This window comes from Hemitrygon akajei, unplaced genomic scaffold (genome assembly GCF_048418815.1).
Source record: "Hemitrygon akajei unplaced genomic scaffold, sHemAka1.3 Scf000047, whole genome shotgun sequence".
In the NCBI taxonomy this organism is placed as follows: Eukaryota; Metazoa; Chordata; class Chondrichthyes; order Myliobatiformes; family Dasyatidae; genus Hemitrygon; species Hemitrygon akajei.
In genome coordinates, this window is record NW_027331933.1 from 7,845,042 (window position 1) to 7,917,130 (window position 72,089).

A 72,089-nucleotide genomic window follows, 5' to 3' on the forward strand; every position below is an offset into this window, starting at 1 on the left:
GGGGCCCTGACAGAAACACAGGCCCAAGTAACAGAAATATCCACTGAAATGATTGCAATCCGGCAAACAGTCATACAGAATCGTACGTCTTTAGACTTTATCCCAGCTGAGAAAGGGGGAACCTGTGCTATTATTGACACAGAATGCTGCACCTATATCCCTGATGAGGCTACTAACGTTACATCCCTCTCCAAGCACACTGCCAAGGAGACTGACAGCATCAAGAGAGTAGGGCAGGATTTACACGGGATCACCGAAGGGTCGAAATGGTGATCTTCGAAGACCTGTCGGTAATATGTGGGGCATGATATTGCATTATGTCCAAATGGTTGTACATATCATTGTTATAATTACTGATCTATGCCGTTTTTACCCATTGAGAAATTAATGCTCTACTTGGTTTCTTTCTCCGTAAAAAGTTACTACTTTGTTAATCATGAATGATCTAAAGGAGGGAATGATATAGTATGCAAAATGGTTAACACTACATTAAAAAATAGCAGCCTGTTTCTCTGAAAGAAACTTCTGATGATCAACCAATGTGCTAAGCCGTGCTGAGCCATATTTCTTCTTGAGGGTAGCTAGCTAGGGTTTCAGGATGCTCATCTCCTTGTGCACTCATGTGTAGAGATAGGACAGCTTCAGTCTGTTCTCTGTGTGTAAGCCATTATGACTATTTTGTAATTTGTCTTTAGGGTCTGTCATGTAGTAAATATTTTTGGCTCCAGCCTGTCTTGTGTGGGGAGTATCTGGACAGATATATCTGTGGTGTGAGGGGAATCGGTGAACTGGGTGGGAGCATTCACAGACTGTTCCTGTCTGAGTGACTAACTAAGTAAGTCCTGCTCGGATCGGATAGTTCAAAGGTTAATTTATTATCAAAGCAGGTATCCATAAACAACGCTGAGTTTTTTTTTCTTCTCCAGAGAACCACGAAAAAAAAAAAACAGGAAAGTCGTTCAGAGAGAAAAAAAATGAAACTCCCTCCCCACCCCCCGCATCAAAAATGACGGCCTCCCAATCATCAACCCCCAAAACCCACCCCTCCCGCACAAAAGGGAAGAAAAATATCGACTCCCGTTAAAAAACATTCCTACCCGGCAAAACTGAGGAGGAGCCGGTGTCACCAGCGTCGAGGCGGCCGCATCGGGAGCAGCGGACACAATGGGCGACTGCAGAAGCTTGACAGGTGAAGTGTCGCCTCACCGGGAAGGACGATTGGACAACGGGGAGAGTTCGGCCGTCCGGCCCTTTCACTGTGACACCCCGAACTCCACATCAAATCCGTCCAAACGAATCTGGGTGAACTTTAATGACCAATAAATATAATATCCTCTCGTCGATCAGCTGACAGAATGATTCCCTGACTCTGAGAGGAAGGGGTATCTATGGTCCACACTGTCAGGGTGTTGAGTTTACCAGGAGACAAAGCCTGCAGGGACGAGAGGTTTTCTGTTGATTAATACACTGTGTGTGGACCCCGCTGGCAATTTTGTTGTTGTGACCCGAATCGAGACAAACACCACGCTGCCCACTCCACCAACAACACGGCACAGCCGGACACATAACAGGGGACTTTACATCTCACAACACTGGATTCAGTGAGGAAACGCGTGATTAATGTTGTTGTCTCACCGAAAAGTCCATTAACACAAACCCTATCCCTGCAATATGGTGTAAATTCCCGATCCCCATACTAACACGGGTTATACAGACCAAAGAAAAAATTTCCGGAGGAACTCAGTGGGTCGGGCAGCATCTGTGGAGGGAAATAGACGGTCAACATTTCGGGGCGAGACCCTCCCTCTGGACTGAGAGTGGACGGGAAATAGTCAGAGAAAAAGGGTGAGGGGTGGGGATGGGGCAAGAGCTGGGGATTCAGGTGAGGGGGTAGGTTGAAGGCGAAAATAGTGACAGGGGTGGGAGGTGAGTGGTTGGGGCAACACGGGGCTGCAGAAGATGGAAATTAATTCCATAGAGGATGAACAAAGAGGTTAGAGAGTATTTGTTATAGAGAGTGCAATGAAGATTCACCTGACTGATCCCTGGAGTGGTGGGGTCATAACTTGAAGAAAGATCAAATGTGATAACTCTAAATGTCATTTAGAGAATCGAGGACTGAGAGGAGAACACATTGAAATGCACATCATTACCGTTTGATCCAGGGATCCCAGTCTCTGAAAAAGTGGGTGGATGGTCCGGGACTGAGATGATTGGATGTCTCCATTCCGAGGGTGGTGAATATCTGTAAATCCCCTCCACAGAGAGCGGTGAAGACTCAGTGATCGTTCTCAGGTAGAAAAGAGTCCGGCAGATGTGTGGAGACCGAAAGGATCGAGGAAATGAGGATCGGACAGAAACGTGGCTGAGATGGGAGAGCAACCGCCATCTTGTTGATTGTTAGATGGGCAGAATGGCCACCTCCTGCTGTTTCTCACTTAATGTTTCAGTGTTCCTGTCCACTGAAGCCGGAGGAATTTGAATACAAATTAGTGTTTATAAACACAGAACCGATTTAAATGAAACGTGAACACTTCCTGTTTGGGCTTGAATTATGTTTCGGACCGTGATGGGAATCGAGCCCGTGACTCTGTGACCTGGGGGTGGAGGAAAAGGGATCGGTGCAGATATGGTGTGGAAAAGTAGACATGTATCTGGTATAAATATGGAATAATGTGGGGAATGCGGCGGATGGGTCGGGCAGTGTGTGTGGGGAGAGGAGCAGAGTCACCAGTTCAGGTGGGAGTCCCTCCACCCGTCACCTGATCCCGTTTCCTGTTCACGTTTTTCTGCAGATCTGCAGCATTTGCGGGTCACTGCTCTACGTGTACGTGTAGCTTCACCTTTTGCCCCTTCAGACAAGGCAGTGAGATCCAGATCAGTCACGTCCTCTCGTTGTGGGTGGACAATGTTTTTTTTTCGTGCAATATTTTCTGCATGTTTCATTCACTGTTTCGACGTGCTGAAGTGCAGCCGATGTTTCTGGGTGTCTGACCCATTTATGTGAGAATTTAGCCATTTGTATTTCTCTGAGCTTCTCATAAATGTGTAAAGTTTAATTCAGCTTCACTTCAGAATTTCCAAAGCAACAACCCAGTCAGTCAAATAGATCCACACAATTAAAATACTTTATTACATTTACACAATTAAAATAGTTTATTACATTTTTATTTTTTCTATTTTTGTACTATATATATACACTTATTTTAAATCACAATTGTTAAAATCTTTTGTTAAGAATTAGGTTCTACTGCTACCGCAGAGACGACGTATTTCATGGCATATGCCTGTGCTATTAAACCTGATTCTGATACTGATATGGGAGACACAACACCGGTCACCTGATCCCAGTTACCGCAGATCGTAATGAGAGATTGAAGCATTTTCCATATATTTGCTTTCCACAGAAATGACAACAGTTCAGTTTCCTTCTGTGGTTCCAGAGCAGAAGCTCAGTCTGTCTAATATTTCCACACAATTAAAATGGGGAATTTGTTTATTCTTATCACGTACTGAGCTACAGTGAGAATCTTGCCTGATGTACCATCCACAGAGATCGATACATTACAACAGTACATTGAGCTGATATACAAGAAAACAATAACTGTAACAAAGCATTAGGCTGCAGGGAAAGTGCAGTGCAGATAGACATATAGTGCAGGGTCATGTCGATATACATTGTGAGTTTGAGTCCATTTTATCATTCATTTGGCTTATAACTGCAGACAGAAACCCGTCCTTCAGCCTGGTGTTACGCACTTTAAGGCTTTTGTATCTCTCCGCCAATGTGGGAGCGGGTTTGCAGCAAGAATATCCAGGTTATGAGGTTCTTTGTGTACATGGCCTGCTTTTCCGAGGGAGGGGAAGTGTAGGAAGAGTCCATGGAGTGGCGGCTTGTTTCTCTGATGTTCTCTGCTCTCCAAAGTTCTCTGCATGTTCCTTGCAGTCATGGGCAGAGCAGTAGCCATACAAAGGCGTGAAGTATCCACAAGGAGCTCAGAGACCTCGGCCTTCATTCTGTCTTGTGTAGCTGGATCCTGGACTTCCTGTCAGATCGCCGGCAGGTGGTAAGAGTGGGCTCCATCTCCTCTGTCTCTCTGACCCTCAGGACACATAACCCACAGAGTTGTCTCTTTGGCCCTCTCCTTTACTTTCTGTGCACCCATGATTTGTGTTGCCACCCACAGCTCCAATCTGCTAATTAAATTTGCTGACAGCACTCCATTGATTGGCCTAATCTCACATAATAACTTAAAATCTTTCAAATGCCTCCTGACAAGGCTCGGTCCAAACAAACTTTTCACCCTTCTTCAGGAGATTAGTCAGAGGAAGAGCGATAGCAGCAAAGTTCTTACAGTACTTACGGTAATATCCATCCATTCCCAGAAACCTTCTAAGAGCCTTCTTAACAGTCAGAATAGGAATTCAAGAAATTGCCTGGAATTTTTCCCGAAAAGGAGCCAACTTGCATTGACCTACAACATAGCCAAGACAGGTCACAGTGGCATGGCCAAATTCACTCTTAGCTAAGTTAACTGTAAGGCTGGCCTGGGAAAACCTGTCAAACAGTTTTTCTACTGCAGAGATATGCTCTTCCCAAGTGTCACTCCCTGTGACTAAGTCATCAATATAGGCATCTGTGTGTTCCAACCCTCGAATTACAGAATCATTCATTTTCCAGAATGTTCCTGGACCAGTTTTCATTCCAAACAGCAAAACATTATATTCATACAACCCAGATGGTATCATAAATGCAGAATTTATACTACCTCTGTCCGTCAATGGAACACACCAATACCCTGTAAACAGATCAAACTTTGTAAGAAATTCAGCTTTTCCAACGTTATTGATGCAATCATCCATCCTAGAGATAGAATAGGCATGTGTTTTTGTTACTGCATTTGCCTTCCTATAACCAGTGCAAAATCTAATACTACCATCAGGTCTGGGCACAATAACGGGGTGTGACTCCAATCTGATGCTGAAGGACTAATAATACCATTTTCCAGCATATTTTCAAATTCTTGCTCAGCCAATTTACACTTTTCTACGTTCATGCGATATGGGTGTTGTTTAATCGGTTTAACCAATATCTACATCATGTATTGCGACCGTGGTTTGCTTGGGAACATCGGGAAATAAATCTTTAAACTGCAGAATTAATTCCTTCGGCTGTTGTTGCTGTTTTGGCTGCAGGTGAGCCAACCTGTTATCAAAGTTTTCTGGAACAACCGAGTTCATTAGCCTAACTGGGACAATGTTTGGCTTGTGAAAAGTCTCAGACAAGTCAATTGTTTCATTCTCAGCGTTGCCAGATTCATATGTTTTGACAACAACACACACAGATGGTGCCTGCTTGTCAAAATAAGGCTTTATTATATTTATCTGTACCACCTGTGTTAGTTTACGTCGGTCGGGTGTTTTGATAACATAATTCGCATTATTAATTTGGAGACTATTTCTTCCGGTCGATTGAGTTTTGCCTGAAGTGGATTTGTCAACATTGGAGATAAGGTAAGCACCTTATGCACCACCTGGGATTTTCTTTCGCAATCCCACTTATCAAACCAACACTTCAGTTTGTTTTGAGAAATCTTTAAGTTTTGTCTCGCTAGACTACAGGCCTGGAGTAGTTCATTGTTGAACTTCAAAACTTAGTCTAACAAGTTATCATGCACATCCCCATCAATTCACTGTTCCTTTAACAAGGTCAAAGCTCCCCTCACTCTATGACCAAATACAAATTCAAATGGACTAAAGCCCAATGATTCCTGTACCAACTCTCTTACTGCGAAGAAAAGCAAATATATTCCTTCATCTCAGTCTTTTCCATTTTCAACACAGTATGTCTTTTTTTTTGGCATGTGCATGCGTGCGTCCGATAATGTATTTTTCAAGCCTTTACAAGTCATAGAGAGAGAGAGAGAGAGAGAGAGAGAGAGAGAGAGAGAGAGAGAGAGAGAGAGAGAGAGAGAGAAAGAAACACATTATGTTTTAATCATTGTTTATCATTGTTTTGAGGGTAGAATAAAATCTTCCTAGAACCCATCGTAATTCTGGATGGTATGCAGACGATGTAATTTGTTTAGCTCACAGTACATAAAATACCTGCTGGAATAATCCAGATGTTAAATTGCTTCCTTGATCAGACTGGATTTCTTTAGGCAAATCAAATAAAGTAAAAAAAATCTTGGTAAGAGCCTTCGCCACAGTTTTAGCTTTAATATTTCTGAGAGCTATTGCCTCTGAGAATCTGGATGCAGTTCACATGATAGTTAGCAGATACTGATGGCTAGCTTTAGTCTTTGGCAATGGGCCAACACAATTCACTATAAATTTTGAAAAGGGTTCACCAAATGCAGTTATATATAGACTGCAGTGGGGCACTGTGGAGATCTGATTAGGTTTACCAACAACTTGACTAATGTCACAGTTTTTGCAAAAGGTCACAACATCTTTCCTCAGATTAGGCCAGTAGAATTATTTCATAATCCTGTTTACAGTTTTATTTACTCCAAAATGGCCAACTGAGGGCAGACTTTGGGCCAAAGTTAAAATTTCAGTCCTATAAACTTCAGGAACTAGAACGGTGAACAATTGCCCATTTCGCACTCGCTGGTATAGCAGTTGGCCTCCATTTCTTCATTATCACTCCATCCTTGAGATAATACCCTACTGGCACCTTCTTAATTTCATCATCTGAGAAAGCTGTTTCTTTTAAAGCTTCAAACTCAGGGTCTTGGTTCTGTTCTGTGATAAACTCGTCTGCGTCAGCAGACATTTTATCCATACTTCGAGTTCCTGCGCAGGAAGGATAAATGTTAAAATCCCTCCGTGGGTCGTCAGTGTTTGGGTTAGTTGTTAGCTGCACTGCAGGAACAACTTTACCATCTGCCAGGTCATTCACTAACAGCAAAGTAACATCTTCCTCTGGTAAACTGGAGCATACTCCGATCTGAACAGGTCCTGAAACCAACCCTGACAGTAAAGTTACCTTGTGCAATGGCACGGAAACCATGTCGCCCCCAATGACTTTAATAAGATTTACCTCACCAGTGTTAGTCTCATCACCAAACTTTAGAACGCTGTCTGATATAAGTGACTGAGAAGCCCCAGTAACTCAAAGAATTTTCACTGGTACCCGGGTTGACCCTTTCTTTACTAATACAAACCCATCTGACATAAAATGATCGAATCCCTTCTTAACTCGGTCAGACCTCTCAGACCCTAACTGAGCCGCAAACAGAATGTTCAGAACCCTGTGGGTTGATAGGTGCTTCAACATACTGACACAGGCATTTGGGACTGACTCCTTTTCCTTTTTCTTCTTCAGGATGGAACAATTAGCCATAATATAACCAGTTTTCTTACAATAGTAACAAGTGAGACCAGAATATTTCTCCTTCAACTGCTTCCCTTCATCCTTACTCTTGTCAGTATTCCAGCTTTAATTTCTGGTTTACCCTGGTGATCCCTGCTCCTCTTTTGGAAGCTCCTATTCGGGACAATCTTAACCTTATGAATAAAAACAAACTCATCTGTTATTCTATCAGACTCCTGCAAAGTGGCAGCATCCTTTTCATCTAAATAGGTCTTTATGTCATCAGGAATGCGCCTTTTGAATTCTTCAATTAAAAGCAACACTTTCAAGCTGTTACAATCATCATTTATATTTTTATATTTGTATCGGCAGTCAAAACACACAAACTTCTCATAAGCAAGTTCCATATAAGTCTGTTTCACAGATTCCCTCAAATTTCCAATCTTTAGCCTGTATGATTCTGGGACCAACTCGTAAGCTTTGAGCACAAACTGTTTCACTATGTTAGAATCAGCTGCTTTATCAACTGTCAAAGCAGAATAGACTTGCTGAGCCTTCCCCTTAATTACACTTTGTAAGAGAATAGGCCAACCCTCTTTTGGCCACTTTAAACTTTGAGCAACCTTCTCAAAATGCTGAAAGTATATATCAACCTCTGCCTCCTCAAATGGAGGTACCAATTTAACTTCCTGACTGGCCTTAAACTTATCACTAGAGTCTAACGCGAGACCCATTTGCTGCAATCACTCTATCTTTTCCAGCTTAAACAGCCTCTGTCTTTCTGCTTCCTCCCTGTTTTTCTGCCTCCCTAGCCTCAAACTGCCTCTGCCTTCTGCAGCCTCCATCTTTAATTTTTCTCACTTGTACTGCAGCACACGCTCATGAGGTTTACTTTCAGGAAACACCTCCATCTCCTCCACTTTAAACACTCCCTCAGATACATAATGTTCAGTCATTATCCTCTGCATCTGTACCCTCCTTATTGTCGATTTCACCTTAGCAAGTTTTAACCTTCTAGCAAGACTCAACAACTCAACCCTTCTGGTGTCCTCTAATACCTCAGAGGTTGGCGCTTCCTGACATCTATCAACATCCATTGCTGCTGATTTTCCACACACAAATAAATCAAAGGGACTTCCTCAATGAAATCGATAATTAATGACAATGCCCCCAAAACTGTTGATATCTCGGACGCAGGCCCAATTTTGTTAGGAATCATAACGCTTTAGAAATGAACCAGCAGCAATAGACTACACCTGGAGTCTGTTTTTGAAGTTAAACAATCTTTATTAGAATCTACTTATAATATAGTAACAATCAAGATAAACAAAAGTTAACATTGTTATGTGTATATATATGTGCAAATATAACTCCAAAACTATTGAGCTCGGGAGAAACAAGACTTGGAGTCTTGAGAAGGCGAAGTATGAAAGTTGCAGTTCAACCATGGAATAGCTGATGGGAGAGATATTTGTAATCCAGCGTAAATGTTGAGATAAGCCAATTATGTTGAATACCACAGGTTTCATGGTGGTAAAACGAGAAAACAGTTGCTGTAGATTTTATCTGTCTTCGTTCCAAATCCACATATGAATTATCACCGAAAGTGACTTGTCACAAAGGGTATCGTCTTCAAGTGAATTACCACACCACACTCAGGCAAGGGTTAACACATCAGTGGTCTTCACAGGATACCCCAAATCAGATCCACTCCTACGGATCAAACGAGGTGACATCCACACATTCGATGTATGCTGAATCGATAATTAACCCACCCTTGTGGGCATAGGAAAGTTGCAATCAGTGACCCTTGGCCACTAGTTCCCTGGTTTCGATCCTATTTTCCCTCCTTCATCTCAGTCTGACTCTGAGTTTCTTTGTCCTCGGTTAAAACTAAACAAGCTGCGAGCAATGTAAACAAGCTGCAGGGCAGACTGATTCACCTTCTTAATCTCTCTCTCTCTTAAAATGACAGTCCACGGCAAACAAAACCTAGGGAATCATAACAACGGCCACATCCCTATGTGAACAGACTGGTGTGCCAGTAATTGGGCTGACTGAGTGAATCCTTTCCCACATTCTGAGCAGGTGAATGGGCTCTCTCCAGTGTGAACTTGCTGATGTCTCTGTAGATGGGATGATTTAGTGAATCCCTTCCCACAGTCTGAGCAGGTGAATGGCTTCTCCCCAGTGTGAACTTGCTGGTGACTCATAGGGTGGATGAATGAGTGAATCTCGTTCCATATTCTGAGTAGGTGAATGGCCTCTCTCCAGTGTGAACTCACTGGTGTATCTGTACGGTGGATGACTCAATGAATCCTTTCCCACATTCTGAGCAGGTGAACTGCTTTTCCCCAGTGTGAACTAACTGGTGTGCCTGTAATTGGGATGATCGAGTGAATCCCTTCCCACACTCTGAGCAGGTGAAGGCCTCTCTCCAGTGTGAACTCATTGATGACTCTGTATTGTGGATGACTGTGTGAATCCCTTCCCACAGACTGAGCGTGTGAACGGCTTCTACCCAGTGTGAACTCGCTGGTGACTCTGTAGGTGAGATGAATGAGTGAATAACTTCCTGCAGACTGAGCATCTGAACGGCTTTTCCCCAGTGTGAACACACTGGTGTGCCATTAGGTCAGATGACTGAGTGAATCCTTTCCCAGAAATTCAGCAGATGACAGCCTCTGCCTGGTGTGAACTGACTGGAGTGTCCACAGGTGGGAAGACTGACTGAATCCTTTCTCACACACAGAACAGGTGAATGGCCTTGCCCAGTGTGAACTTACCTTCAGTTGAGATGACCGAGTGAATCCAGTCCCACTGTCTGAGCAGGTGAAAGGCCTTTTGCCTGTCTAAAATGATGGGCATGCCAGTTGGTCAAAGGTCGAGTGAATCCCTCCCCACAGTCTGAGCAGGAAGGATGGTCGATTAAATCTCTTGCTCCACTTTTTAAACATCTAGACAGAGACAGCAAAACTGGCGTGTTGTGTTTGAGATTCCTGGAGACAAATTATTTCTCATTTTTAACCTGTAAAAAGATTTACAAAATACATCAATGGGTGCAGGACAACATTTCAGATGAGATTACTTGAGTTGCCAAGGTTTGATCATCCAATTTACTGTCTCATCTTGAATGCTGAGTGACTGAACCTTCTTGACCAAACTGCCTTATGAGACTTTGTCAATTGCCTTGCTAAAGTTCATGTAGACAACATCCACTGATTTGACCTCCCCATCTATTTTGTTTCCTCATATAGATTACCATTCTGATCTTGTCTGCTGGAGCAACCTCATGCCTTCTTTTATTTCTTTCATAAGTGTTCACTTGAATTTCCTGTATTTCATAAGTACCCCATTTGTTCCTATCTGCCTGTACCTGGTATGCACCTCCTTTTTATTGATCTGGGAGAGGAAAGCCAAAGGGGTGATACAGCTGCATGCTGGGAGGTGGGGGTGGTTGGGGGAGGTTACACTAAAGTTGCAGGGGGAATGGGAGCCTGAATAACAGAACAGATAGTGGAGGAGTTGTGGAGACAGATGTTGTTCAGTCTTCAGACAAAGTCAGGAATGAAAAAGTTGAGCATGGTGCAGTGAATATGCTGAAGCCTGTATATATCAATACAAGGTGCAGCGTAGGAAAGGCGGATGTGTTCAGGGCATGGATCAACACCTGGAATTAACACTAGGATCTGGCAACTGTGGATTGAGACAGGCTGCTTTATGGCAAAGGTATAGGCAGGCAGAATCTTATGGGGTATAAGAAATGCAAGAGAACATTTAAGAAATAAACCAGTATGGCTAAAAGAAGGCATGAGGTTGCCCTCACAGAAAAGATGAAGGATAATTCTCGGAGATTCTAGAGAGAGATTAAGAGCAAAAAGATTGCAAGGCACAAAGTTGGTCCTCTGGAAGACCGGAATGGCAATCCACGTGTGGAAACAAAGCAGATGGGGGAGATCTTAATTCTTAAATACTTTTCCATCTCTATCTACTCAGGAGATGGACAAAGAGTCCATGGGAGTGTGGAAAAGTGGCATTAAAATCGTGGACCCTATACAGATTAAAGAAGAGTAGTTACTTCACTGTTTAAAATAGAAGATACAAATCTGCAGCATATTCCAGACCATTCAGCCTAAAATGTTGTGCCAACCATGTAACCTACTCTAGTAACTGCCTAGAATTTCCCTAGCACACAGCCCTCTGTTTATCTAAGCTCTATGTACCTATCTAAGAGGCTGTTAAAATACCCCTTTGTATCTGCCTGGAACACCGCTGCTGGCAGTGCATTCCACGCACGCACCACTCTCTGTGTAAAAATCTTACCCCTGACATCCCTCAGTATCTATTTCCAGGCACCTTAAAACTATGCCCCTCGTGTTAGCCATTTCAACCCTGGGAAAAAACCTCTGGCTATCCACACGCTCAATGCCCCTCATCATTTTATACACCTAAAAAAGGCTCTAAACATAAAGAAGGAAATTATACATTGGATTGGAGATTTGTTAGAAGTATAGAAAATTATGAGAGTATAGATAGGTTAAATGCAAGCAGCTTTTTCCACGGAGGTTGGGTGGGACTACAACCAGAGGTCATGGGTAAGTGGGGAAGGTTAATATTTAATGGAACATGTGGAAAAGCTCTTTACTGAAATGGTTGTGAGAGCGTGGAATGAGATGCCAGCCCAAGTGGTGGATATGACCTTGTTTTTACCATTTAAAAGAAGTTAGCATGGGAGCCTGGATGTTAGGGGTATGAAGGGCGATGGTCCCAGTGCAGGTAGTTGCATTAGACAGCTTAAATATTTTTTTTTCAGCATTGACTAGATGGGCCAAATAGCCCATTTCCGTACTGAACTTCTCCATGTTTCTATGACAGAGAAGCTGGCCAAACTTGTTTGGAAGGGAAAGATAGGAGTGACAACGGAGCAGCAATGGCTGGAGTTTCTGGGAGCAATTCGAGAGCTGAGTGATTCCACAGAAGTGGAAATATTAGAAAGACAGGAGGACACAAACGTAGCTAAAATGAGAAGCCAAAACCAGCATAAAGCCAGAGAGATGGCACATAATACAGCAAAAACTTTTAGAAACCAACAGCAGACAACTAAAAAAACTCAGATGAGCTCAGTGCGTGGAAACATGATATTGTAGTCATTAATGGGTCTTGTTAGCTCCCAACAGTCTGAGGGATTTAGAGGAACAAAATATCTGGGGCCTCGATATCTCTTGAAAACCAAGGTTCCCTGCACCTGTTATCACTCAACTTTTATTTTGGCAGGCACATACAAACTCTACACCCTCAAAATTTCACTTCTGAAGGACTCCCACTTACAAGTACTCTGTTGCCAGGGAACAGCCTGTTCCAATCCACACTTGTTAGATCCTTTCTGATACCATCAAAATTGACCTTTCTTCAATTTAGAATCTGAACCTGTGGTCCAGACCTCTCTTATTCCATCTTTATTTTGAATCTCATGGCATTATGATCACTAAATTCTGTCACGAGCCTTAGATCATTTCCTAACAGCTTATTGCACACTTCTACATCGGGAATTTTACGTACTGATTAAAGGCACATTTGACAAACTTTACCCCATCTAGTCCTTTTACAGTATGGGAGTCCCAGTCAATATATGTAAAGTTAAAATCACTTACTGAATCAACCTATGTTTATTGACATGGTCTACAATCTATCTACAACTTTGTTCCTCTAAATCCCTCAGACTGTTGTGTGTAAACAAGTCCCAATAATGGCTACAATATCATAATTCCCTGTCCTGAGGTCATCGGGATTTCCTACGATGCTTCTTGCATTGTGATATACACAGCTCAGCACATCCATCGCACCATGCTCAACCATTTGATTGTTGACTCTATCTGAGGTCTGAACAACATCTGACTGGTGTCAAGAAAACAAACTCTCCCTCATTGTCACAAAAACAAAGGAGCTGATTGTGGACGACAGGAGGAATGGAGACAGGCTAACCCCTATTGACATTAATCAATCTGTGGTTAAGAAGGTGAAGAACTTTAAGTTCCTTGGCATAAACACCACCGAGGATATCACATGGTGCCCTGACAAAGAGTCTCGGCCAGAAACGTCGACAGAGCTTCTCCCTATAGATGCTGCCTGGCCTGTGGTGTTCCACCAGCATTTTGTGTGTGTTGCTTGAATTTCCAGCATCTTCAGATTTCCTCGTGTGTACGTACCAGCTGTGTTGTGAAAAAAGCACAGCAGCACCTCTTTCACCTCAGACGACTGAAGAAGTTTGGGATGGGGTCCCAAATACCAAGAACGTTCCACAGGAACACAATTGAGAGCACTCTGACTGGCTGCATCACTGCCTGGTATGGGAACTGTACTTCCCTTAATTGCAGGAACCTGCAGAGAGTGGTGCGGACAGCCCAGAACATCTGTAAATGTGAACTTCCCACTATTCAATCCATTTACAGAGACAGGTGTGTAAAAATGTCCAAAGGATATTGGGGACCCGGTTCACCACAACCACAAACTGTTCCTGCTGCTACCATCCAGGAAACGGTACCACAGCGAAAGGACCAACAGGCTCCGGCACGTTTGTTATGTGAAAGCTACTTGTTGCCCAGGACAAAGGTTTCTGATGTCATTATCTTCCCGGAGAGAATGGGTCAAAACATGTCGTCACGGGTAGAAAAGTCCAAAACAAAAGGAGGTAGAACAAGTAAGACACACAAAATGCTGGAAAAACTCAGCAGACCAGGCAGCATCTACGGAAAAGAGTACTAATGCTGAGTTCCTCCGGCATTCTGTGTGCGTTGCTTGGATTTCCAGCATCTGCAGATTTTCTCTTGTTTGTGATTGGAAGTGTAACAAAGGTGATTTTCTCAACTGGTGATGTAAAGGATTCTGTTCCCTTTCTCCGAGTTCCTAATCCTTGCATTTAGATAGCTGGAGCTCAGCTCTGTCTGAGAGATCCATCGGTTCCCATTCCCTCCCCGGGGCCCGTGTACGGATCGTGGGGCTGAGAGAGCGGGAAGAGAGCATGACTGTGTCGGGATTGCGGGTCACGGCACCCGCAGTTCACAGCAATTGACCCTCACTCGGTGTTTAAGACAGTCACTCCGAGATAATCGCTGACCTGCGTCCGAGACCAGCAGCCGTGTTCCCGAGAAGCCTTTTCTGAGCTGCGCGCATGGGTGATATTCGCCAACGTCATCAAACTTGACGCCTGCGCAAATGATCGATGTTTCAGCGCCGGTGCACGGCATTATGGGTAATCACAGTGCAATTAACTGTTTCTGCAAGCACAGGTTCCATGTCCATATCTCAGTATTTTTTGTATATAGAAAACTCAGCAGCTGTTTCAACGCAGAAAGAGGCTCCCATAAACAATATACTCAATATCAACGTGTATCTAATACCAAAGTACAATCTCTTACAAAGGTCGATATGAAACACAAGAAATTCTGCAGCAGCTGGAAATACAGAGACGCACACACACAAAATGCTGGAGGAACTCTGCAGTTCAGGCAGCAACTAAACAGAGGAGTACACAGTCGAGGCATTCTGAAGGAGCCCGGCCTGCACGTTGTCCATTTATTCCTCTCCAATTTTGCTGCCTGATCTGCCGATTTCCTCCAGCGTTTTGCATTTTTTTTCAATCAATTTCCAAATGTTTCCGATCGTTCATCTGTAGGCACATCCTGCTCGCCTGCTTCAACCTTCTCCTGGGAAACTCTAGACCCCATCTCTCACTGGAGCCCCAGAGTCCTGACTCAGGCTGGCAGCTCTTTGCTTTCTGACTCTGCACCATCGAAGATTCACTCACTGGTCTGCTGTCAGACTTTCGAGGCGCATTGCAACAACCTAGCTGTCTGAAGCACGTCCTCTGAAATGTGAAAATATTACAATGACGTTCAAAAGAGCAGGGAAGGAGTTTAACCAACTTAGTCTGGAGCCCTGTGGAACGTCACAACCACAGTGAGCTCATCGTCTTATTTAGTCTGGAGAAAATCATGCAGGTGTATAAGATAGGTACGTGGAACTTGGAAAATTAGAGGGTAATGCAGTATCGTCATTCTAGGCAGTTCCAAGAGTACTTTATAAGGTCAGCACATTATGGGCCGAAGGGCCTGTATTGTGCTGCAGGTTTCTATGATTCTATGACATTCAAGGAGATCTCTTCTCCCACGGACTGGTGACGTGTTGCAACCTGTCATCACTGGGAAAGCGAGAGGGAAACGGCAGGGAGAGATTTTAAAATACTGTTATGGAACAGAAACATGGGCAGGGTCCAGATGGGCCGAGTGGCCTTTCTAGTGTACATTGTGAGTGTGGTAGAGACAGTAAGTACCTGAGACACGGGATTTGATACAGAAGTGATTTATCTTTCACAGATCCACAAAATTAAACACCAGTCTAGTTTAAGGCTAACATCAGCAGAACGGACTCCTCCAATGCTCAGTGACCAGGGTTCAGTCCTGGGTGCGATGAGCAGCCGCAAGAACTGCAGAATCTGACAGTAACAGTCCCTCATGAACCTGCAGCTGCCTTCAGTCACCGTGATGGTTAAACTTTTAACACGGAGCTGATTTGAACTTCCTCCCTGGTGTGAAGTTGTGGTGTTGCAGCAGCTGGGATGATTGAGTAAAACTCTTTGCTCACTCCGGACAGAAAATTGGCCTCTATTTATTGTGAACTCACCGGAGCATCACAAGGTTGGTTAACTGAATGAGTCTCTTCGCACACACGGAGCAGGTGAACGGCCGCTTCCCAGTGCGAAGTTGCTGGACTTTTGGAAATGGTGAAGGATGTTGTCACGCTGCATAAATCGCAGGGTCAAACAGTTAAACAAAGCTGGGAATTATATTAACGAGAGAGAGAGAGAGAGAGAGAGAGAGAGAGAGAGAGAGAGAGAGAGAGAGAGAGAGAGAGAGAGAGAGAGAGAGAGAGAGAGAGAGAGAGAGAGTGAGAGAGGGAGAGAGAGGAGGAGAGAGGGTGAGAGAAAGATAGAAAAGTAGGAGAGAGAGGGGGTGGAGAGAGAGAAAGAGAGAGAGTGTGAAAATGTGAGCGAGAGAGAGAGGAGGAGTGAGAGAGAAGAACTTACAGGATGCTGGATAACTAGGAATAACTCGGCCAGAAGATCATTCGGCGAGGATCAGGACGACCGAGCCCCGAGGGATTAGCACCGCCCCTTTTGATATACTCCAGGGCACGAAGGAATCAGAGCCCAGACTCGGGACAAGTTTACAGGTAACCAGTCTGATGAGAGGCAAAAGTCCAAGGGGACTCAACTGGATTCCTGCAAAGTCTGAAGGAGAATTAATTCGAAGTATCCAAGGATAATTGCAGCGTGATTGTAAACTATGGAAGACACAACTCTAACATATAAAAATCCCCGAAGCGCGGCAACACATTATAACTATAATTAATAAAACTCAGAGAATGACAAAAAAAGCAGCAAAAGGGAAAAACAAAGAGCTGAGAATACTCTGAACCGAGGGTGAGGCAAATCCCGTCCCACCATGGCCGGCATCTGACGGCCCAGTACTGTCCGGAATGTCCTTTGGAATTCTAAGTTAAGGACAGGATCCAAAATATCCCTGGTTCCTCCGGGCCATATCCCTCCCATACTGGTAAAATGATCCCCAGTGGTGAGGGGCTGAGGAAGAGGCATGTGTGGCTTCCGATTCGGGGCCAAGTAGCACAACATACAAGTTTAAATCCCGATACATGTAAGGCGGGATGAGGGGGAATGGTCTCTGTTGGAGGCTTGTGGAGAGATGTTATTGGGGGAGACGTGTGTTTATTGGGAGGTGTGTTTAATGAGCAGGCGGGCTGAAGGGGAACGGTCTCTGGTGGAGGGATGTGGGTATCGCTCGTCCGGAAGGCGCTGGGTGATCGGAAGAGGTTAGAGGAGGAGTTGTGGTGTCTGTGGGGGCTGAGAGATTCCGATGGTCAGTATCTGTAGCTACTTGGAGACACGCATAGTCAGTGTGAGAGTCTCGTGCAAGAGGCGTGTGCTATTATTGGGTGTCACGGTCTTCAGTATTTTATTTCACCTGCTATATTTCCCATTAACCTTCTTCTATATCGCGGTTATGTTCTCCCAAAGTTTTCCCGCTCTCCATTAATGATTATAAAAATTTGGAAATGCTACTGACATCTGAGGAAGTCCAGTGTGAATCCTTCACCGGTCCGGAGAAGCAGCAACATTTCAGGGCTTGATTCTGCAGAGTCGCGCTCTCCGTTATTGCACAATATCAAATCTCCATGGCAACCCGATTATCCAGCAGCTTTTGTAGGTCAGTAACTGCCCCATTGCATCAGCTTGCGCATCTTCCGTTTCACTGAAGGGTTCTCCCGTGATACTAAGAAGCGATTTTTTTAAAAAACAACCTTGTTCTAATATATCGCAATTGTGCAAGTGAATGCAAATTGAGCCCCTTCCCCGCATCTCAATCCTCTGTGTGGAATGTGTTTTGATTCTCGGTTGGATTTTTCGAGACACATTCACTGTATTCTTCCCGTACCGACCGTCCAGAGTCCTTACACCTACTCTGACTCTGCCTTACAAGTTCTCAATCATCCTGGCAGACTCCCCACATCTTCTCTCTTCTAAGGATAATTTAAGTACCTTCTGCAAATCTTTCATATAACTGAAAACCAACATCCTTAGTGTTTAACTGACCTTCTAAACTTCTATATCATCCTGGCAGATTTCATCACAGCCTCCCGTCTTCCAAGGATAATCTAACCCCTCTCGCCAAATCACCCGTATCACTGATAGCAAACGCTCTCAGCAATTATGTTGCAAATTTATCGTTTGACTGTCACGATATGAAAACAACAAAAATAATAAAAATTAATACTGTGATTGACCTTTCTGAAGCAAAATTGCCGGGCACATATTCGTCCGAATGAAGATAATGTCAAAGGTGAAAACCAGGCAGCTTCATAACAATAAATGACCTGTGACTGCCCCCTTCCGGAATCGTCGGGGTAACGCATGCCAATAAGAAACGTGTTCCGATGTGTTGTCAAATTACAGACAAGTTGGGCCGAAGCGAAATCAGATCTCCTCCGTCCTGTGGGCTTTGTCGTATGCTGAAACTATAAAGCTTCAACCGCATAGAGACAAAGTACTAAATCTCCCAGCAATATGCTGCTACAGTCGGCAAACCGGAACTTTAAGTAAAGGGAAAACTCCGAAAAAACAAGAAAGAGAATGGAAGTCGGGATTGGCAGACTAGGCCAGATCACTCCGAAGTTTTAGATAACAGACACCGACAATGGATCTGTGTGTATTCAATCCCGGATATGAGGGTGATATAATGTGCAAGGTAAACTACATTTTAGAGAAGGGAAATAACCACTTTAATCTATAACAGATATTTTTTTCTGAAATAACGGAAAGGCAGAACAGCTGGAAACAGCAACTTTTTAAGAGTTCATTAATATGCTTACAGAGCAGGCATGGATTTATTTTCGAAATTGTAAAGTTATTTGCCACTTCCACCTGAGCGGTGCAGACTTCTGAAACATTTCAAAAATAAAATTGTCGGGGAGAACAGAACAACTTTCACCTGCTCTCTGAATTTTGTCTGGGTCACTCCGTAGATAAAACTATTTGTGCAGCTGCTGAAATTCTGAATCACAGAACCCCAAAACTGTGCCTGAAAAAGCCGGATTGACACTTCCAGGTCGGTGTAGAGGCATCGCATGAGAATGAAGACCAGAGTGGTTGTCGCCCAACAGAGAAGGAAACTCGCCGACAGGCTGAAGAGCAGAATGATGGATTGTCTCCGACTCTCCATCTCCGGATCTCGCTGTTTCCCGGAATTTCCCCGTTCCTTCAGCCCCCTGCGGACTCTGCTCGCCGCCAGTATCTGTCTGACGGTCAGAGCATTGAGTGTCAAAATGAGGAAGAAAGGAATTAGCGGATTCAACAGACGGTCCACCCAATAAAACCCCTCAAACCCTTTGATGAAAGGAAGTGCGGGTCTATCGGAACAGATCCAGTTACCCGTCACGTACGACGTTGTTTTTTCCATGTAGAGGAAATAAAATGGGATGTTTTTTAAACAGATCCCAATAGATACCACGATAATCACCAAATTCGCAGTTTTGGTGATGCAGTATTTTGTTTTAAATTTAGTCATGCAAATTGCCACAAAGCGATCGAAAGTGAAAGCGACAGTAAACCACACGGAACAGTCAACGGCCACGTGACACAGTGTATAGTGGACAACGCAGAACGGAGCACTACGCAGGATTCTGTAAAGTCCGTATTCTTGAACAATCTGGTAGAACAGGACCTCGATAATCACCACCATTAGATCCGCCGCAGTCATCGCCATCAGGTACCGCGTGCCGCATTTGGAGAGACCGCAGTTTCCTCGGCTGAGAATGATGATTGCCAGAAGGTTAACTGCAGAGACATAAAAAAGACCAAAAAAAGAATAAAAATGCGCATTTCATGCAAAAAATATAAACATCTTTTGTTCGCTTGAAATAACATCCATCATTCATCTCTAATGCACTGTTACAGAGGAAATACAAATATACCCGTGTTTATGCGGTTTGTTTGAACACGTGACTGCAGCATAAAGCTCTTTACAGTAACGCAGGTTCACATTAATCTCTTCACGTTCATGGTAGAGTCCAGGAATGATAGAGTACAGAACCCGGTCCTATCATCATGCGGATCTAATGGCTATCTGAGCTGGTCCTGTTTGTCCGCGTTTGTATCAGATCCCTCTAAATCTTTCACATTCATCAACTGTCCAAGTATCTTCAATATTGTCAAAGACCCTGCATCGCCAACTTCCTCTGCAAGAATGTTCAATGCACAGATCAACTTTTGTTTAAAAAAATAACCCTCGGGACCCAACTACATCGCTGCCGTCTGGAAGTATACCTACCTGTTTAGTTCATGATTCCCCAATCCCATGGAGAAAACTGACTGTACCATTGACTGTATCTGTTCATCATCATGGTTGTATGCGCATCTATAAAGTCATCCACCAATCATCTGCCTTAAGGAATGAAATGCGACTCGGCCGAACCTCTCCCTGTGACTCAGGCCTTAGAGCCCCTGCGGCATCTTTGTAAATACTGTTTGCACTCCTTTCAGCGTACGTCTGCCTTTCCTATAGCAGAGCCTCTAAAACTCCACGTGTGGCATTTTCAAGGAGAAATGTAGTGTAATTACTGTGTGGACGAAGAGTTATATAAGGGCAGCACCAGCAATGGAACCGCCGGAGATTCTTTGGAGGAAGCGCCGGGACAGATTCCTCATCAACCCGAGCTATGCTCACCTGTGTCTCTATCCGAAAGGCCCAGTTATTATGGGTTTGCAGGGTCAGATTCTGAACCAGGACCTTGAGTGCCGCTTTCTATGTTCTTTTTTTTAAACAAACCACAGTTCACAACACTAAACGCCATCAGACTGGCAGAACAACTGAGAGGCTCAATAGAAAAAATAAAATCTTATTCCTTAGCGCAGGAGAGGCACCAGAGGATTGGAGGATTGCCAGTGGTGGTCTGCTGTTTAAGACATGTTGTAAGTAAGTGTACTATCGCCCGGAGAGTCTGATATCAGATGTGTGAAAGTTTTTGAAACCTTTTCTGAGTGACCAGATATATAAGTATTTGGATAAAGATGGACAGAACGGGAATAGTCAGTGTGGCCTCCTGCGTGGTAGACCATGTCTATATAATTTTATCTACTTATTTTTCTTGAGGAAGCTGGCAGAAAACTTCATGAGGGCAAGGCAGTGCGTATTGTCTACATGGGCTTTAGTAAGGCATTTGGCAAGATCCCGCATGGGAGTTCGGTCAAGAAGGGTCAGTGTCTCGGCATTGAGATGAGATAGTATCTTATACTACCTTATAAGATAGTAAGGTATCTTACTATCTAAGGTATCTATTATCTTAGATATTGAATCTTGGCTTTGAGGGAGAATTCAGAGACCGGTTGCTTTCCGGCTGGAGGACTGTGACTAGCGGTGAACCACAGGGATCGGTGTTGGGTCCGTTGCTGTTTGTCATGTATATCAATAATCTGGATGATAATGTGGTTAACTGGATCAGCAAAGTTGCGAACGATACCAAGATTGGAGTGTAATTGACAGCGAGGAAGGCTATCATTACTTGCGGAGGGATCTGGATCAGTTTAAAATGTGCTGGTAAACAGCAGATGGAAGTTAAAGAGGAAAAGAGCGAGATGTTGCACTTCGGTAGGACCAATCAGGATCGGTCTCACACAGTGAACGGTAGGGCAGTGAGGAGTGTGGTAGAACAAAGTGATCTGGAGATACAGGTAAATGATTCGTTGACAGTGTTGTCACAGGTAGAGATGGTCGTAAAAATAGCTGCAGGCACATTGGCTTCCATGAATCAATGTACTGAGTATAAGAGATGGGATGTTACGATGAAATGTATAAGAGGCCGAATTTACAATATTGTGCGCAGTATTAGTCAGCTACCTACAGGAAAGATGCCAGCAATGTTGAAAGAGTACAGAGAAAATTTACGAAGATGTTAGTGGTACTGGAGAACCTCAAAAAAAAAGATCAAATAGGTTTGGACTTTATTCCTCAGAACTCAGAGCAGTGAGAGGAGATTTGATCGATCTATACACAGTTATGAGGGGCATAGGTAGGGTAAGTGTACGCAGGCTTTATCTTTCCACTGAGGCTAGGTGGGACTACAACCAGACGTCATGAGGGTGAAAGATAGAACGTTTAAGGGAACGTGAGGAAAAACTCTTTAAGCGATGTTTGGATAGGGACAGGGGATATGGTGGGCTATGGTCCCACTGCAGTTTAAATTATTTTGGCGTGGACTAGATAGCCCGAATGGTCTGTTCTGTGCTGTGCCTGTCTGTGACTCTGACTCTACGCGTGCGCTACCGAATTCAGATCGGTGTTTATTGTTGCCATTTGTAACAGTGCTTTAGCTTGAAATACTGATAAAGTGAAGCTCCAAAACGCTGCAAAGTATAGGTTCTGATGCGGTTATAGATTAGAAATTATGTAGATTATATTTATTAACACAATTAATTTCAAGGCATTCCGTGATTATATAAACAAAGATTTCAAAATATATTGGCATAACTTCAATATTATATTATCGTTATCTAAAATAAATCTCCAAGTGCACGGTGTTCGCGGGAGCATTTCAGCTGCAGCCCGGCTGCGCACCGCGCACCTCGGAGGGAACAATGCTGACAGCAGGGAACACAGATAAGAACCTGTCAATGGGGAGAAACTTGGAATTGTCAAAGATCGGAGAATACAGTTTGACTTATTTCAACAGAGGCAGGAGAAATGGAAGCGGAGGAGCAGAGCTTGCTTTTCAGAAAGAGGGAGGAAAGTTTTTGAATTAAAATTGGTAACTTTGCAATTGGGCGCTCGACGGTTGGAGGCTCGTGAGTGCGAGTTTGTGAAGAGACGAGAGTCACTGAGCCACAGCTGGAGCGGCGCATCATTTATCGCAGGATGCGAGTCAGAATCCGACCACATATTTGAATTTCGATCATCAGACGAGTCATTTCGCCCTTCCTTAAACAAACGCCGTCCACAGAGAGAAGCACACGACCTCACCAAATTAATGCAAAACCTCAATTGTTCACAGACGTCCTTTCGGGATGGGGAATAATCGCCTTTCCTGGACTTTATGTGATGTAGATTTACGAGTCATGTGGATTGCTAAATTAATCCTCTGATCTGGGAATTTTTAGAGGCGGTTATAATATCAAAATTGACGGCGATGCCCACAAACCGTGAACCCAAACAAGAAAGGGGAACAGAATTTCACAAGTTGATATTGAAGCCATTTGCTGTAACTTAAAAACTTAATCAATTGCTCACGTGAAGGATTTATAAGAAATGAATTCTGCTAATGACAGAAGGTTTCGATGGACGTGGATTGTGTGTGTTGTTTCAGTACAGTTCGAAGTCTCACGTCACAAATGAGAAGACTGCAGGCAATTCCAGTGACAAGTCTGCATGACCCAGGTTAAAATATCAACAGGGCAGGAGACTGAGAGGAACGAGACAGCAGTGTAGGGACTTCCGAGGATCTGAAAGGAACTGCTGACAGATCAGGTGATCAGAGAGCAGCTCTGGCTCTGCTGATTGTTTCAAGGAATCGGGTCATTCATGAACTACTCCGTTTGAAAGCGGGCCGACTGCGCAACGATTCTGACATGGAAGGTGAGTGAGAAACAAAAGGTCACCTCGTAAAGAAGACTACAGTGTGGACATTTTAATAAACAGGGGTTAAAACAACATCAGCAGTAGCTGAGAGCGGCGTGAGGTCGCTGCCTTCCGACAAGTAACCGAAATGTACTTACCAGGGATACCGACAATCACAATTACTGTGTAACAAATAGTCCTCTCTTGTTGCATTCTCTAGAAATCGAAATTCTGCTCTAAATTTTCCAAACTTCTACTTTCCATAAAAGACGGCGCGGGTAAATAAAGTCAAACAGATAGAAGAAAGCCCATTGATCGAATTTCTCCTGTGTCTGCCGGGTAAAATGCTTCACAGATCTGACGTTGAAATTCCACTGCGTCTTGATGTTTCTCTCCTAAATGCGGTAGAAGCACGGAATGACATTCTTTTATAGAATAATCTGTTACCAATAATGTTACCAATAGCAGTAACTGACATCAATTACCACTAATTGACAATTATTTCTCTTCTGTAGCGATCCGCTGTGCCAATGGGGAAATAACTCAATATAGTTCATGGATCCAAACGCAGCACCTGTCATGAAACCTCTAGGGACGGCCGATGCTGGGACCGCAACACCAAGTACGATGTTGTCAAACTACTCGGTGTAATGACAGGACGTTATCTGAGCAGGTAGTAGCGTGTAATCCTGTGGGTGAGTCCTCAGCGCTGATTCCACTCTAACCCTGCGAGTGGAGACTCTGCTCCGGTGTAATGACAGGACGTTATCTGAGCAGGTAGTAGTGTGTAATCCTGTGGGTGAGTCCTCAGCGCTGATTCCACTCTAACCCTGCGAGTGGAGACTCTGCTCCGGTGTAATGACAGGACGTTATCTGAGCAGGTAGTAGTGTGTAATCCTGTGGGTGAGTCCTCAGCGCTGATTCCACTCTAACCCTGCGAGTGGAGACTCTGCTCCGGTGTAATGACAGGACGTTATCTGAGCAGGTAGTAGTGTGTAATCCTGTGGGTGAGTCCTCAGCGCTGATTCCACTCTAATCCTGCGAGTGGAGACTCTGCTCCGGTGTAATGACAGGACGTTATCTGAGCAGGTAGTAGTGTGTAATCCTGTGGGTGAGTCCTCAGCGCTGATTCCACTCTAACCCTGCCAGTGGAGACTCTGCTCCGGTGTAATGACAGGACGTTATCTGAGCAGGTAGTAGTGTGTAATCCTGTGGGTGAGTCCTCAGCGCTGATTCCACTCTAACCCTGCGAGTGGAGACTCTGCTCCGGTGTAATGACAGGACGTTATCTGAGCAGGTAGTAGTGTGTAATCCTGTGGGTGAGTCCTCAGCGCTGATTCCACTCTAACCCTGCGAGTGGAGACTCTGCTCCGGTGTAATGACAGGACGTTATCTGAGCAGGTAGTAGTGTGTAATCCTGTGGGTGAGTCCTCAGCGCTGATTCCACTCTAACCCTGCGAGTGGAGACTCTGCTCCGGTGTAATGACAGGACGTTATCTGAGCAGGTAGTAGTGTGTAATCCTGTGGGTGAGTCCTCAGCGCTGATTCCACTCTAACCCTGCGAGTGGAGACTCTGCTCCGGTGTAATGACAGGACGTTATCTGAGCAGGTAGTAGTGTGTAATCCTGTGGGTGAGTCCTCAGCGCTGATTCCACTCTAACCCTGCGAGTGGAGACACTGCTCCGGTGTAATGACAGGACGTTATCTGAGCAGGTAGTAGTGTGTAATCCTGTGGGTGAGTCCTCAGCGCTGATTCCACTCTAACCCTGCGAGTGGAGACTCTGCTCCGGTGCAAATGATAGAAACTTTTATTGAACAATAAAGTCAGCACTCCCTTGTTGTTTCTCTGTGATCAAGCATCCTTAAGATGATTCACTGTTACTTTGTGCCGGTGATAAATTTTTCACGATATGACACATCAACATTAACGTTATTGGCGCAAACCGTCACTCTCTGCGCTGTTCCCGGAGTCAGCCGAAAACACAGATGCCGGCAAGTATGCAGCGTGAGGTAGAAAACAAATACCCTGCATTACAGACCCGATCCTCCACCGCTGCTGTCGCGTTTACTCCCAGAGACAGGGGAAAAAAAAACAGAAAACATTCTACAACGTTGGTTTCAATGCATAACAATGCTAGTAACGATATTTAATATGTTATTGAGTTAGCAGAACATTTGGAAAGTTGGACCTGAGAAAGTAACTGAGGGAAGAAGATAACGTGCGTATTAAGCTGCTAAACAGAGATGAACCGCGTAATGGGACATAATTCACGTCCACAGTAAAGCATCAGGATACATAAAGCGAACTATTCCTGTTCATCGTGTTTAGACATAGGAACATGCAGAAGCTGGGGACGGGGGTTCTTTCACATTTCGTGAAACATCAGATTACAACAGGAATTCTGCCTCAATTCAGCCACCGGACATTAGGAACAGAGTGGAGGTGCAAGGAGAGACGCTTTCGCAACAACGCAGCATTCTGAAACCGGTATCAATAACTAAGCTTTTTGTCTGTGCAGTGGCCTCAAATTACTGCTGCACAAATATCTACGTGTCGGGAAAGTGGATTCATGGTATATCAGGGAGCATTCTGGCACTATCTGTCGAGCCCCTAGTCCCATGGACCATACCCCCCCCCCCCCCAGCCCCGCATCCATTCTGTATCAAATTTCCTATTAAATGTTGACATCGGACCTCATCGACCACTTCCTCAGGAAGCTCGTACAACACTCTCACCGCCGTATGAGGATGTTCCGCCGCTTATCGCCCCGAAATATTTCACCTTTCTTTCTTAACTTATGTGCCTTCGTTTTTCTCTAATCAAACCCCAGGGAAAATGTCCGCTCATATTTACCCTATCGATATGCCGTGTAGGTAGCATCCAAACTGATGGAATCAATATCGATTTCTCTAACTTCCGGTAATGCCCCATACCACCCCCTTCACCACTTAACACCCCCCTATCCCTCTCTCACCTTATCCCCTTGCCCGCTCATCACATCAACCATCTTCCCAGCTCTACCTTCTCCCTTCCCCTTCATGTTTCACCTATCACCTTGAGTTTCTCTTTGCCCTCTCTCGATCTTTTAACCCGACTCCTCAGCTGTTTTTATTTCTCCAGTCCTACAGAAGGCTTTCAGCCCGAAACGTCGAATGTACTCTTTTCCATAGATGTTGCCTGGCCTGCTGAGTTCCTCCAGCATTTTGTCTATAAAGGCCTTGGATACAGCCCATTCCATCACAGGAAACACCCAAGCCAATAGTCCGGAAAATCCCTTGCCACCGTTGAACACCTAAGACCAGACGACACAGGAGCAGTACAGGTCATTCAACCAATCGAGTCTGCTTTGCCTTTCTATCATGGCTGATCCCGGATCTCACTCAGACCCATAAACATTCCTTCTCGCCATATCCTTTGACGCCCCGACCAATCATTAAGAATATCAAGTACCGCCTCAGATACTGCCACTGAGCTCCTGCTGCTCTCGGTTTTCGGACTAACCTGGTCATGGGGTATGAAGTGAAGTATCTGGACAAACAGGAACATTAGCGATAGTCCGTCTGGGCCAGTCCGTAGTAGGTCATGTCTAACGAATTTCACAGAGCTTCACTAGGTAGTTACCCGCAATGCGGTTGAAAAAATGTGTCAGGTTTCCGTGTGGCAGGATGCTTCAGAAGATTCAATCGCTCGGCTTTCACAATGAGGAAGTAAATTGGATTAGCCATCGGGTACGTTGGGGAAGCTAGAGTGTGGTAATGGATGGTTGTCTCTCTGACTGGGGACCTGCGATCAGCGGAGTGCCCAGGGGATCGTTGCTGCGTCCGTTCTTGTTTCTCATCTATATCAATGATCTGGATAATAATGCCGTTAGCTAGATCAGCAAATTTGCCAATGACAGCAACATTACGGGTGTAGGCCACAGCGAGGAAGAATACCGGAGCATGAAGCGGGATCTGGACCAGATGGAAAAATGGGTTGAATTATCAGATCGGATTTAACACACAGAACTATTAGATATTGCCCCTTGTGAGGACCACTCAGGGTGGGTCTGACAGAATGAGAAATAGGGCACTGAGGAGTACGATAGAACAAACGAATCTGGGAATGCAAGTCCATAATTCAATGAATGTTGCGGCGCAGTTAGACAGGGTCGTAAAAACAGCTTTTCGCACTTTGGCCCTCATAGACCAAGGTACTGAGTGCAGGAGTTGGGATCTTACGTTGTTATGGTTTAAGGATTTATTGGGGCCCAATTTGGAATATTGTGTGCGGTTGGGCTCAACTACCTGCAGGAAAGATGCAAATAAGATTGAAAAAATGCAGAAAAAAATCAACACGGCCATTGCCGGGACTGAATGTTTTGAATTAAAAGGAAATATTACATATGTCAGGACTTTATTCCCGAGCGGGTAGGGGACTGAGGGGAGATTTGACAGAGGTATACAACAGTATGAGGCGTATAGACAGTGTAAATGCAAGGGGGCTTTCTCCATTGATGTTGGGTGAGAATACAACTGGAGATCATGGGCGAAGGGTGAAATGTGAAGTGTTTAAGGGAAACATGAGGGGAAACTTCTTCACCCAGAGAGTGGTCAGAGTGTAGACAGTGCTGCCAACACAAATGGTAATTGTGATTCCGATTTCAACATTTAAGGAGTGATTGGATGAGCACACGGATGAGAGGGATATGGATGGCCACGGTCCGGGTGAGGACGATGGCAGTAGGCAGTTTAAATATTTCCTCACTGACTGGACGGGCTGAAGACCCTGCTTCTGTGCAGTGGTTCCCTATGGATGTCTGACTCTATATCTGGGTTAGAGCTTCAGTGTCCCACAGCACCGACCAATCTAGAAAGTCGTTAATACTGTTTTATCCCTCTGTCCTTGCACACACTAAAGCACAGAGACTGGGTTAACGGATGGTTACAGCATGAGAAGATGGAAGCTTTTGAAATTGTTTATTCTGTATTCTCCAATTGCCTGCGATGCTTTTGAAGGAAGACAAGTGTGAGCCCCGATATTTGCTTTGCTCTCGCTGCGTTTTCAGTTTGTGTAGTTTTGTATGTTACATTAATTATTGATTTCAGACGGAGACATGGATTCCACACCGGCCATGTGGATTCAGGGTTAAATGGATCGAAATATGAGCGTATCTACACTCGATACGATAAAACCACGATTCAGAGGTAAATTAGCTTTAGGATAAATTGGTGTGTACTTGAATTGGGAATTTAGAATTGACATTTTGGAAGGCTGGTTCTTTTAATAAGCGCCGGAAGCTGCTGCTGAGCACTTTGAAATGCCGGTTTTAAATTTAGGGCTCCACTGGAAAAGGTGTTTCGCAGACATTGTAGCATTTGCCCTGTAATATGTAAATGGCAGGTCAGTTCAGAAAACGCGCTGGTGCAGTCAATAGCTCAGCCATTTGCTTACGTCATCAGCCCTAATTCCATTAATTATCCGGGTGCCGCTGTGTGGTCAGATTAAAAAGATTAATTACTCAGCCCTATTTCTCAGAGCACTGTAACTGCAGACTCGCAATAGAGTTGTAAAGTGTACCGAAGTTTCGACTCTCCATGCGGAACACGGCTGCCATTTGTCTTCCAGCCAGAATTTATTCTGTCTACTACATCATCTGCCTTCTGTTAGGAAACCAATTCTGAATCAACGCAGCCAGGTTTCCCTCGATCCCATGCCTCCTGACTTTCTGAATGAGTCCACTTTGGGGAACTGATCAAACGCCTGACCATAATTAATGCCCCCACATCGATTATCCTGGTTCATCCGTTAGTTTTATTTACACTTTTTCAATTAAATCAATCTGGCTCATTAATGACAACATACCATGCTTTCTCTCCGTAGCCAGACTACGCTTCTCCAAATACTCATTAATTCCCTCTTTAGTAATCGTCTCCAGTACTTTACCCACTACTGATGTAAGACTCCCTGGTCTATTATTCCAAGAAGTATCCCTGCTATTTTTCGTCAACAAATGAATAAGATTTTCCACGCTCCAATCTTCTAGTTCTACTTCCGTGACCAGCGAAAACACAAATATCCTGTCCAAAAGCTCAACAATATCTGAGTTCGCCTTCCAAAATTAGCTGGACTATAACTCTTCAGGCACCGGGGAATCATCTATCATAATGTTTTCCCAAGTTTCCAGCGCATCCTCTTTCTCAGCGTCGGCACGTTCGAGCATATCTGCCTTATTACGTTGTGGGCACATTGATCAATGCATTCAGTAAGGATCTTCACTGTTTCCTTGGTCTCCAGACACGTTTTCCTCTTTTACCTCTGATTTGCCCACACTCTCCCCAGTCTCCTCCTGTTCTTCACAGCGCACTCGTCAAGGATTTCTCAAATCCCCCTATCACTCCTTTAAATCCACTGTTATATTCCTTCCTGTCTACATTGTGACTCGCTATAGCGTTATTTGATCCTTTCTTCCTGTTCTGTAAGTATCGTTCTTTCTTCCTCTTGACGTGTTGTCCAAATTCCTTGTCTCCCAGGGTTACTTAACACTGTCATCCTTTCCCTGCGTCACTGAGACAAGCCTATACTGAACCCCGTGTAACTGGTCCCTAAACAATCCCCACATATCTGTTTCGCAATACCCCGAGTGCGTCATTTCCCAATGTACCTTCCTAAAATCCTGCCAGCCAGCACCATAATTCGCAGACCCCCAAGTAAACACACTCCACACTCTCTGGTCCTATCCCTGGGCAAGGCAAATGGAGGGGAGTTCTGTCCTATCGTTCTGGAATGCTAACCCGCGGAGAGATCTGTCACCTGACCCGTTTCCTTTTCTAATATTAGATCCGGTACGGACTGTTCGCTAGTGCGCCTGTCTTCTTGTAGTGACATGAATCCTTCCTGGACACTACCAAGAAGTTATGCCATAATTAAAACTTTTACACTGGGGAGATGCCAAAGAACATTATGGATGTTTCAGTTACTCATGTAAATAACCCGGAAAATGTCCAATTCCGCTTCCCGATCGGTTCCTCTCTGTTCCAGTTGCAGTTACTTTGTTAGAGGGCGGCTGTACAGAAAACTCCAAATGTTTCTGTGTTCGTCTCACATTTTATTAACAAACGAACGCTCCACGTTGTCCTCCTTTTCTGCAGTTGCGATACTATCTCTGGTTTGCCATCGCACTCCCTTTACATTATGTTACACGACCCTGTCCATTTTGAAACATCTAAAACGCGGAAAGCCCTGAAGCCATCCCTGCCCTTGTAACAGTCGAGTGTCTGTGATAGTTTGGAACATACTTCAACCCGTGTAATATTCACACCAGCAGCAATGAGCGCTTGTATTGCCACCAACCTGAATTTATGATGAGGGCAATCTTCCACCAATTCTGCAATTTCCGGGCTACCAGGCACATGATTGTTTGAGTTTATGACATATTTGCCAAACCTGTTCATTGCAAAACGGTTTTATTTGAAAACTCCGCTGAACTGTCATAAGACACGGGCATTATCTACACAGATGGCCATTTAATGTAAACACATACATCATTCCATTCCTCAGCTCTTCTCTGAATTTCCTCTGTGTCAGTGTATAGATACAAGTATTGGTACACATGCTGAGTGTTTGCAACATGAACCTAAATTGTTGTAGGATGTATACCGGGGAACTCAAATATCTGTCCTCGTAAAAATAGTTTTGCAATTGCCATTTCAGGGTATGGGCTACAGAGGGCATCCACAATAATATGAAATTAGCTGATATAGAAAATAGCAAAATCATCGATTTTCTGCGTTTTTCCACCTCGGCATCTTTCTGATTGTCGCCGCTGTGCCGAAGCTTTCTGCGGACTCTATTTGCCACAACGATATGTCTTACAGTTAACCCGTTAAACACCAAGATTAAGCCGATTGGTATCATTGGTGTTAAAATACTCAGCAGTAATTGGTATCCTCTCCACACGGGTGAAGTAAGGTATTCATATGTGCCGGTGCACCGCCACGGCATGTTGTCAATGATGACGTAAGGTTCAGTGGCAAAGTATAACGGGACACATCTCCCGCAGCTCACTATAACCACGGTCACCATAACCACCGTTGCTGTTCTCTCGGTGCAGTATCGCTCCCGCATCTTTCGGCAACATATTGCGATGAACCGATCGAAGGTAAAACTGACCGTGAACCAAACCGAACAGTCCGTCGTTACAACCCGAAATACAACTGTTAGAGCGCACACAGGAGTGATGAGCAGGGATCTGGAATAAATGTAGATATTGTTGGTTTGGTCCACTAAAGCAACAACGATAACCGCCATCAGATCCGCTGTTGCCATTCCAACCAGGTAACGGGTGATGCATTTGGAGAGTCCGCATTTTCCCCGAGATAGTATCACAATCGCCGTTAAATTAACTGCAAGAAATTGGGAAAGAAAATAGAAATACGGTCAGTTCCCTGAATGCCCCCATTCTACCGATGCTATGCAGGGTATGGTCTATTTGGAAGTGGGAATCCAGTGTGTGCGGTCTCGGTCGCTGCACTCCGGCTGGAGGACAATGACGGATGTGAGTGTCAGTGGATTGGCGACATTCCCAGAGTTTAGAGTGAGGCATCCGAGTTCCACGACTCACGGACCGGTGAATAGTCGATCGCACCTGTAAACAACACCATTTCCATTATTAGAGGTGAACGAACAGACAGGATTATTTGCAGCGGTCTCAAAGTGGCATCATGGAGATATAAAGCACGAGTTCTCATTTACTGACGTACAGACGAATAGACCTATCTGTCGTAAATAGACTGGACCGTCATTTAAATAAGCTGCCACGTTGTTATAAGATCGGAGTGTCTGCACTGATAGAGACTCGGACCTAGAAAAGCAGAGACCAACATCACTTCAGAAAGCCTAGCGAGGTGAAATTATGAAACAATGTCAATATCAACACGAACATAATTGATAAAAGAAAAATCACTTTGATCAAATTATGAAACAACGACAATATCGACACCAGCTTAATTGAGAAAAGAAGAAAACACTGCGATCGAAATATGAAAAATAAAAAGAAAACTATTAGATGCCTAAATCCTCCATGCTGAAAACACGTTTCAGGCGATGGTAGCATCTGTGCTTAGTAACAGTGCGGATACCGCAGCAGAGAAACGACGGCACCATACATAAAGTAACCAGCTCCGGCATCTTACCTGGGACACCAACCGCTACAAGTGTGGGATAGAAAACGGCCGCGATGTAGTAAATCGCCGGATATCCCATATTACGTCAGAAGCAGCGTTCAGTTGTACGGAGCGTTTCAGCTGCTCAGATGGACTGGTGATCGGTTTAGCAGACTTTTATTGAGGAGAGAGCAATTCCACTGAGGCAATTAGCGTGACTATCACGTCAGGGACATTAGTGACAACCAACTGCACAAACACTTACGTTAAGCTATTTGTGCTCACTCAATCCCCGAGTCGTGAATTTGACTCCTCTGCAATGTAAACCCTTCAAAACAAAATATGATGTGCTTTTTTTCATGTTATTTTCCATGATACCTGGCTTCAGCTATTTAAATGAAGATATATTTTGTCATTGTTGCTTTTAAATCAGGCATTCAGCTTGAAGTCCATTTATTTGGAATATTTGACGGAGCACAGTCGCTTCTGAAATTGAGGGAAGCAGTTTGTTCTGGCGGGTGAAATGGAGAACACTTCTATATTAAAGGGAAACATTCTTTCCTTCGTGCCAGTCATTCTGGGCTGTTTCAGTGATGGAAATCACAGTGACAGCTGACATGTGTTACAATAAAATATACTGCACATCTTCCTCCAAACACTTTTAAAGATTCACAGCGATATTCCAGAGACCTGTCGTCAAAAAGGGAGAGTGTCCTCAGGAGATTAGCGAGGGCTGTGGACAGTTTGAAGAACAATGTTTTCCAGCGCACACATGGGCCGTTTGGCAGGAACTTGACCTGTGCCAGTGAAGGACTTGACCGCCCCATACCCGTGACGTGCGATGCAGTCTGTTTAACTTCAAAGATATTCTCAGACCTGCCACAATTCTACCACTATTTCTCCATCCATTCTCTGTTTGAACAAATATAGTAAGCAAAATCTATGATCAATCAGCAGGTTCTCAGGCTGCTGTATAATTTGCCACGAAGTTGCATTTTCTCCTCCTGATCTACTGTCAGGTATATTGTCTTTCGAGCGTCACTATGAGTATGTGCAGAACAGCGGAAGTGTTCAAGCTCACTGGTCAATCACACTTCCTTCTGCTCCTGCAGTGCACCGCTCCGTGCTGATTATGGTTCTCGTACCGATGAACGTCCCTCGGCTTATTGGAGAAAGTCTCATCACTCTGTTTCCATTGTGAAACTCGTACTAATGTGCGGCCCTCGATTGAATCGAGAAAGTATCACCACTGCCTTCAAATTCATCTTCCCAAAGTGAATCGCTCCGTAACGTTCAGGGTTGAACTCCATCTGTAACTTCTCAGCGCTGCTCTGCGTCCTGTCACTGTCCTGTTGTAAACTCTGACTACCTTCTATACTATCCATAATCCCACCAACTTGCACATCATTGGAAATACAATAACTCACCGTTCCACTTCCTTTTTCACATCATTTTTAAAGCAGAAACATCCGGGGGTCTCAGAACAGATCTCTGCACGACAACACTGGCGCCAACATCCAAATACAAAACGCTCCATCCACAACTACACTCTGCCTTCTTTGGCATCAATCCTGAAGCCACAAGCCAACTTTTCCAGGATACAAAGTTTTCTAAAGTTCTGAAAGGTGATACCATGTTTAACAGAAGGATGACCGTCACATCCTCACAGAATTGAATCAAGCACGTGAGAGATGATCTGCCCCTCACAAAGCCACACTGATTCTTCCAAATCAGTTACTGCTTCTGGAAATTCCCGTAAATCCTGTATCTAAGAATGTTCTCCAATTATTAGCCCGTTACTGAAGTAGGACTCACCGCCTCCCGCAGTCACCCGGGGATTTTCCCGACCACACAAGAAGGCTTATTTAACCTACTGGTTTTATTTCAAAAGTTCCAGTACAGCCTCTCTCTTAAGCTCGATATGTTGTCGCACGTCGGCCCGTGTAACGCTCTCCTCGCAAGTATCCCCTTCACTGGTGAATACTGAATTCAAGTCTTCATTCAGAACTTGCCCTTCCACCACCCCCCCCCCCACTCCACCCCCCGACCTCAGGGGCTTGTTTCATCTTCTATCCCCGACAGGTCCTATACTCATTCCAGTCATCATTTTCTTCACATACTACTTAATGAGATAGTCTACTCTTTTATTTATTCTACCAAAGTGCATTCCTATGTACCTCCGACATTGTCTTCCATCTGCCATTTCTTTGCCATTCCCTAATCCGTGTGTCCTTCTTTAGCCTCCCTATGACCTCAATGGGATATGACCCTCATCTGTTTTTGTTCCACCCCTAAATCTGCCATAAAACCATCAACAACTTCATCGAAGTCATTGACATAGAATGCAAAAAAAGTGGTCCCAACCCCCGAGGTTACTGGAAAAGAAACATGGGTTAGAACAATTTTATCATGTTCTTAGAAGTACCTCGAGTCTTCATCCTCAATAATAGTCTATAACATTGTCCAATACACTGGTCACCTTCACTCACATCGCTCCTAAGTAGAACATATTCTACTTAAAAGAAAGAGATAAAATATATTGCAAAACAGTCGCCCCCTCAGCCCGGTTTCTGGAACAAGGAACAACAATAAACATTTGTTGTGGTGTGTTGGTCAGGCCAGGATATTCAACACTATTTTTGCACAATTTTTAATCTATTGAATATGCATATATTTATTTGTATATGTATTTCCGTAATTATGTATTTATGCGTGTCCATATTTATGGATGTGTGTATTTATTTGATCCTTGTTTCTTTGCTTATTTATCTATTTCTCTTCTATATTATGTATTGCATTGAACCACTGATGCTAAGGTAACAAATTTCACTACAGATGCCTGTGATAATAAACCTGATTCTGATTCCGTAGTAACGAACTATGTGACGTATATAAAGCAAGGACATGATACACCTTGGCCATTGCCGTGTCCGTCGGTCACCACTGGGTGGCTCTCCCCTCTTCAGAATAATTCACCGGTGTATTAGAGAACTCTCGCTCTCGGTCAGCTCGTCGCCAGTCTCCGTCAGTCTCTTCCGTTCTCCTCAGCTCAGGTAAGATGCTTATTGAAGGAAGGGACTGAACCACAGGGCAGTTACATTTATAGTGAACAGGAACAGTGAAAGCAAGAGCGACGTGTGAGATCACGGCAGCTGTATGTCGTAACCATTGCCATTCATCCCATCGAGGTGCGCTGGCACCAAATACACCATCACACTCATGTTTCATTAAGTCCATTTTAATCACAATATTCCAATCTGCTTCGTTGGTTAAACCAGACCAAGATACCAGCGGCCTATTAAACGAACTATCGTGAAAGGATATTACTCACAACACGCATAAGGAAGCGAGAAGCATATGACAGGAGAGCAGAAATAGTTGCATTTTTCAGCAGCACTGAGTCGGTCAGATCAGAGGTCACAGTGGAATGATCGCGTTCCAGAGAGAAGGGACTTACAATCCCAAACGGATGCTCAGCTTCAACACCCCACTTCAACAGAGGCTTGATGAAGTGTCAGAATCTGATCACACGCGACGCGTGGGAACTGATTCATTGTTCTGTCCAAAAGTGGGACTATGCGCGCTGCAGGCTCACTGTGAAAAGTAACAAAGGAATTGCCCGGCTCTGGACAATCTGGATTACATTCTGTTGACACTGGGTGGATACGACAGCTGCAGTCGGGTTGCGAAGTCGACAAGTTGAACCCCATGTCAGGGTCATGACAGATGGAAACACTGCACTCTTGTCTTTTGTTGGTCCCTACCGTGTCTCACAGTGTCACTGGACAACTGGACGCTTGCAGCACTGGACCGGTCTATAGTCTAGTTCCTGTTATCAAATATCAGAAGTCTTCATGCAGCATGCTATCGAAGTTATAAAGTTTATCTTTAATTTACGCCGTCTGATCAAAACAAATATTTATTGCGTGAACGAAGCGTGGAAGTGATTCCGGTCAAAACAGAGCTAAATGCAGCACAGAGGGGAAGTGTTACTGCTATTTGTATCCCACGGGTTAATGAGGGACAGATCCCTATTAAACATGGTCTCAATCACCGAGTTAACAACTGTAATGAACAAGGAAGCGAGTGCCGGTCAGTCTCGCCGGAGTGTGGATGATCGGCTCTTGTCGAAAGGATTTAAAACATGAGCGCAATGACGTCTGAAGCAGCGCTAAGACTCTACTTGAGAGGAAAGAAGCTGCATCCAAGTCAGTGACGAAGTATTAGCCACCGTGTGACTGCACCGGAGTGAAAACAGAGTAAGTTCTCGGCAGAGTCAGATCTGCTATTTTAGTTACAAAAGGAGATTGGTGTCCGACGGGACTGTCCACCCAATGAGAAGCTTCTCGAAAAAAAGCACAGAAGGACAATCGCGTAGTGGCAGTGATGAGATTCGAGGCCGCGTCACCCAAGAAACGGGATCTAAATTAAGCGTTAGAGACCTCTCGGCTGCACTACGCTGAGCAGATGACACCATGCAGTTTGCCGGCAGTTCGACCCTTTGCACTTCAACATTGAAGTTCCCACCCAAAAACAAATGGACTACAGCGTGGGAAAGTAACACGTGGAGGGACGGTGTCCGCGAGAGCGATGGGGGTCGGAATGTGAGCGATCATGAAAATAATGAATGATGGCAGCCCGAATATAAATTTCTAAGTAACACGTACGATCGTAACGATTGAGATTAATTGAGTTTGGGATTAGTGTGTGCCTGAAGCAAATTTCCGACTCAGGCAACATTTGCATTTCGTCACACTGAAAGGGATCAAAGGAGGGTTATTTTGGTGTCTGGCCTCATTCCTGAATTGAGTGAATTTAATCAACAGGACAACGGTGAAGGTGATGCGCAATTCGAGTGCGCCAGCTATTTCTGAAGCATGGTTTTAGGAGCGGTCGGATCCGTGGCTTCATCTTTCGGTTGATTATATTTGGGAGAAGACGGGGAGCTGAGGGGAATAGTCATGTCTGGATCAGGCAAACAACCCACCTGTTCGGATATGATCAACAATGAGTAGCGAGGTGAAGCGGGTTGATCAAAAGAACCAAACTTAGAATATTTGCGGCTGCTGTGATGAAAAAAAAAATCGAAAAATCGGGGGGGGGGGGGGGGGGGTGGGAGGGAGGGTCCAACCAGAAGTCGCGGAATTCCAGCTGCGAAGTTTCCAGGGCTTTAAAATGAATGGCAGTGAGCGGGTTTACATTGCATGTGAGGTATTTTCTACAAGGTCTGGACGGAACCCTATGGGAACATGTTTTTCTTGTGAGTAAAGAAGGATCTACTTCTTGTAAACTGAAATTATATTCTTCAGACCAAATTCTAAGTTGCACCGTTTCCAGGTAAATACATGTCATTTACTGGGTGTCTGACAAACACAAAAAAGAAATAGAACTTTCACAACTGTAATGTCGCCCCTCACATCTGGGACAACCATCTAAACCACGCTTGCTATAGATGAGGTTCCAACTCACAGCATCGGCATTTCCCCACCGTGTACTGACATATATCTAGCACCACGGATATATCCAGAGTCAGCACGCGGATTTAAATATCAGGAAAGTCGGATGAGTAGAAAGACTTTTCTGAAGGAATATTGCCTCCTCTCTCAGAGAGACAAGTAACAACTCTGGAAGCAGGGTAGGAAGGAGATATGAATAGCTGACTGGAAGAATAACTAAGCACATACGTGCAAGTACAGGTGAAAGTTTCTTCAGAAAACACCATGACGAAATCCATAGTTGAAGAAATCATAGTTTGACCGTCTACGCCATGGGAGATTTTATTTGGTGACAATAGAAACCTTCCCTTCACTCATAGCGAACAGAAGCGGCCCTAAAGCCGACTCCTGCCAAACACCACTAATTAACTCTGTTCAGTCCCACTCCTTGCATTCTGCCATTCTGACAATCTTCCCTTCGTCATCGCATATTTCTGCAGTCAAGGTGTTTTATCTTGTTTAGAATCCTCGAGTGCGGCATCTTGTCAAAAGCGTTCTGAAAATCCAAGTAAACAACATCCACTAGTTTCTTTTATGAAATCTGCCTTTTGATTTCCTCAAAGAATTCCAACAGATTTACCTAGCTACATTTCCCCTTTCGAAACCACGGTAAAATCCGGCCCATTTTATCCCGAGTCTCCATGTACCTGAAATCTCATCGTTAACAATGGAACCCTACATCTTTCCAACCACTAAGGCCAGGCTATCACTAATGCATGGCTGGTTGTGACAATACTCACTGGCGGTTAATGGGTGCACGGAGAGAAGGGATGTTTTGTGACGAGAGATATTAATCAGAGTGAGGAGGAAATTTAGCCTGGGTTTGTAACACTAGTGTAGCAATCATTGTGTAGAGCACGAGGATGTTAGGGGACGGGAGATATTAACCGGAGTGTGGAGGAAGGTTTGTAATAACGATGTAGTAATCGTTGTACAGAGGGAGGAGTGGTTGGTATTTGAGCAGGGATGTTAACGTTTGAATGGATGATGACATGACGCGGAATGAACTGGTGTGTGATGAGAGGGGAGACTCACTTCTGATCATCAGTAGGTCAGACAACATCTATGGCAATGAATAAACAGTCTACGTGTTGTATCATGGCCCTTCAGTAGGGCTGGAAATGAAAATAGAAGTTGTCAGGATATTGAGGTTTGCAGGACCGGAGAAGAGATAAGAGGCCAGAGTGGAGATATGAGGAAGAGGGAAGGAAGTTGTGTAAAATATCGGAAGTTAGAGGAGTTGGTGTTGAGGCTATTAGCTTAGAGGTTAGCTACACAGATTATGAGGTGTAACTTATCAAAACTGAAAGTGGTCTCATTATGGCACAAGATAAGGCCATGGACAAACACGTCGCAAAGGGAGTGGGCAGATGTACTGAAATAGTTGTCCTCTAAGAATTCCCGCCTTTTTCTGCATAGAGCTGAGGCGCCCGATGAATTGTTAACAATTGTTAATGATTAGCAGTTTGCTTCCGGTCAGTATCTTCGTAAGCCCGGAAGTTCTATTACTTTAACTCTCTTCACGACATGCCATTGCTTCGCCTTTGATATTTTGAAATCTCGCGTCAATCCTCATCCCAGTTGAGATTTTACTTGAATGACGTCATGTTTATTTTTACCCCAGCTGTTGGAAGACACGTCAGTCTTGTGTAGTATTGAATATTCAGTGTGCTGGAGCGAGTATAAATGAATGACCGTGGAGATTCAACAGCTCAGAGTTTCTTCAGAGAGATCGCGGGCAGGTGGAAGACAGGCTGAATCTCACACAGCATGTTTGAAACAATCAACCGTGTTACAAAGATATTTTACATGATTATTGCCGGAATTGGTGTTCCTGGAAAGAATAAAGGCGAACGAACAGTTCTGAGTGTGCGGTCTGTGGGCTCGTTTAGTTTAGTTGCCGACAGCGTTGTAAAACGGGTGTCTCAGTGAGTGCAGAGCAGACATTGTGACAAAGCCTGGTGTTGGTTCAGAAGTTTATTTTCATTTTAATCCGTGGCCCCTGTTAAGAATAAACCGGCAGTTGAAACAGACGTAGATTTGAAGATGGGAGGCATGGGTACATTTTGTGGATTCATGGCAAGCACTTTTGCTTTATCAATGCATCTCGCTTCTCAAATTAAACTCCAGTAATACAGCCCGTTCTGCATCCTCACGGGCTACTTGGTGTTATTCCGTATTCAAATATAAGGTTATTCTGCTGTCTTTTGGAAAAATTAATGTAAGTTTGAAGGGAATGCGAGAAGCAATCACCGGCGAGGTTCTGGGAAGGAACGGTAGACATTACTTGTGTATTAGAATCCGAACCACTGGGAATTTCGAAATTCAGATAAGGGTCGTTGTGCGTTTTAGTGTTTGTTTCCACGCCCTATTTTGTGACGTGAAGAGGGAGTTCAAAGCCAACCCAGCAGAGTCCGCTGGAGGTCAGACGGTCATGAGAGGGAGTTCAGAGCCAACCCGGCAGTGTCCGCTGGAGGTCAGATGTTCATGCGACACTCTGCTCCGGAACAACAAACATCGAAGCGTTTAGAATAATGCCGCAGTTCCACGGAACAAACCCGAGGAGAGACAGATATTTCGAAGCAATTACATTATCCTTTCTTAAGAAATTGGATGGTTTAAGCACTCTCGTGTGAAATACTTGAAACTTCGGTGGGTCAGTCCGAATGAGAATTTTTTCATCGGATACCTTAATGTAGTCTGCTCGATACGCGCCCAAGAATAGCAGCAGAATTTAAAAGAAGCGCGCCAAGCGGGACTTCTGGTGGCATTTGAGAAACGGGGGAGTGGCAGAAGAGACTAAGGCATGAAATTGGGGGAAATATATTTGATTCGGACTCTAAACTTTATAACTTGACGAAGCAGAGAGAGTGTTGCTTCTCTGTGTGGGGAGAGTTACAGAACATCTGTTACAGGGACGCGGCAATCACCATCGCTGAGAAAGTTACCGAGATAGCCAGGCACTACACATCAGTCGAGAGCCTCATTCAGGAGATTGTGCTGAATTTTCCACAGCGCCCTCAGCGATGTCAAAAATGCTTCCTTCCCAAACACTGCTCCAAGTTAACAAGACGCGTGTTGGAGGCGTCTGTGACTCTCCCTTTTCTCCGTTTTATCTCCAGAAATCAGTTGTCTATAAAATTTGGTTGCTCTTAATTTCCAGTTTAGATCTGCTGTGAGACCCACGGAGAGGCCAGAGAGTAATTCACTCATTCTTTTTGCTGTTCACCCAGCGAATCTAGTGGCAATTGTGATCCTGTTCCGGGGACAGTGCGGACTCTCCACCTGCACCACTCGCTACCTGGTGGCCATGGCAACGGCGGATCTGCTAACCATCGTCTTTGAGGTCGTATTGTGGAGGCTCAGTTATAATTATTTCCCCGGGACTTTCCTGGACATCACGCCCGTGTGCAGCGCGATCGCTGCACTGGGTTTTGCAGCCATGGACTGTTCGGTCTGGTTCACCGTCAATTTTACGTTTGACCGGTTTATCGCAATTTGCTGTCAGAAGCGAAAAGCAAAGTATTGCACCAGGAAAACTGCGGCAGTGGCTCTGACTATAACCGGCGTTCTGCTCGGTTTTAAAAATGTGCCCTATTTATTATTTATATATGATCCAGCGAAAGTGATCGACAATATACCCTGGGACTGTATTCATAAGTCGAGCTACTATACGGACCCCGGGTGGGTGGGATATCGATGGGTTTCTACCGTTCTAACGCCGTTACTCCCGTTCGTGTTAATACTACTGCTCAACGCTCTGACAGTCAGGCTCATTTTAGTGACCAGTCGCGTCCGTAAGGGGCTGAGGGGTCAGAGTAAGACGGAGAACCGCAGTGACCCGGAGATGGAGAGCAGGAGGAAGTCTGTGATCTTACTGCTCACCATCTCCGGAATCTTCATCATCCTGTGGTCAGTAAATATTTCGGAATTCATTTATAACACGATTGCCCATTTGGAGCAATATAACTACACCGGTACGGAATACATTTTTGAACAGGCCGGATACATGCTGGTGATACTAAGTTGCTGCACAAACACGTTTATTTATGGGGTAACTTTGTCCAAGTTCAGAGAGCAGTTCATCAGCGCAGCGCAATACCCGTTCACATCAATCATTCAACTAGTTCATAAAGAAAGTGTCTAAGTACTTCGCGCAGGCGGTCGCAATGTTTTCCATCTTGACACTACAGAGCTGGCGGCCATCAGAGAACGTGGCAGCGGGCAGAGACACAGCACTAGAACATACTTTAAGATTTCTCTGCATTTCCTACACTCCCTGTGTACCGAATTTGTTCATTTGTAGCCTGTACCTCTTATGCACATCCTCCTTCTCATTCAGAGCACCAACGTTTCCCAATGACGGCAGCATCAGCAATGCCTTTCATTCCGACACAAGCACTTTTCTTTCAAAGGTCACGGAGAGGAGGCAGGAGAATATTTTGATAATCGTGGATGATCTGGTCGCAGTGTTTCCACGTTGACACTACAGAGCTGGCTCATTGGAGAACGTGCTAGCGCGGAGAATAAAACTGGTTCAGAGCCCGAAAGCGACGGAGCACGGTAACAGCCACTTCGGTACCCGCAGCCAGTGACCTCCCCCTCCAGCCGATTATAAAACTCATGGAAACATTTTTATTTTCTCACATATTCTCGTTGTCGTCACCGTCACACTGCTTTCGAGAATGATGGAGCGGGTCAGCATCTGAGGTCGTTCAGGACCAAAACGGCGGAAATGCCCCTCATTCGTTGATTTAGTTTTGGATGAAACGAAAAAGAAAGTCAACTGACTACTCTAACGTACAGTAAACCTTGCACTTGTACTTTGCATTAGATAAACCTGTTATGGAGGAAACATTAACAGAACAGAACTCGTGCAGTATTTTCCTAATTGTGTAAAACCCCAATATCTACTCTGCCTGAAGGAGGGAATGTCATCTCACTTCCTGATTTCCAATAAATTTCCATCCAAGCAAACTACATGTTGAAACTCCTTTGCATTCAATCCAGTACAATGGTGCGCTTACTAACATACAGTATGTACATACTGTATTTATTCTCAGCTAAAACTGTTAAATCCTCCGGTCTGGACATGGACAAGCACACTCTTTCCTCAAATGCTAGGAACTTTCGGACTATTTTAGTGGTCGTTATTACTGTAGCGTTCTGGAGATTTACATAAACATTGCTGTGCAGTCTGATTGTTAAATGCTATTGTGTAGTGACTTTGTGATGATACAAACTTTATATATTACTATTGGGACAATATGTACCCTGTTTATGTACCATAACCTTTCAATTTCCTCTTTCAGTTCGTCATATTTCTAGTGTTTTTCACTTATTGACTTCAGTATCTTGTGTGCATTTGCAATGGCCGAATCTATTTAATAAATTGTTTTCACTTGTTTCTCCTGTGATATTATATCCGGACGGCTATCATGTATCGTCCAGCTCTAATAATGGATCGGTCAGAATACCATTGTCGGACTGTGTCTCTAAATTTCCATCAGGATTGTATCTATAGTAATGGATCATATCCTTCATGAGTTGCACTTTAAAGCAAAATTTTGGTGAATGATGTTTGCCAAATGATTGTCCTGTGTAAGGAATCAGATTGAATTAAACTGTTGCAAGGTCCTGCAATGTGTTGGACAGTTTTCGGATTCTCTTGGCATTTTCTGCTTTTATCGTCTCGACATTGCTGGTCTTTTATTGCGTATTTTTCACAGCTATGTCTTAACCATCTGCTCTTGTATTCCCACAAGGAACCACTCTGTTTCAGGGAAGAAGTATCTAACTCAGAACCGGTCATTTCCGACAACTTGTCGACAACTGGTCTGTCAGATCGTGGGGATAACTTCCCTCGAGGGACATGCGCTTCCATTGCTTCCCTTTATCTTCTGCAGTGATAATTTGTGGATATGCATATCCACAATAGCATATGCTCGTGTCGAGTGCGGAATCATGTTTTCGTTGATGGAGATATATCACCAGTAGTTTTATCTGACCGTTATGTAAATTTCTTTGTCTGTTATTCGTCTCCCTCCTTCTGTCTCAGCTGGTATTAATCCAAGTGTGTGCGACTTTATGCTGTCGTTTCTAAACTTTATGACTTCTGTTGTTATTTTTCTTGATACATTTTACAGATCGGTTTCAGAAATTAAGCCAAATGGGGAAGAAGTTAATAGGGGTACAGCAAAAATACTTCTTACTTTTGATATATGTTATTATTGTGCTCTGTTTGGCAATTATCTCAATACCTGAAGAAAATTATTTGAACGTTTTTCCTTTATCGCTCTATGTTCGATTTCTTTTGCCTGTTTATATCTCAAATACTCACAAATGATACACCCTGGTTTCCTCAGGGGAATCTGGGGAAGACAATCTCCGCCCCGCCAAACGTGTGAGGCAGAGGCGCGAGATCACCCCAAGCACCCTGTTTGTGTGGATACCGTCTAATTCGTTACCCTGTTAATAATGTGCCACAAAATCGCAGGCAGTACAGCACATACAACTAAAAGACTTAGCTTCATAATTCTGAATTTGACTGCAGGGGTAGTAAAGAATGGAAGAAAACAAAACAAAAAAATGTGCCGATTGTAATGAGCCAGTTTAATGTGCACAAGTTGGAGCTCACGGCTTCCCAAGTCACCGATCCTCAATCCATCTCACCCCGGGATTTGTCGAATCACGCGACTCTCCGGCCTCCTCTCTCGAACCACAGACACAAAAAATCCGCAAGCCTAACCTTAGTTTCCCTCACCAGAAAAACCTCTCCTCCAATTCGACCATCGTGACTGGATGGCACACATTTCTCCACATCTCTTATCCTCAATAATAAACCAAATATAACATAAAAACAAGCAGCTCTCACAGAACCGCACAGAATGATTTATATCCAGCACAACAGTAAAACAATATGAGCCCTGGCATTACACATTGACCGGTTTGGTTATATGAAGCTGTTCTGTTTAATGTTCTACAAACTCTATATTATCTTTGTTTTCGTTTAATTTTCTGCACTTATCTAGTGTAAAGTACATGTCTATATCGATAGAAAATTGTGCTGCTCCTTGTAACAATTGTTTAGATTTAATGATGAAGTAGCGTATAATTTCAGATCATCCATGTATCGAAGGTGTGTCACAGTATACTTCGTTTAGTTGTCTTTGATTTGATACCATTTGTTAGTCCAATTCAATAGATTAGACAGCGTGTTGAAAGCTACAAGAAACTATAGAGCAAACACGAGGAAATCTGAAGTTGCTGGAAATTCAAGCGACACACATAAAATGCTGGTGGAACACAGCAGGCCAGGCAGCATCTATAAGGAAAAGCACTGTCGATTTTTCGGGCTGAGACCCTTCGTCAGGACTAACTGAAATGAAAGATAGTAAGAGATTTGAAAGTAGTAAGGGGAGGGGGAAATGCGAAATGATAGGAGAAGACCGAAGGGGGTGGGATGAAGTTAAGAGCTGGGAAGGTGATTGGCGAAAGTGATTCAGAGCTGGAGAAGGGAAAGGATCATGGGACGGGAGACATCTGGATAAAGAAAAGGGTGGAGGGGAGCACCAGAGGGAGATGGAGAACAGGCAAACAACTAAACATGTAAGGGATGGGGTAAGAAGGGGAAGAGGGGCAATTACGGAAGTTAGAGAAGTCAATGTTCATGCCATCAGGTTGGAGGCTACCCAACCGGTATATAAGGTGCTGTTCCTCCAACCTGAGTTTGGATTCATTTCTACTGTCTTCCGGTCTTCTCCTATCATTTCGCACTTCTCCCATCCCCCACTACTTTCAAATCTCTTACTATCTTTCATATGCTGGTGGATAGATCGGAAGATCTACTCGGATCATAAACTCGGATTTTACGCAATAGCGTTCATGCACGCAGAGTGAATTCTAGTTCTTTATACTCACCAACGCCGAATGCTTGCAATTTTCCTGAAGGTCCATGAACACCTGTCCAGAAGCTTTCTCAGATATGTTGCCTACAAAAATGGACAACTGCTTCGGCCATTTTTACAAATTCCGTTGAGCAACATGGTTCTTCCTTGGTCTAATATACTTTCTAAGCAGGGTCACAGACAAACTTGTTTTGTCGTGGTAGCCAAACATTTTAAATCCGATTGCCTTTCACGTTCTGGCATGTTGCTTGGTGCCCTTCTCCTGTTCCAAGGTGAAGAGCAAGAAATTGTATTCCGTCTGTGTAGCACCCAAACTAATTTTATTAATATGGATTTCGCGTTTCAGTTAAGAAAAAAAAATGCTTCTCCCCTATTCTTCTATTCCCCACACTTTACCGCTTCTCACTTGCTTATCATTTCACCCGGCACAATTTCCTCCGATATCTATCCTATGGCCGTTACTCCTGTCCTATCAGAATTCTTCCTCACCAGACCGTTATCTTTCCGACTAACCTGGCTTCATCTGTCACCTTCTAGTTATTTTATCCTCCATTCAACTTTCATAACCCGAGCGTCTTTCCCCTTCCCTTCCAGTCCAGAACAAGACCCTGGGCCCGAAACTTCAAACTTTTATTCATATGTATAAATAGGTGTTGTAGACCAGCTAGCTGCCGCAACATTTTGTGTGTGTTCTTTTACTGACAGCTGATTAGTTCATCAAAACCAGTCTCCTGCCTACTCAGAGTAACAGCTAGCTCCATTATCCATCTCTATCTTCAATAAACAAATTGAGTTGGCTTCCAAGGTCCTCTTTGAAAACACATTCCACAGGTCCAACACTTCATGTCTCAAGAATCTTCATCCTATCTGAGATCTAATGGACGAGGTTTCATTCCGAGGATGTTCTGACAAATCGGTCCTTCTCCTTTCAGTATCGGGCGGGTTTCAATAAAATCAGTCTTCATTATTCTTGCAGTCCAATCCCGTCCTGATTTTCCCATCTGCCCGCAGATCCAAGTCCCCATTATCACTGTAACATTTAATCAGTATTACAATTAGGCTTACCATTACTGACAGATGTATGTCGTCAAAATTGTTCCTTTGCGGCAATAGCGCAGTGTAAGATACCAGGTTACCCAAGTTCCCAAAAACAAATAAATAGTTGAAGAAATAAATCTGTAAGTGTTGCGCATGAGTTCATTGTCCATTCAGAAGTCTGAGTGAAACGGTTCTTGGAACGCCGATTGTCGATCTCTACCTCCCATCCGATGGCGGTAACGAGACGAGAGCATGTCCTGCATGGTGAGAATACTTATTGTTGAATGCTGCCTACATCAGACGGTCTCTTGAAGATAACTTTGATGGCGGAGAATATTGTGCGAATGATGAAACATTGTAAACACTCTATAAGTACGTACGATCCTGTCATTTACAGAATATCAGGATGTGCCCGTGATGAACACGGCTCAACAGGCTCGGACCAGTCTCGATGGGCCGATTGGCCTACTTCTGCTCCTATATCTTATGGTCTAACATTCTGTAAATACACGCGATCCTCTCATTCACATACATCGTGCCAGGTTGTAGCCGTGCTGAAACAGGGTAAACTCTCTGTAAATAATTGTGATGTTGTCATTTAAATATGTCATATCAGTTTGATCCGTGCTGAAACAGGGTAAACAGTCTATAAATACTTGCGATCCTGTCATTTACAGAATATCAGTGTGTGACGAGATCCGTGAGAACACACTCCGCCATACATCTGTGAATATTTACAAGAACCTTTAGTGACGTGAAGTAGGGACGTGGAGTTGCTGGCGTACCTTCCTCGAAGGCGCATCATCAAATTGTTGGGCCCAGATAAACCATTTGAGATGCTCACGCCCAGCAACTTAAAGTTGCTCACTCTTCCCACAACAGACCACTCTATGAGAAATGGTGTATTCCATCCCGTTTCCCGAATCAAGAATGAATTCCTTTATCCTGCTGACCTTGTTAGCGAAGCTACTGATGTAACAGCCTTCGCCCTCCGGTCCGTGATTCGGCTGGGGAACAATAGGTGGGATTCCGGGGGGTGGGGTGACGGATCGTTCAGCTCTAAGGGCCTGTTCTGCGCCACATCTCTAACTAATTGAAAGTAAAATCTCCTGCCTTCCAGTAACTATTGACACCCTTACCAGTTAAGATTTTTAAGCAAAGTCCTCTTTAACTAAACTCAATGATTTGGCATCAACATTTCATGTGGTAATGGATTCCACATATTCTGCACTGCTCTACTGAAGAACTGTAATGGTATTCCGAGGCTGGAGAAGAGGGGATCTGATAGGATAGAATACAAGACGGTGACATACGGGAAGGGGGAGGAGTAACATAGGGAGTTGATGGACAGGTAAGGGGATGAGGTAAGAGAGGGAAACCGGAATGGGGGTGGCATGGTGGGCGGGTAAAATAATGGAAGTTTGATAAATCGATGATCTTGCCATCCTTTTGGAGTCTATCCAGCCGGAATATATCATTACTCCTCCAAACTGTGTGGCCTCACCACAGCAGCAGAAGTGGCCACGGACTAACAAATTCTTCTTTATATATTCTGATTGCAAGATCTATAACCGGGGCAATTTCCAGAGTGAAACAGAGCAGCACAATGACAGGACAGCTTTGGTCCATCTTGATAAACCCATGGAGTTAAGGAATGCACAGGCTCAACAATAACAAACATGAAAGCGAGAGATCCGCCTTAGAGTGTTTCAAAACAGCATTCACAGACTTCTCGAATCGTCATTCCTTCGTCTTTGAGATTTCGCAATTTCGTGCCAAGCTATCCATACATCATCACAATTGGGATTTTACTCGAATTACGTCATGTTTATTTTTACCCCAGCTGTTGTAAGACACGTCAGCCTTGTGTGGTATTGAATATTCCACGTGCTGGAGTGAGTATAAGTGAATGACCGTGGAGATTCATCAGCTCAGAGTTTCCTCAGCGAGATCTCGGGCAGCCAGAAGACAGGCTGAATCTCTCACAGCATGCTTCAAACATTGTACAGTGTGAGAAAGATATATTACATGATCATTGCCGTTATTGGCGTTCCAGGTAAGAACAGCGGCGATCTTAGGTTTGTAGGTCTGTGCGTTCAGTTGCTGAAATGCCGGTGTATCAGTGAATGCGGTGCAGACATTGTGACAAAACTCTGCGTTTGTTCAGTAGTTCCCTTTCGGTTTAATCCATCGCCTCGCCTGAAAATAAATCGGCGGCTGAAACAGAAGTACGGAGGAAGATCGATGAGATAGACTGATTTTGTGGATTCATTGTGTTCGGTCGGAAGTTCTCTTGCAGTTTACAGAGTCAACCGGCAGTTGAAAGAAATGAACAATCGAGAATCGGAAAGATGGGTTCATGTTGTGGATTCATGACAGACAGGTTTAATATCATTGCAAAGCCGCTGTCACAGTGAACTCCGATAATCCAGCGCGCTCGTCAACTTTTCCCTGCTGCTTTCTTATATTACGTATCAATAGCGAAACATGTTTTCATGGTATTCTGCTGTATTCCAAGAAACTACTGCAAATTGAAAGGGGACACGGTAAACGAATCGCCTTTGAGATTCAGCGGAGCGTGGTAGACATCACTTGTAACGTGTACTCCGAACGATTATAAAGTCAAACCGGACTCTGTGTGCGTTTTATAGTAGCAGGTCTTGTGTCCAGGGCCTACTATCCCTGGTGAAACGGGAGTTAAGAGCCAATCCAGCGGTGTCAGTTGGGGGTCAGATGGGGTAAGGTTCCTTCGATACACCGGTTTGAAACAATAAGCTGCTGTAATTTGGAGCAACCCCGAAAGAGGCAGATGTTTTGAAGTAGTGACTTTGATGTATTAAGCACTCTCGTGCAAAATACTTAAAAGAAAGTTCGGCAAGTCATTCAGAATCCTTAAGAAGTAAATTTTGAATATTCTGATCGGATTCGTTGACAAAACCCGGCCAAAGGTAGTTACTGAATTTAAAAGACGTGAGCCAAGCGAGGACCTGCTGGCGGGTGACAAATCGGGAGTCTAGGAGGACGCAGTGAAAATCATTTCCCTTTGAACTTTGTAAATGGACAACTTCGCTGTAGCGTGAAATTTGCCAGAACATCGGTGGCAGGAACGCGGTAATCACCACAGCTAAGGAATTTGCCGAGGTCCAAACCCTGACGGAGGAAACTTACATTGCTTTCTCTAAAGCAAGGAGGCATGGGATCCAAGGGGACATTGCTTTGTGGATCCAGAACTGCCTTGACCACAGAAGACAAAGAGTGGTTGTAGACGGGTCGTATTTTGCGTTAAGGTTGGTGACTAGTGGTGTGCCTCGGGAATCGGTTCCAGGACCTCTACTCTTTGTGATTTTTATAAATGACCTGGATGAGGATGTCGAGGGAAGAGTTTGAAAATTTGCTAATGACACAATGGTTGGGGGCGTTGTGGATAGTGTGGAGGGCTGTCAGGGGTTACAGCAGGACATTAATAGGATGAAAAACTGGGCTGAAAAGTGGTAGATGGAGTTCAACCTAGATACGTGTTATGTGGTTTTTATTGGTAGATCAAATATGAAGGCAAAATATAGCATTAACGGCAAGACTCGGTAGTGTGGAGGATAAGGGAGATCTTGGGGTCCAAGTCCATTGGACACTCAAAGTTGCTGCGCAGGTTGACACTGCTGTTAAGACGGCGTACGGTGTATTGGCCTTCATCAATCGTGGAATTGTGTTTAAGAGCCAAGAGGTAATGTTGCAGCTATATGGGAACCTGGTCAGGTCCCACTTGGAGTACTGTGCTCAATTCTAGTCGCCTCACTACAGGAAGAACGTGGAACCACAGGAATGGTATAGAGGAGATTTAAAAAGATGTTGCCTGGATTGGGGAGAATGCCTTATGAGAATAGGTTGAGTAACTCGGCCTTTTCACCTTGTAGCGATGGAGGATGAGGGATGACCTGATAGAGGTGTATAAGATGATGAGAAGCATTGATCTGTGGATAGTCAGAAGTTTATCTTCAAATGCTAAAATGGCTAGCACGAAAGGGCACAGTTTTAAGGTGCTTAGAAGCAGGTACAGAGGAGATGTCAGGGGTAAGTCTTTTATGCAGAGAGTATTGAGTGCGTGGAACAGGCCGCAGGCAGCGGTGGTGGAAGCGGAAATGATAGGGTCTTTTAAGAGACTCTTGGATGGGTACATGCAGCTCAGAAAAATAGCTATGGGTAAGTCCAGGTTTTTCTAAGGTAAGGACGTGTTCGGCACAACTTTGTGGGCCGAAGGGGCTGTATTGTGCTGTAGATTTCCTATGTTTCTATGTTTCCAAAGCGCCTTGGCGATCATTTCACAATGCCTCCTTTCCAAACTCTGTTCTTCACCCAGTACAGAATACCGCACTGTTTCACCCTGCATGCATTCGTGTGAAGTATTTGTGAATTCGCCTTTTCACCTTTTAAACCTCCCGAAATGAGTTGCCTGAAAAGTTTGATTGTTCTCATTTTCTAAATTACCTATACTCAGGGAGCGGCGAGACAGTAATTCACTTATTCTATTTTCTGTTCCCGCAGTGAATTTAGTGGCGATTGTGATCCTCTCCCGGGGCAAGTGCGGCCTCTCCACCTGCACCACGCGCTATCTGGTAGCCATGGCAACGGCGGATCTACTGACCATTATCTTTCGTGTGATATTGTGGCGGATCAGTTATTATTACTTCCCCGGTACATTCCTGGACATTACCCCCGTGTGCAGTGTGATCTCTGCCCTGGGACCGGCAGCCACTGACTGTTCTGTCTGGTTCACCGTCAGCTTTACGTTTGACCGGTTTGTCGCCATCTGTTGTCAGAAATGGAGAGCAAAGTATTGCACCGGGAAAACTGCGGCTGTGGTTTTGTCAACAGCCGGATTTCTGTTCTGTTTACATAATGTGCCCCACTTGTTTATCTATCATCCTGCGAAACTGATTGACAACATTCCTTGGGACTGTATTCCAAAGCCAGACGCCTATACAGATCTAGGGTGGGTGGGATATAGATGGTTATCTACCGTTCTAACGCCCTTACTCCCGTTCGTGTTGATACTACTGCTCAACGCTCTGACAGTCAGACACATTTTAGTGACTAGTCGTGTCCGTAAGAGGCTGAGGGGACAGAACAAGGCGGAGAACCGCAGTGACCCGGAGGATGTCTGTGATCTTACTTCTCACCATCTCCGGAAGCTTCATCATCCTGTGGTCGGTGAATGTTGCCGAATTCCTTTATTATATCATCGCCGGATTGGATCAAAATGACTACATCGTTTCGGAATACATACTTCTACACTCCGGGGAGATGCTGATGATATTAAGTTGCTGCACAAACACGTTTATTTACGGGGTAACCCAGTCCAAGTTCAGAGAGCAGTTCGTCAACGCAGCGAAATATCCGCTCCTGTCAATTAATCACCTAATTAATAAATGAACAATCTATCTAAGTTTTTCTCATAGGCGGACGCAGGGTTTTACATTTTAAGATTACAGACTGCCGGTCATCGGAAAACCTGGCAGTAGCGAGAACACAACTAGTTCGGAGACACAATGCCGGAACTGAGACTTCGGCAACAGCAGCCGCGACATGCACCTCCAAACAATTGTTAAACTCATCCGGCCTTTTAGTTATTTTCATAATGTCCCGGCTCTCGTCACAGCTGTGCCACTTTCGATAGTAAATCCCGCACTCCAGCGTAAGTGTTCATCGGCTCAGAGCCGTTGCTTCTCGGTGAGTGAGAGTGAACAGAACATCTGTCGGAAACTCCGCCGTCACGATGACATCCGGCTGAATACGTATTGAGCGTCCTGTAGTTCAGGTCGGGTCTGGTCGATGGTCGCAGTGACATACAGCGCCGCAAGGAGATTTAGCGGATTACATCCAGTATTGTCACGTCGGTCACAACGCTATGAGCAGACAACGAGCACCTGTATGTGGATCCAATCTTCAACTGTCAAGTTTACTTGTGTCCAGTGAGTTGGTATCAATGTTGTGATTTGTTCAACTGCACAGGGAATTGGTTGACAAAGTCTAATTATTATCTGCAGAACGTCTGTTTCTAAAACTGTCTTGCTTGACATTGTGAGGAACGCGTCTATCTTCCTCATCTTCCTAGGTGTTAATCAGGACATAACGAAGAATTTTAATGAACGCAACACGATGGAAGCTGTCGATGTGCACTTTAGTGCAGTTTTGGGCGAAGGCTCAATGGTTAATTTATACTGTGAAATCGCATGGGTTAGCACCACTAAACAACAGGGTATCGGAACAGAACTGGTCCTTTCGTTCAATCGTGTTCTCCCTGCTCTGCCTCTCCCTGCTCTGTCCCTCAACCCCAATCTCCTTCCATCTCCCAGAATCGTTTAACCTTTTCCTTCTCTACACCCAATGACTTCGTATCACCATCTCCCATGGCATCAAATGCAAATGCTCCTGAAATTAATGCACACATTGCATTTGCCTACGTCACTACCGAGCTGACCTCCAGCCTAGCCCTCAGGGAATCCAGAACAGGACTCATATGCCCATTAACGTCTCTTATTTCCGAATTTTCTCCCCATTCAGACACCTTTGAACACATTAATCGTTTGTTCCAAAGTTCACACACCACACCTCCATACGTTGTATTCCACCGCCACTTGGCCACGTTGTCGAACGGACCCATTCCCGGCGACATTACTTATCTCTGTAGGCATAGCCTGTCTATCTGAATCCCATCCATAAACTGACTCTTCAGTGTTGTAAAACGCATCTCCCAGTAGTCCCCTGGCTTGTCTCTGATTTCCTTGTATAAAGACAGAAATTTAGCTTTTTCTGGCCTTTCGATACAGTACATTTTGATAAGAAGGGTACAAAGATCTCTGTCAAGTTTACAACAAATCCTGCTCCTGTTTCCCATAATATCCTGGGATGAAGATGGCCGGGATCAGAGAACTCCAACGCTTCATCCATTCCACTGTTGATGTGCTTCAGATAGTCCTCTCCAGTGAACTCACAAACTATGTCTGTCTCACTAGTAGAAATAGATGAAATGTATTCATTTAATACTTCAATCATTTCCTGTAATTATACACATAGATCACCGTTAAGGCTAAAGATGTCTATTCCACATCCATGCTCCACACCAAGGCTCGAAATTACTATTTACCCAAATAAACAATGTACGCATATAAAGTTGTGTGCAAAAGTCATCGGCATATGCATGTGGCTAGGGTGCCTGAGACCTTGCATAGTCCTGTATTTGTTAACGTGGAGAAGAGAGCGAGATTATAAATTTTCCTTTCTCGTCATTCCCTCTGCCTTTCCGGTCCTGTTGAAGGATCTCGGCCCGAAACGTCGACTGCGTATTTCCATCCACAGATGATATCTGACCTGCTGAGCTCCCCCTGCACATTGGCGTGTATCTCTAGCGTCTGAAGTATCTCTTGCGTCTTTGTAAATCTGTCTGTATCAAAGCACGTTGGGAACGGGCAAGGTGGGGTGCCCCGGGACGGAGGGGTGTAGGACAGGTGGCAGGATATTAATGCCAGGAGGAGGAGGGAGTGGCTACGCGGTGCTGACATACCTAGCACTGATACACTAGGCAAGGACATTTGATTACAAACAATTTGCTTATTGATCAATGCAAAATGTCTGCCCGGTTTTTGCTGCTCCATCCCCTCTCCTTTCCCTTTTCCCAATCTCCAAAAGCCAGGTCCAATAAGATTGCACAATTCCCAGCGGATTAAGGAATTGAGCAGAAAGTAAGATATAGTAATTGTGAGACAATAGTTATGTGACTTAACCATATAACCATATAACAATCACAGCACGGAAACAGGCCATTCCGGCCCTCCTAGTCCGTGCCGAACTCTTAATCTCACCTAGTCCCACCTACCCGCACTCAGCCCATAACCCTCCACTCCTTTCCTATCCATATACCTATCCAATTTTACCTTAAATGACACAACTGATCTGGCCTCTACTACTTCTACAGGAAGCTCATTCCACACAGCTATCACTCTCTGAGTAAAGAAATACCCCCTCGTGTTTCCCTTAAACTTTTGCCCCCTAACTCTCAAATCATGTCCTCTCGTTTGAATCTCCCCTACTCTCAATGGAAACAGCCTATTCACATCAACTCTATCTATCCCTCTCAACATTTTAAATACCTCGATCAAATCCCCCCTCAACCTTCTACGCTCCAATGAATAGAGACCTAACTTGTTCAACCTTTCTCTGTAACTTAAGTGCTGAAACCCTGGTAACATCCTAGTAAATCGTCTCTGCACTCTCTCTAATTTATTGATATCTTTCCTATAATTCGGTGACCAGAACTGTACACAATATTCCAAATTTGGCCTTACCAATGCCTTGTACAATTTTAACATTACATCCCAACTTCTGTACTCAATGCTCTGATTTATAAAGGCCAGCGTTCCAAAAGCCTTCTTCACCACCCTATCTACATGAGACTCCACCTTCAGGGAACTATGCACTGTTATTCCTAGATCTCTCTGTTCCACTGCATTCCTCAATGCCCTACCATTTACCCTGTATGTTCTATTTGGATTATTCCTGCCAAAATGTAGAACCTCACACTTCTCAGCATTAAACTCCATCTGCCAACGTTCAGCCCATTCTTCTAACCGGCATAAATCTCCCTGCAAGCTTTGAAAACCCACCTCATTATCCACAACACCTCCTACCTTAGTATCATCAGCATACTTACTAATCCAATTTACCACCCCATCATCCAGATCATTTATGTATATTACAAACAACATTGGGCCCAAAACAGATCCCTGAGGCACCCCGCTAGTCACCGGCCTCCATCCCGATAAACAATTATCCACCACTACTCTCTGGCATCTCCCATCTAGCCACTGTTGAATCCATTTTATTACTCCAGCACTAATACCTAACGACTGAACCTTCTTAACTAACCTTCCATGTGGAACTTTGTCAAAGGCCTTGCTGAAGTCCATATAGACTACATCCACTGCCTTACCCTCGTCAACATTCCTCGTAACTACTTCAAAAAATTCAATAAGGTTTGTCAAACATGACCTTCCACGCACAAATCCATGCTGGCTACTCCTAATCAGATCCTGTCTATCCAGATAATTATAAATACTATCTCTAAGAATACTTTCCATTAATTTACCCACCACTGATGTCAAACTGACAGGTCTATAATTGCCAGGCTTACTTCTAGAACCCTTTTTAAACAATGGAACCACATGAGCAATACGCCAATCCTCCGGCACAATCCCTGTTTCTAATGACATCTGAAAGATCTCCGTCAGAGCTCCTGCTATCTCTACACAAACTTCCCTCAAGGTCCTGGGGAATATCCGGTCAGGACCCGGAGATTTATCCACTTTTAAATTTCTTAAAAGCGCCAGTACTTCCACCTCTTTAATTGTCATAGGTTCCATAACTTCCTTACTTGTTTCCCACACCTTACACCATTCGATATCCTTCTCCTTAGTGAATACCGAAGAGAAGAAATCGTTCAAAATCTCTCCCATCTCCCTCGGCTCCACACATAGCTGACCACCCTGATTCTCTAAGGGACCAATTTTATCCCTCACTATCCTCTTGCTTTTAATATAACTGTAGAAGCCTTTCGGATTTACTTCCACCTTATTTGCCAAACCAAACTCGTAACTTCTTTTAGCTTTTCTAATCTCTTTCTTAAGTTTCCTTTTACATTCTTTATATTCCTCGAGCAATTCCTTTACTCCATGCTGCCTATATCTATTGTAGACATCCCTCTTTTTTCGAACCAAGTTTCTAATATCCCTTGAAAACCATGGCGCTTTCAAACCTTTAATCTTTCCTTTCAACCGAACAGGAACATAAAGATTCTGTACCCTCATAATTTCACCCTTAAATGACCTCCATTTCTCTATTACATCCTTCCCATAAAACAACTTGACCCATTCCACTCTCTCTAAATCCCTGCGCATCTCCTCAAAGTTAGCCTTTCTCCAATCAAAAATCTCAACTCTAGGTCCAGTCCTGTCCTTCTCCATAATTATATTGAAGCTAATGCTATTGTGATCACTGGACCCGAAGTGCTCCCCAACACATACATCTGTCAGCTGACCTATCGCATTCCCTAACAGGAGATCCAACACTGCCCCATCTCTAGTCGGTACTTCTATGTATTGTTGCAAAAAGCTATCCTGCACACATTTCACAAACTCTAAACCATCCAGCCCTTTTACAGAATGAGCTTCCCAATCTATGTGTGGAAAATTAAAATCTCCCACAATCACCACCTTGTGTTTACTACAAATATCTGCTATCTCCTTACACATTTGCTCTTCCAACTCACGCTCCCCATTAGGTGGCCTATAATACACTCCTATCAGTGTTACTACACCTTTCCCATTCCTCAATTCCACCCAAATAGCCTCCCTAGAGGAGCTCTGTAATCTATCCTTCCAAAGTACCGCCATAAGATTTTCTCGGACAAGCAATGCAACACCTCCTCCTCTGGCCCCTCCTACTCTATCACACCTGAAGCAACTAAATCCAGGAATATTTAGTTGCCAATCACACCCTTCCTGCAACCATGTTTCACTAATAGCTACAACATCATAATTCCAGGTATCAATCCACACTTTAAGCTCATCCACCTTTCTTACAATGCTCCTAGCATTAAAATAGATACATTTAAGATACTCTCCACCTCCTCCTCTCTTTTCATCCCTAGCAATGCATTCAAATCTATTATCCTTTTCTTTCTTCTCCCCTACAACTTCGGGCTGAGCGCATCCCTCCTCCATCACCTGCCTGTCCTCCCTCACACACGGTCTACTTACTTGCTCTACTGGTGAACTAACCTCCTCTCCCATAGTTTCCTCAAATTGATTTCCGCCCCCCCATCTTACTAGTTTAAAGTCTGCCCCGTAGCCCTAGCAAACCTCCCCGCTAGGATATTGGTCCCCCCAGGATTCAAGTGTAACCCGTCCTTCTTGAACAGGTCACGCCTGCCCCAGAAGAGGTCCCAATGATCCAGAAACTTGAATCCCTGCCCCCTGCTCCAATCCCTCAACCACGCATTCATCCTCCACCTAATTCCATTCCTACTCTCACTGTCGCGTGGTACAGGCAGTAATCCCGAGATTACTACCTTTGCGGTCCTTCTTCTTAACTGCCTTCCTAACTCCCTATACTCTCGTTTCAGGACCTCTTCCCCTTTCCTACCTATGTCATTGGTACCTACATGTACCACGACCTCTGGCTCCTCACCCTCCCACTTCAGGATATCTTGGACGCGATCAGAAACGTCCCGGACCCTGGCACCAGGGAGGCAAACTACCATCCGGGACTCCCGATCACCTCCACAGAACCGCCTGTCTGAACCCCTGACTATCGAGTCCCCTATTACTATGGTCCTCTTTCTTCTATCCCTACCCTTCTGAGCTACAGGGCCGTCCTCTGTGCCGGAGGCCTGGCCACTGTCACTTCCTCCAGGTAGGCTGTCCCCCCCAACAGTACTCAAACATGAGTACTTATTGTCAAGGGGTACAGCCACTGGGGTACTCTCTAGTACCTGCCCCTTCCCCTTCCTGATCGTGACCCACCTATCTGCCTCCCGTGGCCCCGGAGTGACCACCTGCCTGTAACTCCTCTCTATCACCTCCTCACTCTCCCTGACCAGGCGAAGGTCATCGAGCTGCAGCTCCAGTTCCCTAATTCGGTCCCTCAGGAGCTGCAGTTCGGCGCACCTGGCGCAGATGTGGACGTCCGGGAGGCTCGGAGACTCCAGAATCTCCCACATCCGACACCGAGAACAACAAGCTGCCCTCACACTCATACTTCCCGAATAACTGAAAATAACAAGAACTAAAAGATAAGCCTACTGTGCCCTCTTCCGCCTAAGCCCTCTGAGCCCAAGCCCTACACTCTGCTCCCGACTCACTCCGCTGCCCGCTGCTTAAGGCTGCGTTCTTTTTATATCTTCCCTCCTTCCCAGGCCTCCTTCACGCGCCTGCGCAGTCCCGCCTCTCAGAACTCCGATCTGAGAAGCAATTTGAAAATGGCCGCCGCCGCACTTCTTCTCAGCCTCGCTGTCCTCTTCCAAAAGAGAACTGCCTCACTCCTTCTCTCCTTTTTATATCTTCCCTCCTTCCCAGGCCTCCTTCACGCGCCTGCGCAGTCCCGCCTCTCAGAACTCCGATCTGAGAAGCAATTTGAAAATGGCCGCCGCCGCACTTCTTCTCAGCCTCGCTGTCCTCTTCCAAAAGAGTTTTTTTTGTCCTGCATCAAAATAGTTTGTACATACATAATATTATTTCCGTGTTTCTAAATTCCAACCACGTTGTAGCAACAACCGAGTAGTTACTTGGAAGAAGTGAGAGAGGTGACACATTTAATTACCGATATTATGGATTAGTGCAGGGGTGTCAAACTCATTTTAGGTCACGGGCCGGATTGAGTAAAATGCAGCTTCATGCGGGAAGGATCAGTCGGACGTGTGCGAACGCAGCTTTCGTTGCCTCCGTGTTTTCAGCCTGCTCTCATGTGTCTCAGTCTCTGCTATAACTACAAAGTTTTTCACTTTACAAATTCCGTTTCTTATGAAGAAGACTGCCGAATAAACACTAAAAACCCTGAAAACCTGGTACCTGAATAAACTCAGCATTAGCCATATCATACGCCACAGGCGCTTCGATTACTGGGGCCAGCTTTAATAGTAATTAGATATTATCTCGCGGGCCAAAGATAATTCCACCGCGGGCCGGATTTGGCCCGCGGACCTTGAGTCTGGCATATATGGATTAGTGGGAGGCAGAACATGGCCTGGATATTACCTCAGACATATCAGACAATTAGCAACATTACTTTGGTCGTTTCCTACGAGTTCTATCCCACTCTTGTGGATCGAGTACAACTGGTACGTGTCGCAGACCAAGCAGGCAGAAACACAGCGTGTTAGTTGCTTCAGTCCTAAGCATTAGAGTGAAACACAAAAGAAAGTTAACTGTCATCACGTCTTACATTTAACACTGTACCTGTCCTTCGCTTTAGTTAAACCTCTTTTAATGATATGCTTAACAGAAGGCATTTGATAAGGTCCCACATAGGAGATTGGTGGGTAAAATCAGAGCTCATGGCATGGGGGGGGGGGGGGGAAGATATTGACATGGATAGAAAACTGGTAGGCAGAGAGAAAGCAAAGGGTAGCGGTGAATGGGTGTTTCTCGGAATGACAGGGGGTGACTAATGGGGTGCCACAGGGCTCGGTATTGGGTACAATTTACTTCAACGATTTAGATGAAGGCATTGAGAATAACATCAGCAAGTTTTCTGATGATACTAAACTGGGTGGCAGAGTGACATGTGATAAGGATGTTAGGAGAATTCAAGGTGACTTGGGTAGGCTGGGTGAGTGGGCAGATACTTGCCAGATGACGTTTAATGTGAATAAGTGTGAGGTTATCCACTTTGGGAGTAAGAACAGGAAGGCAGATTATTATCTGAACGGTGTAGAGTTGGGTAAGGGAGAAATACAAAGAGATCTCGGAGTCCTTGTTCATCAGTCACTGAAGGTGAATGAGCAAGTGCAGCAGGCAGTGAAGAAGGCTAATGGAATGTTGGCCTTTATTACAAAGGGAATTGAGTACAAGAGCAAGGAAATCCTTTTGCATTTGTACAGGGCCCTGGTGAGACCACACCTGGAGTATTGTGTACAGTTTTGGTCTCCAGGGTTAAGGAAGGACATCCTGGCTCTAGAGGAAGTGCAGCGTAGATTCACAAGGTTAATTCCTGGGATGACAGGAATATCTTACGCAGAGAGGTTAGAGAGACTGGGATTGTACACGCTGGAATTAAGGAGATTGAGAGGGGATCTGATTGCAACATATAAGATTATTAAGTGATTGGACAAGATAGAGGCAGGAAATATGTTCCAGATGCTGGAAGAGTCCAGTACCAGACGGCAAGGTTTGAGAATAAGTGGTAAGTCATTTAGGACAGAGTTAAGGAAAAGCTTCTTCTCCCAGAGCGTTGTGGGGGTCTGGAATGCACTGCCTCGGAAGGCAGTGGGGGCCAATTCTCTGGATGTTTTCAAGAAGGAGCTAGATAGGTATCTTATGGATAGGACAATCTAGGGATATGGGGACAAGGCAGGAACCGGGTGTTGATAGTAGATGATCAGCCATGATCTCAAAATGGCGGTGCAGGCTCGAAGGGCCGAATGGTCTACTTTTGTAACTATTGTCTATTTTCTATTAACAGAACTCGTACAATCATTTCATAATTGTGCACACTTTTGTGGAAAACCCCAGTGCCAAGACTACTTCAAGGAAACAATGTCATTCAGTTACTGGTTTCTAAAAAAATGTACACGCAGGCAAACAGCAAGGGGAACATCCTTTGCGTTCTCTACAGTACTATCGAATTATTATTATTATTATTATTATTAGTAATAGTAGTAGTAGTAGCAGTGGTGGTAGTACTGAGTATATTTTTACTTTTTCTCAGCTCAAGCTGATAAAAGCTGAGGTACGGGCATGGCCAAGCTCACTCATTTCTGAAATGCTATGAACTTTCGGACTGTTCCAGCGGTGTTCATTATTGTGGCTTTTAGGAGATTGACAGAAATATGGTAGTGTCGGCCGAACTGTTTAATGCGACAGTGTTGTGACATTGCGATGAAACTAGATTTAGACATTAATACTGGGGGCAATGTGTTCCCTGTTCATGTAGCATAATTTTCTCGTTTATCAGCATATCTATGGTGTTTTTTACTTATTGATTTATGGATGTCGTGTAGGTTTCCAATGACTATAAGCTGTTACTTCTTTATGTTCGAATACTACATCCGGACAGACATCGCGTATTGGGCTTTCTGTAATATTGGACTGACCGTAATGTAATTGTAGGACTCCGATTCTAAAACTGGATCAGGATTCCATTGATAGCAACGTACGCTACCTTTTATGAGTCAGCATTTTAAAACAAGAATAAAGTGAATGATGTTTGCCGCTTGATCTTGCCCGTGTAAGTAGTCAGATTAAGTTAAACTACTGCAAGATCCTATATTGTGCTCGATTGTCTCTAGTGTCGCTTGTCAGATTCTCTATTTGTTATCCTGAATTTGTTTATTTTTTTTCTGCATTTTATGTTGTTTTTGTGTTAACCACATTGCGCTGTATTGCAACAAGAGGCCTCCAACTCTGAGCCTCGTTTTCGACATTTCCTTGGCGACATCGACTCTGCACAGATGGTGGGCGTTGTCTTCCCTGGAGGGTCCTGCTTTTCTGTTGGTTAACTCTTCCTTCTGCAGTGATGATTTTATCATTTCTGTTAGCTGCGCTTTTATTTAAGTTTAGCCGTGTGGTCTATATATCACAATTCTATAAGCTCGGGTCGATTGTGAAATCCTCTTCTTGTTGATGCAAATGGATCATTCGATGTTTTGGCGTCATTTGCGACATGGCGGCATTTGCGGACTGAACATAGCACTTCTTCGGATTGTGCCAAACGTGCATTGCAACGACATATATCACCATATGATGTGTGTGTGTTTTTGTTTTTGTTGACACTTGAAGCTAATCTGTAAACTGGAATGAGTGCAGAAGAGATTTTAAAAAACGGTGCCGAGGCTCGGGCGACAGAGAAATAGATAGAGTTTGAGCAAGTTTGAGAGTCTATTTCTGTTTTGCATTCCAGATTTGAGTTGCACCACCAACCAGATAATATATTGAAATCGGAAATCGAAAGGACGAAAAGAACCGGAGGTGTGGGGTCGGATTATTGGAGACAGTACTTTCTTAGTTATACATTAAGAAAGTGGCCTGACTCTAAGGAACGGATCTGAACGATTCAGGATTGTGGGTGCAGGATCCAGGAGGATGTGTTGTGCAGTTAATAAAATAATATCAACGCAGTTATAATGGATAAAATATATGATAAAACGATGCATGCCAGATGCTTTGCAATCTCTTCCCTCGCTTCCCTGAGTAGCCTGGGGTACATCTCGTCTGGTCCCTGTGACTTATCCAACTTGATACTTTTCAAAAGCTCCATCACATCCTGTTTCTTAATATCTATAGGTTCAAGACTTTCAGTCCGCTGTAAGTCATCCCTACAATCGAAAAGGTCCTTTCCCGTAGTGAATGCTGAATCAAGGTATTCATTAAATACCTCTGCTATCTCCTCCGGTTCTATACACACTTCTGCAGTGTCACACTTGATTGGTCATATTCTCTGGCATCGTATCCTCTTTCTCTTCACATAGTTATAGAATGCCTTGGAAATCTCCTTAAACCGGTCTGCCAAGGCCTTCTCATGTCCTCTTCTGACTCTCCTAATTTCCTTCTTAACCTCCTTCCTGCTAGTTCTTCGAGATATTTTTCGCAACATTTCTTATGTTGTTCCCAGATGTATGGATGGGCCAAGGACATAGGGTAACAGAGGAAATGAAACAGATTGACATTAGGAAGGAAACGGTGATGAGTAGACTGATGGGACTGAAGGCTGACAAATCCCAAGGTCCAGATGGTCTGCATCCTAGGGTACTAAAAGAGGTGGCCCTGGAAATTGCGGATGTTTTGGTAATCATTTTCCAATGTTCCTTAGATTCAGGATCAGTTCCTGAGGACTGGAGAATGGCTAATGTTATCCCACTTTTTAGGAAAGGAGGGAGGGAGAAAACAGTGAACTATCAACCTGTCAGCCTAACATCAGTAGTGGGGAAGATGCTAGAGTCCATTATTAAAGATGAAATAGTGGCATATCCAGATAGCAGTGATAGGATTGGGACGAGCCAGCATGGATTTACCAAGGGCAAATCATGCATGACTAATCTATTGGAGTTTTTGAGGATGTAACCAGGAAGTTGGACAAGGGAGAAACAGTGGATGTCGTGTACCTCGATTTTCAGAAGGCATTTGATAAGGTCCCACATAGGAGATTGGTGGGTAAAATCAAAGCTCATGGCATTGGGGGGAAGACATTGACATGGATAAAAAAAACTGGTTGGCGGATAGAAAGCAAAGGGTAGCGGTGAATGGGTGTTTCTCGGAATGGCAGGTGGTGACTAGTGGGGTGCCACAGGGCTCGGTATTGGGACCACAACCGTTTACGATTTACGTCAACGATTTAGATGAAGGCATGGAGAATAACATCAGCAAGTTTGCTGATGATACTAAGCTGGGTGGCAGTGTGACATGTGATGAGGATGTTAGGAGAATTCAGGGCGAATTGGATAGGCTGGGTGAGTGGGCAGATACTTGGCAGATGACGTTTAATGTGAATAAGTGTGAGGTTATCCACTTTGGGAGTAAGAACAGGAAGGCAGATTATTATCTGAACGGTGTAAAGTTAGGTAAGGGAGAAATACAAAGAGATATAGGAGTCCTTGTTCATCAGGACTACTTGAGAGATAGACCTCAGTATGTGCGGTTGGGAGACTGTAGGTCTGACACGGTGGTCAGCAGCACAGGAGCGCCGCAGGGAACCGTACTCTCTCCGTTCCTGTTCACCCTGTACACATCAGACTTCCAATATAACGCGGAGTCCTGCCATGTGCAGAAGTTCGCTGATGACACGGCCATAGTGGGGTGTGTCAGGAATGGGCAGGAGGAGGAGTATAGGAAACTGATACAGGACTTTGTGATATGGTGCAACTCAAACTACCTGCGTCTCAATATCACCAAGACCAAGGAGATGGCGGTGGACTTTAGGAGATCTAGGCCTCATATGGAGCCAGTGATCATTAATGGAGAATGTGTGGAGCAGGTTAAGAACTACAAGTATCTGGGAGTACAGTTAGACGAGAAGCTAGACTGGACTGCCAACACAGATGCCTTGTGCTGGAAGGCACAGAGTCGACTGTACTTCCTTAGAAAGTTGGTGTCATTCAATGTCTGTAGTGAGATGCTGAAGTTGTTCTATAGGTCAGTTGTGGAGAGCGCCCTCTTCTTTGTGGTGGCGTGTTGGGGAGGAAGCATTAAGAAGAGGGACGCCTCACGTCTTAATAAGCTGGTAAGGAAGGCGGGCTCTGTCGTGGGCAAAGTACTGGAGAGTTTAACATCGGTAGCTGAGGGAAGGGCGCTGAGTAGGCTACGGTCAATTATGGAAAACCCTGAACATCCTCTACATAGCACCATCCAGAGACAAAGAAGCAGTTTCAGCGACAGGTTACTATCGATGCAATGCTCCTCAGACAGGATGAAGAGGTCAATACTCCCCAATGCCATTAGGCTTTACAATTCAACCGCCAGGACTTAAGAACTTTTTAAAAACTATTATTAATGCTTTTTGAGAGAGTGATTTAGATGCATATCATATTTTTACTGAGTTAAGTATTGTATGTAATTAGTTTTGCTACAACAAGTGTATGGGACATTGGAAAAAAATGTTGAATTTCCCCATGGGGATGAATAAAGTATCTATCTATCTATCTATCTATCTATCTATCTATCTATCTATCTATCTATCTATCTATCTATCTATCTATCTATCTATCTATCTATCTATCTATCTATCTATCTATCTATCTATCTATCCATCAGTCACTGAAGGTGAATGAGCAAGTGCAGCAGGGAGTGAAGAAGGCTAATGAAATTGTGGCCTTTATTACAAAGGAAATTGAGTACACGAGCAAGGAAATCCACTTGCATTTGTACAGGGCCCTGTTGAGACCACACCTGGAGTATTGTGTACAGTTTTGGTCTCCAGGGTTAAGGAAGGACATCCTGGCTGTAGAGGAAGTGCAGCGTAGATTCACAAGGTTAATTCCTGGGATGCCCGGACTGTTTTACGCAGAGAGGTTAGAGAGACTGGGATTGTACACGCTGGAATTAAGGAGTTTGAGAGGGGATCTGATTGCAATATATAAGATTATTAAGTGATTGGACAAGATAGAGGCAGGAAATATGTTCCAGATGCTGGGAGAGTCCAGTATCAGAGGGCATGGTTTGAGAATAAGGGGTTGGTCATTTAGGACAGAGTTAAGGAAAAAAACTTCTTCTCCCAGAGAGTTGTGGGGGTCTAGAATGCACTGCCGCGGAAGGCAGTGGAGGCCAATTCTCTGGATGCTTTCAAGAAGGAGCTAGATAGGTATCCAATGGATAAGGGAATCAAGGGATATGGGGACAAGGCAGGAACCGGGTATTGATAGTAGATGATCAGCCATGATCTCAGAATGGCGGTGCAGGCTCGCAGGGCCGAATGGTCTACTTCTGCACCTATTGTCTATTGTTTATTGTCTATTGTATGGTTTTATTTTCTTCTTGACTAGATTTAAACCGTCTTTATACACCATGGCTCCTGTACCCGACTATACATTCCCTGTCTCATTTGAACATTCCTATGCAGAACTCCACGCAAATATACCCTGAACGTCTGCCAAATTTCTTCCGTACATTTTCCTGAGAATATCTGCTCCCATTTTAAGATTCCATGTTCCTGCCTGATAGCCTCATGTCTCCCTTTATTCCAATTAAACGCTCTCTTAACTTCTCTGTTCCTGTCCCTCTCCATTACTATGGTAAAGGAGATAGAATTATGATCACTATCTCCAAACCACTCCCTCTCTGAGAGATCTAACACCTAACCAGGTTCATTTTCCAATACCAGATCAAGTACACCCTCTCCTTCTGTAGGCTTATCTACGTATTATGTCAAGAAATTTTCCTGAACACAGCTAACAAACTCCACCCCATCTGAAACCTTTGCTCCATGGAGCTGTCAATCAATATTTGGGAAATAAAAAACTCCAACCACGACAACCCTGTTATTGTTACACATTTCCAGAATCTGTCTCCCTATCTGCTCCCTGATATCCCTTTTACTATTAGGTTGTCTATAAGGTAACACCATTGGAGTTATTGATCCTTCCTTTTCCTAACGTCCACCCACAGAGACTCTGTAGACAGCAGCTTCATGATTTCCTCCTTTTCTGCAGCCGTGACACCATCTCTTTTGCCTTCCTCCCATTCCGTTCTGAAACATCTAACGACTAGCACTCGATGTAGCTATTCCTGCCCCTAAGCCATCCAGGTCTCTGTAATGGCCACAACCTCATAGCTCCAAGCTCTAAGATCATAATACTAAGTTCGTAATACTGGCTGCATTAAAATAGACACATCTCAAACCATCTGAGCGCGTCCCTTCTCTATCGCCTGCTTATCCTCTCTCTCGTTATGTCTACAAGCTTTCTCTGTTTGTAAGCCAACCGCCTCTTCCCCCGTCTCTTCTGTTCCGTTTCCACCCCAGCAATTCCAGTTTAAACTCTCCTCAGTAGCCTTTGCAAACAAGTGGATTGTCATTCAGGTGGCAGTCCACCTGATGTCAGTGGTCGCATACGAAGCACTTCCCGGATGGTAACAGCTGGAATTGATTGCGGTTAGGGTGACGAGGATCCCCAATGATTCTTCGGGCCCTTTTTATACAACTGTCCTTGGAAATGTCCTGAAACATGGGAAGTTCACAGATGCGCAGGGCTGTCCACACCACTCTCTGCAGAGTCCTGCGATTGAGGCAAGTGCAGTTCCCATACCAGGCAGTGATGCAGCCAGTCAGGATGCTCTCAATTGTGCCCCTGCAGCAAGTTCTTAGGATTTCGGTGCCCATACCAAACCTACACAACCGTCTGAGGTGAAAGAGGTACTGTTGTGCCTTTTCAACTTCACAGCTGCTGTCTACAGACCACGTGAGGTCCTCGTCGATTCGGATGCCGAGGAAATTAAAACTATATACCCTCTCAGCCCCAGATTTATTCATGTCAATAGGAGTTAGCCCGTCTCCATTCCTCCTGTAATCAACAACCAGCTCCTTTGTTTTTGCGACATTGAGGGAGAGGTTGTTTACTTGACGACACTGTGTCAAAGAGATAGCTTCTTCCCTGCAGGCCACTTAGTTATTTTTTGAGATTAGTCCATTCAGTATAGTATCGGCCGCAAATGTAATTAACAGATTGGAGCTGTGGGTGGCGATACACTCATGGGTATACAGGGAGTAAGGGAAGAGATAGCCTGAGCCCTGAGGTGATCCTGTGTTGAAAGTCAGAGGGGTGGAGGTGAGGGAGCCCGCTCTTACAACTTGCTGGTGAACTGTAAGTCCGGATCAAGGACGAGATCTCTGAGCTTCCTGTCGAGCCTGGGGGGAATTATGGTGTTGAATACTGAACTGTAGTCCAAGAATAGCATTCCCACATAAGCATCATTCTTCCCCAGATGTGTAAGGAGGATGTGTAGAGCAGTGGTTATTGCGCCGTCTGTGGATCGGTTGTGTCGGTAGTCAAATTATAAGGGGTCCAGCACCCTGCTTTCGTAAAACGGTTACATACACTAATCAGACAGGCCCGGGTCAGTCACCAAGTAATCTCAATGCCCCGCTGTGTCCCCACAAGCTCGTGTCATTCCCCATACCCATCCCATTGCCACACTCTCTGCCCACTGTCCCTTGTCAGGGTTCAAGTTAATCACTCTACCCGCTCTCGTCCCACAGCTCTGTGTCATTTCCCGAGGTAATTAACTGTGTAAGTGGAATTATGAAGTTATTAGGCTGCAACATCAAAGCATAAATCAGGAACGGATATGTCCTGGAAAATGCACAACGGAAATGTGTAAAGTATTTTCGGCTGCACTTAGTGGGGTTATGGACAGGTTTGCCCCATTCAGACAGGGAATGGACGGTAGGATGAAGGAACCATGGTTGACCAGAGATGTGAAACATCTGGTCAAGAAGAAGAAAGAAGCTTTCGGAAGCTAACCTCAGGATTAGAAAGCAAGGATCAGACATGACTGTAGATTTACAAAGTAGCCGGGGACAAACTGAAGAATGGAATTAGCATCACTAGAAACATGTACAGGAGGTCTTCAGTGGCTTTAAGGAAAACCCCAAGCCATTGGAGATGTATGTGAAGAAGAAGATGACTGGAATGAGTGCAGGTCCGGTCGGGGATAGATGATGAAACAAGCCCCTGAGGTCGGGGGAAGGGCAGGTCCTGAATGAAGACTTCAGTTCAATATTCACCAGTCAGAGGGACATTTGTGAGAAAAGCGTTAAACGGGTCGATGTGCGACAACGTACCAAGGTTAAGACAGAGGATGTACCGTACGCTTGAAAAAAAAAACGTTAGGATAGATAAGTACTCTTGCGTGGTCGAGAGAATTCCTGGGTGACCGCGGGAAGCGGTGAGTCCTACTTCAGTGACGGGCAAATTATTGGAGAACATTCTTAGATACAAGATTTACGAGAATTTCCAGAAGCATTAACTGATTTGGGAGAATCAGTGTGGCTTTGTGAGGGGCTGATCATCTCTCACGAGCCTGGTTCAATTCTGTGAGAAAGTGACGGTCATCCTTCGGTTAAACATGGTAGGACCCTTCAGAGCGTTAGATGACTTGGTATCCTGGAAAAGTTGGCTTGTGGATTCAGGACTGACGCCCAAGAAGGCAGAAGATAGTTGTGGATAGAGTATTTTCTCCCTGGATGCTGGAACCCGTGATGTCCTGCAGAGATCTGTTCTGAGACCCCCGGATTTTTGTGCTTTAAAAATGATGTGAATAAGGAAGAGGACGAGCGGTTTATTGTATTTGTAATGGTGTGGATAGTATAGAAGGTAGTCACAGATTACAACAGGACAGTGACAGGACGCAGAGCAGCGCTGAGAAGTTACAGATGGAGTTCAACCCGGAACGTTACGGAGTGATTCACGTTGGAAGGATGAATTTGAAGGCAGAGGTGATAATTTCTGGAGTTAACCCAGGGCCGCACTTTAGTACGAGTTCCACAACGGAATCAGAGTGATGAGACTCTCTCCAATAGGCCGAGTGCCGCTCATCGCTACGAGAACCACAATCGGCGCGGAGCGGTGCACTGCAGGAGCAGAAGGAAGTGTGATTGAAAGGTGAGCATGAACACTTCCGCAATATACCTGTCAGTAAATCAGGAGAAAGGAAATACAAATTCCTGTCAAACAATAGAACAGGCTGGGAACCTGCGGGTCGTTCACAGATTTCACTTGCTACTTTTGTTCAAAGACCGAATGGATGGATAAATAGTGGTAGAATTGTGGCAGGTCTGAGAATATCTTTAAAGTTAAAGAGACTGCATCGCACGTCACGGGTATGGGAGGTGAAGTCATTCACTGGCAGAGGTCAGGTTCCTGCCAAACGGCCATTGTGTGCGCTGGAAAACATGGTTCTCAAACTGTCCACAGCCCTCGCTAACTGTTCTATAATTTCCTTTCTTCTGCCTCCCTTCCTTCTTAAAGTTTGGGGTGACATTTGCAACTTCCTAGTTCGGCAGAAAGATTCCAAAATCGAAAATCCAAAATCTTCAAAGATGATTACTGATTTTTTAAGAGAAACATGAGGGGGCAGTGAGAATGTGGAATGTGCCGCCAGAGCAAGTGGCAGGGTCGATTTTCAACATTTCAGAGATGTCTGGATGGGTATATGGATAGGAGGGAATGGATGACTATTGTCCCGTTAGAGGCTGCTGGAACTTGGCTTGGCACAGACGAGACTGGCTGAATGGCAATTTCCTGTGTTGTCAAGTGCTATGACTCTAGTACCTTCACAAATTCTTCAAATACCTCTTTCTGAACCCTGGGGTGTACATGATCTGGCCAGGAGTCTTATCTACCCCCAGGCGTTCCAGCCTCCAAAACACATTTTCTCATTAGTAATGGCATCTACACTCACTTCTGTCCACGATACTTTTGAATTATTGGCTTTTTTTTTGAAAAAGAAGATGATAAGTCAGAGTAAGAAGTGTAGTGTGCAGGGGAAGAAGAATAACAAGAAGGTCCTTCATCGGTGAAACTGGGAGATGGGGAGAGGTGTTAATTTTAAAAAAAACTCCTCAGGATATATTTTTCTTAACTAAACCAGAATTGAGCACTGCATGCCGGCATGTGTAAAACTAATACAAAATACACACCACTAAACTTAAATGAGAGCACAATCCAGAAACATGAAGAAATGGTCACTATTGAAGATCAAGTGAACCACTCATGTTCGTCCACAGAAGACATCCCAGCGATCTGAGCACACAATTTCTTAGCAAACTGAGAAATGAGTGTGCTTCGCGACCGCTGTACCTCAAGTTATACCAGCTCGAGCTGAGAAACAAGTGAAATATAATAAGTATTATTATAGGTTGACAAACCCTGTATAGACAGTCGATCGTCCCTTCATCATCAAAGGCAGAAGAATTAATTAAATAGTAGAGCTATATTCTAAAGATATAAACATTAACTTTAGACAGGATCAGTGCAGAGCAAAATTATGAAAGTTGTAATAGAGCTGGTAGTATATGAACCAGATCACCCAGATACAATACAACTGAGAGATGGATATTAAACATAAGACTAAAGACGTGGGAGCAGAGTTGGGTTATCGAGTCTGCTCCGCATTTCGTCATGGCTGATCCAATTCTCCTCTCAGACCAAATCTCCGTCTTTCTCCCTGTATCCCTTGATGTCCTGACAAGTCAAGAATCTATCAACCTCTGTCTTAAATAAGCACAAAGTCTTGGCCTCTACAGCTGCCTGTGGCAACGAATTCCACAGATTCACCACTCACTGGCTAATCTCATCAACGTTGCAAATGGGCGACCCTCTATTCAGAAACTGTCATCTCTGGTCCTAGACTCTTCCACCATATGACACATTCGGTCCACATCCAGCCCATCGGGGACATTCGATATATTAAAATTGTATCACCCATCGTATGCTCTTCATATGACAATTTATTGAATCCTGGAAACATTTCCATAAACCCCTGTTAAACACACTCAAGTGTCAGCCAATATCCTTTCTGAGATCAGCAGCCCAAAACTGCTAACACACTCTAAGTGAGCTGTCGTGCCTTTTTCAGTTCACGGCTGGTCTGTTGAGACCATGTGAAGTCCTCGGTGATGTAGATGCCGAGGAACTTAAAGCTGTTCACCCTCTCAAACTCAGATCCATTGACGATAATAGGGGTTATCCTGTCTCCATTCCTCCTGCAATCAACAACCAGTTCCTTCCTTTTCGCGACATTGAGGGAAAGGT